The sequence below is a fragment of the Lontra canadensis genome, unplaced genomic scaffold, assembly GCF_010015895.1.
Source record: "Lontra canadensis isolate GAN:19392208 unplaced genomic scaffold, GSC_riverotter_1.0 scaffold329, whole genome shotgun sequence".
NCBI classification, from domain to species: Eukaryota; Metazoa; Chordata; class Mammalia; order Carnivora; family Mustelidae; genus Lontra; species Lontra canadensis.
In genome coordinates, this window is record NW_022631323.1 from 1 (window position 1) to 71,745 (window position 71,745).

Sequence of the window (71,745 nt, forward strand, 5' to 3'; positions counted from 1 at the left end):
TATATATACACACACACACACACACACATATTTCTACTGAGAAACTAGGATCCTCTGGGACTATGGGCAAGTTACTAAATTTCTTGGTGCCCCCATTTCTTCATCTGTGCTAATCATACTCAGAGGCCCCAAGACTGCTGAGAGATTTAAATGAGGGACTGCCCCAAAAGCATAGTGCCTGGTATGGATTAGGAAAATCAAGATTGGTTGGTTGGTTGAAGGCGTGTGTCCTAATCCCACTACCCCATTTATTGCCAAACAAAAAGAAAGAAAGGTAATAACTTTAGTGGTTGCATCCTTAGTCTGGTCTTTCTTTGGTAACAAAATTATTTACAGAGGTGGTCATATTTTTAAAAAATTGATCACAAATTCTGTTGAAAAATGAAACAAGATTGGAAGGACATCTTAGAGATCAGGTAATCAGGCCATTTAACAGCTGAGCAAAGTGAGGCTCAAGCGACTGTCTCACCAATTTTGTGCAGTGGGTGGGCTCAGCTGAGGCCGCCTCAATACACTTCATGCTTTCACAGAGTTGTCAAACAGAAGAGGTTGATGTGAAGTGAAAACAATTTTACCAGAGCCCAGCGGGCCCCCAACTAAAACTAGCTAGCCGAAGACTTAGAACCAAGACCGCTCCTTTACCTCAGAGCTTGAATTTCTGCTCCCAGGAAACTTTGCAAGGGAGTTTCATCCACTGGCCCCAGCCAACTCCACTTCAGGTCAGTAAACACCGAGCGTGACATTGTGCTGGGCCACCGGACTCAAGGCTGAGGGAACTAGCAAAGTGATATTCCAAAAATTGGGCTGCAGAGGAGAACTAAAACTTTTGGATCAAAGCCCTAAGCAATTCAAAGAACCTCTGCTTCCATTTGTTTAAAACTTCCGTCCTCCTGAAGCCCCTTAAGAGCCTATCAAACCACATACAGACTTTTAATTTCTTGAACATAATTTTACTCTAAGTAAAAACAAAACAAAACAAAAAAACAAAAAACAAAAACACAAAAACCCCAAACAAAACACCCCAAAACCTCTCCCGGCCTGGCTTCTGTATCTCTCACACACACTGGGAGAGGGAGCTGAGGCCAGGCTAAGGCTGGTTGGTTAGGATTCGTACTGGTGATCCAGCACTGGAAGCCAGGAGCTGACCCTGGACCCACAAAGAGGGGCAAGAAGTCTGTCCATCTGTAGAGGCCACATCCACGGGCGGTGACCACACTGGATGACCTCTGCTTGTCTGGTTCAGCTCTGTCACCAACCAGAACATGACAGGCAAGAGAGGAGTGACAAATGGCGGGAGGGACGGGCCAGAACTTTTGTTTATCTCCCGGACCAACAACAACCAGATTCAGAAGGCCAACCCGATGGTCTAATAATACCCTGCGCCTCACATGACCAGCATGAGGCAAGATGAAAGAAAACAAAAGCCTTGAGTCCCTCTCCGAAGGGCAGTTAGCCGTGAGCTGTGACTCACCATGGGGTGGGAGGAGGGCAGGCAGCTCTCTGCCTGAAATCCGTCCAAAACCCAGCTTCCATGTGACTACCATCTCTTGAAGGCGTCAGTGTTAATCTTGTCTAAAAATGCACCAATCACAAGGACAGAAAACTCTCCAGGCTATGACTATGCATTTGAGGGAAAACAAAAAGCCCTTTCTGATTGAGATGATGTTTGACTAAGCAGAAGGAGGAATGCAGCAGCGAAAATTTCTCAACTGACAGCAGAAGGACACGTCAAACACCCTGCGTTTAGCCCTATCTCAAGAGAAAGTCCCTCCTTCCACCGCCAGGCAGTGGTGGGGTCAGGAGAAAAACCGTGGAGGAGACCCAGCTTCTCTAGCCGGGTAACCTTTACCACTCTCTCCCATTAGCAAGTGTTTTCTGAGTGTCCACTCTGCCCTAGTGCTGGTGACATGGCTATGGCAATAAAGACACGTGATGGCTAGACTCATGGTGTTTATGGTCTAGTTGCTGGTGTAAGTCAGTTAACCTCTCAAAACCCTAGTTTCTTCATTTCAAAGATGGAAATAAAAAGACTACCTACTTCACACGGTTGTTAGGAGAATTACAGAGATAAATATGTGAAAACCCACTCTAAATTCCAAATACAAGGCATTATTAAGATATTATTTTGTCCTCTTCCAGACCCTAGTCTTTTAGTGAAGTTTATAACTGCTATCAAGGTTTAGCAAACTTTCTGTGAGGGCCACATAGTAAATATTTTGGGCTTTGTGGGCCATATGCTCTTTGTCCCAAGTACTCACCTACTTAGCTCAGCAGTGGTAGAGCAAAAGCAGCTTTAGGCAGTATGTAAATGAGTAGATGTGGCTGTGTTCCAATAAAACTTTATTTACAAAAACAGGTGGAGGGCCAGACTTGGTCCTTGGGCCATAGTTTACCAACTTCTGATATATATCTATATCTATGATATATATAAACTTAATATATATCATAGATATATCATAAAATTTAAGAAATATCTATTTGTGTGTGTGTGTGTGTATATAAATAGAGTTTAGGAGGGTTTCAGAACTAAACTTCCTGCTTCAGTTCCCCCATCTGTAAAATATGCATAATAATAGCATCCACTTTAGAGCTGCAGTGAAGATCTGTGTTCATAAAACACAACAGTGTCTGGTGCAAAGAATATACTCATTATTATCATTAGTTTTTATCATAATGCAGAGACTATTACTAGGTAAAATCACTCTAAGGAGGGCATAGTCAATCAGTAAAGTACACCTGGCTTAAAGATCTTTAGAATCTCTATATTTCAATTTTATTCATTGTCAACCAAATGCTTAAATGGTTTCAAATTTTAATATTCCTTTCTGTCATTTTTATTATGTTTGTGATACATTTAATAGCTCGCTATCTGTTGGTGAGAGTTAATGTTGCTACATTTCACGTCTCACATTGTTGCATTTACCACGAGGTCTTGTTTTGCTAACAGTAACGAGGGGTCACTATGCATCAGGGTCACTACGCATCAGCACTAAGAACTTCACATGTATGATCTGACCTTGCTTAGTGTTCCACGGTGAGCTGAAGGGTTGGGTTCTCCACTTGATAAGAGAGGACACTGTGGCTCAGAGAAGTCAAGTACCTCGAGTCACACTAGCAGTAGTAAGTGGGAGAGCCAGGACTCGTGCCCATTTGTGTCTTAACAGAGGACATGTATTTTGAGGACTTAAGGACTTCAGCTTTTCAGGGTCAATCAAATGGGCACCTAGGGCCAAACTTTAAAACTAGTAGCAATGTCACTAGTTTTATTTATTAATACTACAATACTAGTAGTATTGCGATGTTCTGGGAGACAAGAGTGTGGAAATTCCCTATTAATAGGACATCGTGACAGGTGATCAGCTTTTACCAGGAAGGGCGAAAAAATTCCCAGAAAGTGTTACTAACATGACTGGGACGGGGCAGTTGCTTTCGGTGAGCCACTTAGGTCTACTTTCCACGGAAGCAGAACTCTGCAGGCCCCGAATGGGCAGGTAGTTTTGTGTAGAGCTAGTGGTAAAAATGACAGAATTGATTCCTTTTACTTCTGAGAGCTGTGTGCCTAGGGGAGCAGGACTCTCTCTAGTTGTTTATTTATGAAGAGGACCTAGCGAACTGGATTCTTTGCCTCCAGCCACAAGAGAGCAGAGGAAACTGTCTTGTTGGGAAAAGTGGCTTCTTTTCTGCTGGGCGGATCTGAGCCCAGGTGCCAGTAATTTGCAGCCGTGTTTGTGGGGGGAGGGTCAAGAGGAGGAGGACGAGGGGCAGGAGGGCTCTCAGCCGCTGCCCCCCCCCAGCCCCAAATTCCACGGTATCACCGCCGCGTGGGCAGCCTGGGTACCCGGCCTGATGTGCAGAGACTAGTTGTGCCGTCACAGGAAAGGTTCTGGGCTACCAGAGGATGGGATGCTGGTCACCGCAGGGAAACCACATCCTGCCCTTCAGCTTTGGCTCATGCTGGTTTTGGAGACATTGAGTAGGAGAAAGACCAAGTTGCAAGCAATATCGCATAGCAAACCTCGGGACGGATCCCACCACAGTCTGAAGTGGTGTGTGGACCACGACTGGGCACAAGCCAGACTTCCCTCCTTTCTCACTTCGCTGTGGAAAGAGGTTTCCTCTCTTCTCTCCCCTTCATTTCATCAGAGCATTCGTACTTACAGAACACATGAGCTCCTGTCATTTCTCTGCCTGAAAACCTCAAGTGGCTCCCCTTTTCACATCCAGAAGAATCTAAACTCCTTTCCGTGACTGGCCTGTGCCCTTTCTCCAGTGTCACTCTGCACCACACTTCCCCGACCCATTCTGCTCTAGCCCCGTAGCCCGTCCTGGGTTCCCTGCACCGGCCGGCTCAGGAACCCCCTCCCAGCCTCTGCCCTTGTCATGTCTTCCTGTGCTGGCTTCGACCCACCCCTCAGGCCTCAGTCCAGAGGTCACCTGCTCAGACCGTCCTCTATGGGAACCGTCTGGTCTCCCTGTCCCACTTACACATCTCTGAAATGATCTTGTTTCCTCGTTCAAGGAAGCTCTAATTGGGATCTGAGCCTCAAGACAGCAAGGCTTGTTTTGTTCCCACCCACTCTACCCCCAGCCTGGCACATGGTAGGTGGGCGACTGATACCTGTTTTCTAATACATCTGTCTCGCAACCCATGCATGTTGTAGCTGCAAGGGACCTGGACAAGAGTTTACCCAAGTCCCTCCTCTCCAGATGAGGCAGATCACGGTCAATGGCAGATGGTCTGGACTGTGAGGCTGGGAGTCGTACAGGGTCTGGTCCCAGACTGATATTTCAGGAGTTAATTCACTTATGGTGCATACATATCCCAGACATCTCGCAGAGAGGCAAGCAGCCGAGATCTAGAGGGACACTGAACAGAAGCAGTAGCTGGCCTGCCCCCTTAAGACAAAACCACCTGGAGGTTAATCATAGGCTGGTGCGTCCTCTGTCCTGCATAGAACATGGTTAAGAACAGAACTTATCTCTAAATTCTTCCATGTCCTAGGACAGTGCGCCCTGACGTTTGAGCTGTAGGTCTGATGGAGAAGCATGCCTCCGGGCTATCAAAGGTAGGCCAGAGATGCAGAAGCCTGCGGTTCTCACTGCTCCGTACCAAAGCTGGGTGCCTCCAGGAAGCTTTTGGTCTTCTGGAAGAAACCCTTGGTTACGTCAGGCGCTGCCTCTGCTTGTACCAAGTGCCTTGTCCTTTCAAGACCCTTATTTATTCAGTGGACAACACAGATTAAAAACCTGGAAAGTTTTGTCCTGACTTTGAGCTTGAACACTGACAGGTTGGAAGAGGGAACATTTCAGCGGCATGAATAATCTTCAGGCACGTCAAGATCGGGTAAATATTATTTGCAAGGGAAACATCTCTCTAACTGAGGGCGTTAAAATCCTAAGATGGAGGGCCAAGTTTATACAAATTAATTGTATTCTCACTGGAGAGAAACTCGCCTGTCTTCTATCCGTCCCAGATATTTTTTTTTTTAAAGATTTTATTTATTTATTTGACAGACAGAGATCACAAGCAGGCAGAGAGGCAGGCAGAGAGAGAGGAGGAAGCAGGTTCCCCGCCGAGCAGAGAGCCCGATACGGGGCTTGATCCCAGGACCCTGAGATCATGACCTGAACCAAAGGCAGAGGTTTAACCCACTGAGCCACCCAGGTGCCCCCCGTCCCAGATATTTTTGAACTTGTAATGGTGCCCTGCTCCCCGTTGCAGCAGTCGGAGCGGCTCTGTTTGCCCCCATATTCCTGCTGAGACTGGGCTTCCCGTCTGCTCCAGCATCGTCCCCTCCACCCTGGAATTCCACGAGGCCGGATGTCACATCGCCCTCGGTCTCTGGTCCATATGCACTTCCCCCCGCCAAGTCCCGTTCTTTTCCATCTCCAGATTTCTGCTCCTGCCACTTGTGCCACAAAGCCTGCCATTTGCCTCTCTACCTCGCTGAGTCCTGGCCATCCTATAGGGAAGGAGGCTGGTTCTTCAGTCTCAGGTTCTACCTCTTACAAGAAGCTGTCTCCAATATCCCCTTCGTCCACTCTCCTACACAGGACCAAAACCCCATTTGCATCTCAGTGGTGGAACCTTGTCCCCCCAGAGTAGCCCAGAAGCTCCTGACAAACAGGGGCCAGGTGCTCGTTGACTCTCAAGTGGCTTTGGCAACACTAGGTCAATGTTACGTGTTGCATCCAGAAATCCTTGTGTAGGAACGTGAAAGCGGTCACCTGGAGGAGCCTGTGATCTCTGGGGATCTAGCAGGAGGGAGCTGCCAACTCCTTGCTATTTGGAGAGCCTCTGTCAGTGGACCTGAGGGGACTTGCGGTCCTAGCTTACAGACACTGGAAAAAAATACCTGTTTTATCCTGAACTGGAGCACTTAGAGTATAGCACCGAATGCTCTCAGGAACTTACCTCCTTGAATGGGAGAAAAGTCTGCTGATTGGTATTCAAAAGTCAGCTCACCTGTCCAATTTATGATATCCTCCCACCCCCCACATAGTAAGTCCCTGACTTATCCTAGAAACTAGACTGAATTTTTGTATAAAATCTATTTCTGGGCCCCTAGTGGGATAAGGTTTAGATTCAGAGTCCTTAAGAAAAAAATTTGATCCTGCGGTCTCCAAAGTGGGATGGGAGAGGAAAGCAGGCAGAAAAACCATAAAACATCAAGCTCTCCATTTCATCTTTAATCTCTCTTATTTCTATTGTCTTTCTATGTGTGTGTTTTCTAATGCCTGTAATCAGGACCCGACAGATGAGGATATTAATGGCAACAAGAGATTCTCCTCAAGTTCTTACCATGTACCAGGCACTGTTGGAAAGGACTTAAATCAAGTTTTAATTCTCTGGGTAACATGACGGGGCAGATAGCATTATTAGCACCTTTAATAGGTAGGTGATTCACAGATGAATTTATGAACACACATATATGGGGAGTCCATGCTGACATTGTTTGGGGTCCATGGTCCAAAATACCACTATGCTGGGCTCCTGGCCATGCCTCTCATTTTCACAGGTCCTCCCCACTTGTCTGGGCATACCCCCATGCCTGTGAGTGTTCCCCACTTTTGTGGGTACCGAGACATTGCAGGATCTGCTATGCAAAGCCTGAATGCTTATTATGATGGAAAGCCAGGAATTCTTTTTTTATTTTTTAAATTAACATATAATGGGAAACCCAGGAGTTCTAAGACACAGACTTTCTCTGGTGGCACTGGCAGCCTAATCCCCACTTTGGGCCCTCAAATGTTAATTCCCAATCATTTCTGCAAGTCACTTTCAAGTAGGCTCACAATGGCTCTGTTCTTTTGACTTTGCTGTGTCTGGGTGACAGGCCTCTTTCCCTCTATCCCAGCTTCTCTGTCCCAGGGGAAAAAGAACCCCTGGTTTTAAGACCCAGGTGGCAGGGGCCACCCTCCACCCAAAGAAGGTGCCGGGTCTAGGGCAGTGCCAAATTAAACCAAGGTCACTGCAGCCGAGGAACCCAGTGAAGGGGCCGGGCTTGTCAGGCACATCACGACCCACCAGGGGGTTGGCAACAGCATGCCCTTAATTTAAGGCATTGGGTTTGAATTTGAGTCACAGTGCCATATTTCAGCCTTTTGTTGGCCAAACCGCCAGTCAACTTAAACTAAAACATGTTTTTGGAAGAGACTTTTAGGGGTGGTAGGAATGCAGTAACTTGCTGGAAACATTCAAATGATCTTAGGGTGGTAATGCAGAAAAGAAGTAAGAATGTGCCTGGGTTTCGCTTGGGATGTTCGTTTTTGCTGCAGAGGGCTAGAGAGGGGGGTTACAAACGTTTGCTTATCCTTTTCTGATCTGCTAACACCTGTGGGTCAGCTCATTCCAGTCAGGAAGTGGCCCTCAGTGTTCTCCAGGACCTTGCTGGTCTGGAGGGGGCATCAAGAGCCAAAAGAGAGAGAGAGAGAGAGAGAGAGCGCCCAAGCGAGCTGGGAGACCAGTTCAGAGGTCATCCTGGCATTAAAGCATTAAAATCCTCTCCTCTTTTGTGCCTCCCTGTCTCTTGTTTGAAAACACTGTGTGCAAACTATGGCATTTGGGCTCCCGGGAGTTTTTTGAGCTGGTTCTCAAACCTGAAAACACAGGGATCACTTGAAGGATAAATTTAAGAAGCAATGTGTGGGCACCACCTTCAGCTCATTAAATCGGATGCTTTAGAGGTGGGCGTCTGTAGACCAACAGGCTTTGCAGGTGATTCTAATGGACAGCCAGTTCAAATGAGAACCAGTGGGCCATCGCAGGCTCACTTCAGAGAGCCAGGAGTCGGTGTGTGGTCTCCAAAACCCTCTCCCGGTTTACTGGAGACCTATTTTCCCCACTAGCCGCGCTGTGCCCTGACTGCGTTAACCAGCTCTCCCCTCCTCGTGGTGACCAAGTGCCAAGCCCGCCACCAGCCCAGCCCCTGGAATCCTCGCCAGCTCCAAGCTGTGTTGGCCTTGAGGCACGGTGGAAACCAATTTTTTAAAACGACCTTTCATAAATGGGTAAGTCGTTGCCTCTAAAGGGTTTAAATCCTCTTTAAAACCCACAGTTAAGGGGCGCCTGGGTGGCTCAGTGGGTTAAAGCCTCTGCCTTCAGCTCAGGTCATGATCCCAGGGTCCTGGTATCGAGCCCCGCATCGGGCTCTCTGCTCGGCAAGGAGACTGCTTCCTCCTCTCTCTGCCTGCCTCTCTGCCTACTTGTGATCTCTGTCTGTCAAATAAATAAATAAAATCTTAAAAAAAAAAAACCAAAAACAAAAAAAACCCACAGTTAAAATTGTATTTAAGCCATCACGCGTGTGTAGGGAAGAGGGTAAAGACAGTGAGTAGAACCTGAAGCCTATGGAAATAGGGTACAGATGCTGTATGAGAACCTTTCCAGTTTGTTAAAATTTTTGATTTAAGAAATTCCATAAAATTTTCATATTTACTGATAAAAATTATGAAATCTTGCAATAGGGGTGTTAGCCATCTCTTTTATTTCCTCTGCATGATCTGTTTCTGAAGGTGACAGCCAGCATAAACACAACCCATTTTTTAAAAATGTACTTGGCTTTAAAGAAATTTAAATTTTTTTTTTTTTTTTTTTTTCCTTAAGGCTTTTGAAGCTGGTTCAGTCATTCACTGGAACTAAGGAGTCACTGTAGTACTGTATTAGGAAGCCGTTAGGTAGAAGTAGTCCGATGCGGGGCGAGTGGGGACGGGGTGGGGACATAATGGCAAGCTACTCTGCAAAGTTGGTTTAAGGATAAGAAGAATATATGAGATGTGCATAGAGTTCCTTAGTAGAAAACCCTCAAAATGCAGTGCCTATCATTAAAATGTTTTAAGCTCTTTATGAAAATAACATTATTTCTCAAATTATAGAGGACTCGAACAGTGAAGGGGAAAAAAAGATGGCTCTTTCCAAAATAGAAACATTTTTCCACTACCGCTGAACCTGACAACTCCGAAAGCATGTAGCAGTTTCTCTGACTTAAAGATTATTTACAGAAAAGTGCTCATAGTTTACAAGTAGATACTACGAGATATAAGCTCTCTATCCTGGGTCTTTATCAAGTGCAAGATTTCCTTTTTTTTTTTTAGGAGAAAAACATTTATCAGCTGGCCTGAAAAGGCATATTAGGGAGAATTAATAATTTCGGTTAGTAGGTAGTAATAAATATTGTAGCAGACCCTGAATAACAGGTTCTGGTTTGCAGGGTATTTCCATAGAAAATACATTACTGAGTGGCCAGCCACCCTGCGAGGTGGTTGTAAATCCTTACCGAAGGGGCAGAGGAGGCTTAGGGAGGCTGAAATAGGCAGAAAGTAGGGCCTGAAATAGCTTGACCTCAGACCATTGTACTTTGCCATCTCTGCTTGCAGATGACCCACTGTACAGCGGAGAGTGTGGACTCTAAGATGGACTAGGTTTCCAATTCCAATTTTGTTGCTTACACAGCTCCGTGACCTTGGGCAGGTCATTTTACCTTGCAGTACTTCCGTTTGTTTAAACGGGTCAGCAAAGTCCCCCCACTTCGTAGGGTTCATGGAAGGATAAAGGTGAATGTACGGAATTATGCGGAAATAGATTTTGGCTATTGTAGTCTTGTCCCTTTGCTTTATTTCTTGGGAAAGGAAAAACAGGTAGGAAGGAGAACCATCTAAAACTGGACCGTTTTTGCTGATCCGTTTGTAATTAAGACATCAGAACTGGGTGTCCTCCCCTGACATCTAGAACATGGAAACTATTCATATTCTTAGTAACAGAGTTTCCAGCTCTTGCTGGGCCTCTCTCCAGCCAGCCTGGGCCAGGTTGCAGGCCACAGTGATCTCCCTGGAGTGGCAGAGTCACACTGAATGACACGGACATTTCATCCAGAAGGTCTCTCATGTTCATCCCTTTTGGACAGCAGTAAGGGCTCAGCTGAGAGCAGACAGATCTGCTCAAGTGGTCACAGGCTCAGCTCAGAGCTTCTGACCTCCAAGGAGGCCTGCGTATCAGGTCGCTTGGGACAGCCAGGCCTGTATCTGCCCAGATGACAGGTGAATGACCCGGGCCTCAAAGGGGGCTTGATGTCATCACTCGGGCTGAGCCGTGGCTGTCATCGGACTCCGTGACCCGGCACAGAGCAGCACAACAACCCAGGAGAAAGAATGAAAACCCAACACATCAACACCCCTTGTGAGCATATTCTCTCCTGCTTCTGAGCCTAAAACATCTGAGCCGCGACCTCCCTGGTTGAACCACGGACAGAAACGCACAAGAGACCAAAGAACGGGGGAAGCAACAACAATGAACCAGTTAAAAAGAATCACAGACTTGAGGGGCATGGGTAGACTCATTTGCTTTACTCCATTCATTAATGGAGTAACACTAATATGTTGCTAAAACTCATTAACCCCTCCCCCGCCCAAACATATGGTTTCAAATGGAAAGCAAGTGACCCAAACAGGTAGTTTCAAGCTTTGGTGAGCACGAGACTGAATGTCATCCCACGGGGTGGAAGGGAGTCATGGGTAGGAAGCATTGGGGTGTTTGAACTCATCTGGTTTTGTAGCCTAAACCACGACTGCCTTGGGGTCACCTAGAGTCCGCTCAAGCAGGACAAGGAGGAGGACAGTGGGAACGACCCGAGGAAGGAAGGTTTTTAAAACAAGCCATGGTGTGGCTTTCTGCTGGATTTGCTCTGGCTCCTGTTGCTGCCCGCAATGTGTCTCCATTTATCCGTGGGGGCTGGGAGTGGCTCCCATGAGCATTATGGCCACTGCTGTCTGTCACAGCCAATCTCAGGAATGCCCTAATGGGACCCACACAAGGACTTAAAGTACATCTGGAGAGAAGGGAGTGGACAAGTTTGTTTTCTGCTTTCCTCAAAATTCCCAGGGTCCTAAGAAGCTATTTTGCTGGGGCAGGGGCAGGGGGTGGGGCAGATAACGACCTCAAGACAACCCGAAAAGATAATTCAGCCGACACTTGTAACCTTCAGAGACTTACCCGTACGACGTAGTTAAACCTTCTGGAATCCAGAATGGCTGTCGAGAAGTCCAGCCTGTTGAAAGCTTCTCCCAAAGTGCAATATCCATGGCGCTGGACGTGAAAACAGGGGGTGCAGAGGTCATTCTCCAGAACAGTCCCCCCCCGGACTCTACTGATAGGCTGGATGCTGGTCTTAGGTAACCTATGGCCACCTGTGGCTTTCCTGTGCCATGAGCAGCTCTTTCTGGGAATCCCCTGCAAGCCACAGCGATGTGGGGTATAGCCAGCAGCTGCTTTAGCCAGTGACTCATGCGTTACACACCCCTCTTCAAGATTTGTACCATTTGAGCCCTTGCACAGACTTGAATGGGGAGATCATCAGTAGTTGCTTATCAAGGGAAGGTTGGGAGTTGGATGTATGATGGGTGACCTGATGCTAGCGGGTCACTGTAACATCTCCTGGGAGGGGAACTACACTTCCCAGGGTCAGCCTGCCTGCTACCCTGCCTCGGATCTTTAGTGCTTTTCTCATTGTGATCATCACAAGCATTTTTAAGGCTTCATGAGGAAGCAAAAGGAAGTTTTGCTCTTTTACCTGTGAACGCACAAGGAACTGGGAGCAGAGAGCCCTGACTCCGTCCCAGCTTTGCTCCCAGTATCTGGGTGGTCATGGGTAGGTCCATGCTTCCCCCACCACCCCCAGCAGGGCCTCAAACAGGCAGGGATGTAGATTTCACCAAGGTCCCTGACACAGAGAGATTCTATCATTCTACCAGACTGTGTTGTATCCTAGGTATTGGAGCAGATGACCGTGCAGAGAGAAAATACACATAAGAGGGTTTTATAAAGTGTCATGCGAATGTACTTATTTACTGTGTCTTCTCCCCTGCACACTCTTGTTAAAAACTTCTGCCGTGTTTGGCAATGGGCCCTTCCAGGGCTAAACCTTAACAAAGTTGGAGTCCGAAAAGATCTCAGAACAAAAGAGAGGCACTTTTCTGGGGGAAAGGCCAGGGCTTTATAACAATACATTTGAGATGGGTATATTAATCTTTATAAAGCATTTTACATAATCTCACCGAGTGATTAGGGAGTCTACTTAGCGACTTTTGCTTCTCACTCTCTCTGGAGACCTAAACTCTGATGGTCGGCTAGGTGGCGGGCTGCCAGCCATCATCACCGGCACCCAGGACAACGGCCGTGACCTGAAGTAATATTCTTGCCCAGCTTCCCCTCTCTACCCTGTTGGGAGAGGCCGAAAGCCACGCATACTCTTTAACAAACGGACGGATGCTCACCTCTTTAGTACTTCCTTTGTGAACATAGATCCATTTTTCTTGGTGGAAATCTATAGAGGCAATAAATAAATAAATAAATAAAAACTTAAAAAAAATTAAAAACAAACCCCCCCAGCTTTAAAATTTGCAGCATGCCCCAAATTTTAAACCTGTTTCTTTTTCACATATCCAATGTGTCAAACATTTTGACAAAAAAGACAGACTCTACGGACAATCTAAGAGATGCAAATGCCCGATTTCTGCAGCAGACGTGTACTGGTGTTACAGCCCACTTGGTCTAAAGCACTGTACATCTTGGATCATCGGACTTAGAGGACCAAAGCTCCAAATTGGGGAAAAAAAAAAACAAAACTGAATATCCAAAGACAAGTTTGTTTTAAATGCCAAGCCTACAGCTTAGGCAAGGCCATAAAAAGTGGAAATAAAGCAGATAACATGAGGAAATCATGTTGTCCAGGTGGCTTAAACCGAAGAGCTGTAATTCCCGCTTATTAATAGAACTTTATACTCTTATGTACGGCATTTTGAAGCGTAATGGGATTTATGCAAGGAAAGAGGGAGAAACAGATCTATATCCAAAGCCTCAAAGCTCAGTGTCAAATAAAAGCACATGCTGGAACGGATTCAGCTGGCCCTATCCCTGTATCGTAACTAAATTAACTACGTCGGATGTAAGTGACCAGCAGGAGAAAAACACCACGACTACCCGCTGACTTATAAACAAGTCTATAAGGAACACAATCTTGCTTGTAACATGCACAGCCGGCTTTCTGACTGCAGAGATCCCAAGGACCTCTGTCAATGTCACCGTCAACATTAAAGCAGATGTCTCACATTTGGGGTCTGATTTTCTTTCTCCCCAACAAAGAACCCATCTTAGCGATCTTCAAACAGCCTTCTTCCAAGTTCAAAGCAAATGGCTTACACTGAGTTTTGGTTTTGCTATTCAGCATGTCCTTCTTTCTCTTCTTGGCTGCAACATCATAGTTCAGGCTGTTGAAAAGATTCTCCTTGTTGTAGACTTCCTTGTTGCAGTAACTAGGAATGACAGAGGAGGGGATGAGCTGGGATAGCGATCCTCTAGTAAGCACTGTTTCTATAAATAACTCGCTGGGTTATAAAACACAAACATACATCTTCTCCAACAAAACAATAAACCCCCATTAAAAGAACTCTGTGCAGGCACAGACCTCCCTCTTTGGGGGTGAAATATTCTCGCGTCTCTGTGAAGGCAGGGATGGGGGCTTCTGCGTCTTTTGAATTTCCAACAGTGCCTGCCATTGTGTCCGACACACAGCCCTGTACCCTTTAACCAAGGGCAATGCCGGGCACTACAATATTACTTTAAGCAAAAATGATGACTGCAGCGGGGGGGAGGGCGAGGGAGGATTACTGGTATCACTGTAGTCCACAATGCCTTCATTTTGCAAAAGCACCCACCCTAAGCGGCTTTCTAAAAAAACAGCTTTATGGAGATATAATTCGCATACCATACAATCCACCCATTGAAAGTGTGCCCAAGCGGCTTTTAACGAGCATGCTTCTGTCATGCCTCTGAAACATGATCACATTTGCCAAAATCGGACTTACACCCTCCATTTCTAGGCGATGTTTTGTATACAGTGCTAATGTGACTAACATTAGGCATCATGCTATGGGGTGAAGACCTTGGGTCCTAAATGAAACCAGCTGAATTCACAGCTCCTAAGTTTCTAAGGGCTGAAAAGACAGAACTGTCCCCATCACAGGTCACTGAAGGACACACAAGTTCCCCTGGGGTCAGGTGCATATTTCCATCAGGAGGCTGAGTTCTAGGCTAGTACAACCATGTAACTTTGCAGTGCGTCTCTGAAGAGTTTCTGCAGAAGGGATGCCAGAGAAATACTGAGGAATAGTGAGTAGCTCTTCCAAACCCCATGGGTATGGATGCGAGAGGCAGGATTTCTAATGCCCACTGGTAAACATAAATTAGGGCCTTTTTCTTCTATCACCAATATATCAGAGTCCTTTAATTTTCAGAGTCCCTCTGCTGAATTTAAAAGGGGATTTGCTTTAAATCTTCTGACATATGGCTATTGGGTAAAAGGAGGCACCCCTGCACTTCTCCATTCCACGGACGTTATAGAAATAGTAAAAGAGAAAAGAGGGTTTAAACTAATTTCCAGTATCCTGTCGCTGAAATCAATCTCTCAGGTAGCACTTCTGTAAGTATCTTGCTACATAAATGCTTACATGGGATATCACCAACAATATTCTGGGCCCATGGGGAGGAGCTTGATGGATAATCATTTTTTTAAAAAAGATTTTATTTGTTTATTTGACAGACAGACATCACAAGTAGGCAGAGAGGCAGGCAGAGGTTGGGGGTGGGGGGGAGAAGACTCCCTGCTGAGTAGAGAGCCCAATGAGGGGCTTGATCCCAGGACCCTGAGATCATGACCTGAGCCAAATAATCATTTGTTAATCTGCCCTATAAAGGTCATGTTTAATACCATTTACTGGGTTTCCTATGAGCTACAGCCTTCTTCTTTTCATTCAGGCGAAAGAGGATATTTTTAGGTTTCACAGTGAGTCATTAAAGCCAACAAGAAATTTCTATCAAAGTTGAGAAGAAGGGAAACAGAGGGAAGGTCACTTGACTGGTCCAGGATATACCAAAGCTGAGAACAGCTTTAGAAAGCAAAGGGAGAGCCTTTTGTGTGTAAAAAGGCCACATGAAGGCTTATTTTTAAAGAAAACATACTTCTGCACTCTGAACAAAAACTGGGAGCCTAAATTCCACCTGTAGAGAACCATAAAATAAATCAGCCTTATTCTCTTAATCACACATTTGAGATTTAGCAGAAAGTTTTCAGAGCCTGGACCATAGACTGTGGCCATTCTCCAGAAATTTTAAATATTTATAGTTTCTCTTACTCTCTTCTAATTGAGAACATTACTCAAAGGAATTTGAGCACCCGCCTTCCTTATTGAAATGACAATAATCTGCTTTAAGCCCAAGTGACTCATTTTCAAAGTTAAGTTTAAGAAGAATTTGACATCATTGAGGATGCTCTCCCACTGTTGTATGTAGATAAACTTCAACCAAAGACAAAGCCTGCACTTTTCTCTTAGTTTTTAGGTTTTGGACTCCAGAGGTAGGTCCTAGAAGGAAGGGCTAGGAGATTCATTTGTGTTGCCTGCTTACAGGTTTTCTGTCAAGCAATAATTTATTCAGTTAGAGGCTATTTTGAAAGTTCAATTTCATCCATTTCAAGGAAATGCAAAGCCAATGGAAAATTACAACTGAAAATTTTAACAAGAAAAGCCACCACCATTTAGGAACCATGACATTTAATTTTTTTTTTTTTAAGCAAAACTATTTAAAGAGTCTACTTTCTTCATTAAATTCAATAATATCCACTAAAGTTGCTATTTTGTGGTCGGTTTTTACTAATCTTGATTTTTATAGACACAGGCCTAGAATAAGAAAAAAAGACCTCTCCCAGCCCTATACTGTCAACAGGCACATAACCAAGATACCGAAAAACAACTTTAGAAAAGGTGGAAAGATTTCAAAATTAAGACCATTTGGGCAGAGGAGATAAAAAGGGAGGAAAGGGAACAAAGAGGCCTATTTCTCATTTTGTTTGCATTAACAGACCATCTAAGAAAGCTGTGCCTGCCCCAAAGGGCTTAGTTGTAGAGTAAGGCCTGTGAGATTTCTATGCTAATTTGCTCCCCTACATACCCAAATGGTCAAACTCCCTTGGCTAGCAGCCAGATTGTTCTGGTAAAACAAACAGCTTAATATACGAAGCTCACAGACCAGTGGCTTCCCGGCACACAGTAAGCCCTCATAAAAATCTGAACTATTATTTTTATCTCCTGCACTACTCATCCAGGGTACCAAGGTAAACTTCCTGCTTCCTGGTTCAGCCTCAGCTATCCTGGAAAGCAACACGGGAGTTTTTAGTGCAGAACTGGAGACTTGGAGAAGTGTGGCCTGAAGCTCTCACACACCACTGAGTTGACTCCTCCTGGGGATGGGGGAAGCAAGGGGGTTGTTGGTGAGAAGGGGCTCCTAGCTGTCATGGACTTAGTACTGTTGTGCTGTTGGAGAGGGACGGGGCTTGGAACACAGAGACAACGGCCAGCAGAGTCAGAGAAGGTGTGTGGTGCAGACACGGTGTGCTTTATCCCCAGGTCAGAACACACCAAAGGCGCGCTTTGTTCCTGACTCTCCTTCAGGCAGCTCACGGGATGGTTACTTGGAACTAGAGAAGTGTACCCTGCCTCTGTAGTTCTCTGTTTTATTACCCGTTCCTCCCCCTTTCGAAAGGGTCTGCCTTTTGTTTTCTAACAGGAGAGGCATTCAACTTCACCTGTGTAGGCAGGCGTTCAGCCCAAACCTTACATCACAGAGAAACATCACCAAGGCTAAAAACAGTGGGGATATTTGAGACTACAAACTTAGGTCTCAGAAGGCCAACTGCTTTTAACAAGTTGGCAGACGTCTCAGGCTAAGTAGGGAAGGGATTGTTTACAATTGGTGAAGGAAAAAAAAAGTACTCCACAAACAAACAGCGGCTGCTTTGCTAGGAGCTACCCAATGATTCCTAAACTCTGACTCATCTAAGAGCTCAGAGGGTCGGGACCTGTGTATTGATCACCATTTGTGATAACTTCAGTGGTGCCACAGTTCTGGCTCAGAGGGCAGGCAATGGGAGGAAAGAAAGGAGGCTCAGGAAGGGGACAGAGGGGTGTGAAGCTACCTGATCCCAGCCTCAGTTAAACTTGGGTAAGTTGAAACCAACTTCAGGTCTCCCATACTACCTTGAGAGAGGCACACTATTTGCTTCTAAGGGGATTGACAGCAGTTTATCTCCTGGAGCAGATAAAGTGTGACTATTTATAGGAACCAGAGGCTCTAGAGTTTGAATCCTCTCCTGCTGAATGAGCCTAGGGGTCTGCAACCTACAGTTACAAGAAGGGGAGCCACGGGGACACCATTCAGCAGATCATTGATGCACCACCCCCCCCAACAAAGACTGAGAACTGCTGTACAGAAATAAAGTACTGAACTATCAGATCATTCCTTAGGAAGAGGAGGAAGGAACCTTTTAGTCTAGGGAGAATGATTTAGGCATCATTGGTGACTTGCATCCCTAAAAGGGAAGAGTCCAGTGACAGCCATTGGTCTTTTTATTTTGCTCTAAGTAAATTATCTGATTTTCCATAAGTAAGATTTCTTATTTGCTCCCCAAATTCCACAGGACCTGCCTCAAAGTGTCTTTAACATAAGAGTTACACACGCTCTCATCTCTCCTGAAAGACCCCCAGGATTAAATGCTTTCTGGTTTTCTGTTTTTTCATTGAAGACTAAGGAGTTTTAACATTTCACAAATCACAGACACTTTGGCCTGGGGTGGGGTTGGGGGACAGTCTGGAGGTCCAGCTATCAAAATAACCATACTTTCTTGATAGTTTTCTTAAAATTGAGTGCCAAGGGCTCAGGAAAAAAAAAAAAATCATTGGTAAATCTCGGTAAATGGGAACCCCGTCCAGATACAGAACTCTCCACCAAAACCAATTTTTTTAAATTTTTTTTTTTTTTTAAAGATTTTTATTTATTGATTTGACAGACAGAGATCACAAGTAGACAGAGAGGCAGGCAGAGAGAGAGAGGGAAGCAGGCTCCCCGCTGAGCAGAGAGCCCGATGCGGGACTCGATCCCAGGACCCTGAGATCATGACCTGAGCCGAAGGCAGCGGCTTAACCCACTGAGCCACCCAGGCGCCCCTCCACCAAAACCAATTTAAGGGCTCTGGTGCCAGTGGTTTCAACCAAAGGCTGAGAGAAAAGGCACCCAAGGATGGCTAGGCTGCACTGGTCCCCTGGGGACCCACTTTCTTTGCCCTCCTCACCTGTGCCAAATGGCGGGGATCTGGAAGTCAACTGTTCAGATCCGGGACTGACAGATTCCAGACCACTTAACTTATTAGACAGCATTCCTGCGTTATTAACCAAGCAGAGCACGCGATCGAGGGTAACTCGGCTTTTCCACCAGACTGACAGAGCTCAGGTGGGCTTTCTGCAGTGGATAGCCGTCACTTGAAATTATTCCCCCAGGAAACTGACCGAAAGGGCCACCGAGGAAACAGGTGCAAATGCTTCGTCCTCTCAGAAGCAGAAGTCTTGTGGGTTTCAGTCCCGCCTCCCTTCCCTCCTCCGCAGCTCTGCAGCCGCAAGTCTTTACCCCGGTTCCTCACGTCGCCCCGCAAGCGCCGGTGCCCCAGGGACCATCTGGCCGCCCCTCCTGGTTACTCATCCTCCCTGCCCACTCTGCGGTCGCCTGTGCGTGGGAAGAGCCTGGGGGCGCTGGTCCCAGGTCCCATCGCGTCACCCGACTTGTGCCCACCTCGCTTGGGTGCCCCAAGCCCCACCGCCCCAGCGGTGAAAGGTGCGCAGCCCACTCGCCCGCGCCCCCGCGGCTGGTGTCCTTAAGACAGGGGTCCCCTGAAGTTGTGTGCTTAAGTTTGAACGTTTGCGGACAAAATCCGCGATTGTCGTCAGATTCTCAGAGGGACCGGGGTTCTGTAAAGAGTTGTGCCCACTCGGAGACGCTGACCTTGAACAAGAGAAACCAAATTCCCCAAATCCCGTGCTCTGGCGACCTCTTCAGAAAGGGGTCGACTCCCCCCAACCCCCGCCCATTCCACCCTCCACCCCACCTCCCGGCCCGGGGCTCCCTCCTCACTCTGTCCCAGTCCGGCCTGCCCCACCATTCACCCGCCTCGCGACCCCCAAATCAGCCCAGGTCTGTTCCGCTGGGCTGGAAGGTGGTGGCGGATCCACTCACCTGCTGAGGTCGCTCACGAAGCTGCCGCTCTTCTCATCCAGGAAGCGCTTCCAGCCGTCGGCCGTCTTCACCCAGCTCTGCCCGGGGGACCGCCAGTCCTGCCCGAGGAATGGCATGGCACCGGGGACGACGCGACGGACTCGGCGGACTGATGGACCGTACCGGCTGGACGGCCTCGGGGAACTGTCGCCCCAGGCGGGTGCTCCGGGGGCCGGGGCCGGCGAGGGCGCGGCTGCAGGGAAGCGGGTGGAGGGCTCGGGGCTGCGGAGCCGGGTCCTGTGCTCGCAGAGGGCGCGGCGCTGGGGAGGGTCGCAGGGCGCGCGGGGCGGGCGGGAGTGCTGCGCGGCCAGCGCGGCCGCAGTATTTATCCCGGGCCGCTGGCTCCGGCCCTTTGTTGCCGGAAGAGCCGCCTGCTCCTGGCCCGGCCCCCCCGCCCGAGCCCACGTGGCTTTGTTTATGGGCTCGGCTTGTTTTCCGAGGCGCCCGCGGCTCCCGCTCCTCTGGCGGTTGCACAACCACGCGCCGGTGGAAACTTGAAGCCGCGCTGCCAGGCCGGGGCTCCCGCCGCCGCTCCGCTCCAGGCCCCCCAGCGCCCGCTCCCCGCCCCCAGGGCGCAGCAGCTGCCGCCGCCGGGCGAGCCGAGCCCGGCTCTCGGGAAGCCGCGCCCCGTCCTCCCGCGGCTGCGGGGCTGGCGAGGTGCAGGAAGGAGGTCGGCGCGGCGTCTGGGTCACTCCTGGGCGGGGGTGGGGAGGAGGGGTTACCCCCTCCCCCCAGCCCCGAGCAGTCACATCGAGTCCCGCAATCACAACAGCCCTTAGGGAACGGGGTGGGGTGGCGGGTGGGGGAGACAGCACGGCGCGGCTGGACACAGGGCTGGGGGAGGGGGACGACAGCCTCCTGGCCTCAACCCAGCTCTGGGGCGGAAGCGGCAACTCCCCTCCCACACCCCCCCCTCCCCCGGTCAGGGGGAAGGGGACGTAGCCCCTACCCCACCCAGCCCCCAAACTGTCGTTAGCGGGTCCGCTGCCAGCCCGGGTCCGAGGGTGGCAAAGGAAGGAGAAGGACCGGGAGGCCAGGCGGCATCTTAGGCCCGCGGGGTGGGAGTGGAGAGCAGGGACAGTCCCCCACCCTACTCTCGGCGCCCTGAGCGCGCAGCGCCCACGTCGGGGGCGCCGGGCCGCCCACCGCGCCGTCGCGAGCACGTTCGAGGCGCCGGGGGCTGAGCTTTTGTTTGGAGGAACCTCTGCACCCTCCCCTTCTTCCCGCGGCGCGGCAACCTCGGGGCTGTTAATGTCTCTCAGGGAGCGACCAGGCCAGGAGTTTGTTTTGGCTCCGGTGAGCGTTCAGAGAGAGGGACGCAGAAAGCCCCTTCGCCCGACCGACGGGGACTAAAGAAGTGCGGCGAGCAGGCCCTGCCCGGGCGCAGGTGCCCAGACCCTCACAGACTAGCTCCTTAACCTAATCGTCTTAAACTGGGGCAGGCGGCCAGTGGGGGAGCTACGCGGTTTTCCAGATGAGGGCACAGAGGGCCGCATAGATGAGTTAAGCCAGTGACTTCCCCAGGATGGCTAGCTGCTTCACAGCCCTCAGTACAGTCTGAAGTTAGCCTGTTCAGTTTTACTTTTTGTTTGTAACAATCCGTCCCTCTCCATCCGTCTCTGCAGAATGTAAACCCCTTGAGAGCTGGTCGGTCTTGTTCAGCGGGCGGCCCAGCACCTTGCCAGGTCAAAACTAGACCTTCCATTGCTATTTGTTGTGTGTGTAGATGAATGGGAGGCCGTGGGAGGCTGCACCAGGATAGCTTCGTGCCCTTCCTGACTTCTAGCTGTGATGCTTCACAGTCTGATCTATTGAGCGATTAAATTGCACAAAGCAGTCGCTTCAGGTTAAAATCGCATGCTCAAGAATTTCTCCATATTCCTTCCTCGCAGCCATCTGCAAGCGTCTTCTGTTCCACAGACTCTGTGCAAACTTTCAGGCTTAGAAATTGTGCGTGCCCTGGGAGGGTGCATGTTGGGAGGGGGGAAGAGATGTTTTCATAAAGTCTATTTTCAAGTAGCCAGAGTCTTTTGATTCAGGTTTCCCACCATAAATAATTTATTAGTGTGGTGATAGTCAAGCTTGTAAAAACACTGCAGAAGGTCCTAAACAAATGATAAACTCTATGATCAGGCTAACAGATGGGACAATGTTGGGTCTGGCCTTTGTTGGAGAGAACTGCTTTCTGCAAGGGAGCATCATTAAGGGATGTGATTATTACGGATGCCTGTTAGTTACATGTTGGCAAGCTACATCACTCTAGATACCACAGAAGGCGAGATTTGAGTTCTCAGTCTGCTAGAACATCATACTCTTATCTCACCTGGATGAATGACTTAAAATCTGGAGGCTCAGTTTTTTTGAGCTTCAGAAGAAAGATAGAGCCTTAATGCTTCCCTTTCAGGATTATTTAGTGAGTGTTGTAAATGGGATTGGTGGTAATAGCTCTTTACTCCTCTTTGGTAATGTTACACACATGACCCATGGCCTCCTAGCGATCTGTACTTCTCTGATTTTTTTAAGACGATTATTTATTTATTTGAGAGAGCTCACAAGCAGGGGGAGGAGCAGAGAGGGAGAAGCAGACTCTCCTGCTGAGCAGGGACCCCAATGCGGGGCTTCATCCCGGGACCCTGGGATCATGACCTGAGAGCCGAAGGCAGATACTTAACTGACTGAGCCACCCAGCCGCCCTTAAACTTCTCTGATTCTTGATATTGGGCTTGACCACATGACTTGCTTTGGTCAGTGGGGGGCTGGTGGACGTGTTGTGAGCAGAGGATGTGTGTGTGTGCTTGTCTCGTTGGTCTTGCCCTCTTGTGTCTCTGCGAATGCCATGGCATGAATATACCATGGGTAGCCATTGCTCCAATCTTGGTTCCAGGATAGGACATATGGAGCTGACACCCCAGTTGCCCCACAGCTACTTTAGGAAAAAAAATCAGTGTTTATTAATGCCACTGAGACTGCTGTGGTCTTTTGTTACATAGCCAGTAGCTATGAAGAGTTGAGTGCCGGAAAATTTGTCAAAGTTTTTTTAACTTTTAAAATTCAAGCATAAGTAGGAAATCACTCCCCCTCCCCCACCCCTTGGCTAAGAACTAATCTCAGGAAGCCTCAGTTCTATCCTCTTTAAAAGGTCCCTCAGTTCTATCCTCTTTAAAAAAAAAAAAAAAAGTGTGGCTCTCCTCTCTTAACCCAGCCTTCTTCTGAAGTGTCAGTGACTGCTGTAGATTTCCTCCACCCCGAAAAATCTGACTTGACACTTCTTCAAACGCATGGTTTCTGCTGGGAAGCCTTGGCATGCTGAGCCCCTCAGGATAAAGAATGTGCTAGGCCATGTGTAGAATACCTTCCTATCAGCTCCTGGCCTGACTTGCAAAGTCTCTGTGAGTGGAGGCCTTATCATGACTGAGCCTTGAGAACCCCAAAGGCAAAGTGTCAGTGTCTTCGCTTTGGACTGAAGATCGAGAGGCAGAAGGATGCTCTAAGAATTTCACAAGGCACAGACTGTGGAGGACCAGCGTGGCCTTATGGTTGGAGCAGGACACACCATGTGAGCACCACGATGGGGAGTCTCTTAGCCTGGAAACTGACCCCCTGCCTCTCCCAACAGCTTCATGCAACAGACTGTCCACATGATATGCTGGGTATTTGATTTTTTTAAAATGTGTGTGCTTCTCCACTGTGGCCTGACAATCTCCTTGTGGGTAGGGCTGTGTCTCAGTGCTTAAGTCACGTGGTGCCTGTGACAGCTCTTGCTATGTGACTCGCAACCAATAAATAACCCCAAAAATGTGGTTGAACTACTCTGGGACGCTGTGATTCCCATGTCTTCATCTGTCGACATCTTATGACTCCTCAGGACTCCTTAGGGGAGGGAGGCTGAAGGGTGGGCAGCCCCAAGTCCTACCCTGCGAGGCTGAGTCCTCCTTTCCAGTTGGTGAGACACATAGAAGGTTAAAAGGTAGCATCTTAGGTAAAAAAAGTTTTGAGTGTTTAAAGGTTTGTTCCCCTCATGGCAGATGCTAGCGGTGCTAGAGACCCTGTGTCAGGCACTTTGCAAATGTAATCCTGTTTCATACTTCTCACAAAAACCCATAAGCTGGGTATCGTTATGCCCTATTTTGTAGACTAGGAAGCTGAGGCTCTGAAAATTTAGGTAGCCTGTTGAAGGTCAGGCAGCCAGTATGTGGTGAAACTCAAGCTGGTATCCAGGTCTCTCTCCAACCCTATCTGCTCCCAGGTTGGGCTCACATCATAGTTCTCCACTTAAATAGCTGTGTGACCTTGGACAAGTTACTTAACCTCTCTGTGTCACAGTTTCCTCATTTGTGAAATGGGAATAATGAGAGTGTCCACCTCAAAGGGTGTTGGGAGGATTTATTGAAATAATATATATAAAAGTGCCTATCAAGGGGCCAGCAGCAATGATAATGAATATTCTTACCTTTAGGCAATGATCATGAATATTCCTCCAACTTTGACTTGCTTATGTTCACGTCTACCCACCGAATTTTAAGTTTTGAGGGCATGGAGCATAGCTCACTTGGCTAATTTCCAGATGTGGGAAAAATAGCTTATGTTGGAGTAAATTATCCAACGAAATGATAGCTTGCCTATTATACGTTACTACTAACTGCACTTGACCTATGGAAATGGGCCTTATTCTGTTCAGGAGACTACATTTCCAAAGGTAAGCTCAACATAATTTCAGCCTGCCCACTGCCCCACAAGGCTGTTTAGAGAATTTGTTTGTAGAAATGATGGAAAACGTGATAAATACAAAGTACTCTGTTTTTTTTCTACCCCAAAATGACATTCGTTTATAGTTTTGGCTGAGAGACAGACTATTTCTCACTAAAATGCATTGGTATTTTGTTTGTTCATAGTTTCTCTTTCTGAAAGGGTATTTTTTTTTTTTAATACTTATCAGCAGTAGTTGTAAGTTAAAAATAACTTCAGCTTGTTGGGTGGGGCAGGGGTTGGGATCCCGCAAATCTGTCGGCTCACCCTGACCAGTGAGAGCGAATTTTATGAAGGGGGAGCCCGAGCAACTCAGGCTATTAAATTTGACCTGTCAGTGTTGTCACAGGACTGTGTGTTTAATGCCACAACAATTTGCATTTGACCTTACACCCTGTCTGTCTAGGGTGGGGCATCCTTGAAACAGTGTGAACTACGTCTGTTAGGTGTGTTTGAGTAGGAACTGTTGGCTGTGTGTTATTTTTGGGTCTCTGGCTGCCTTGAGTCCTGCCAACTAAATTAAAGTCGGTCAGACACATGTCACTGAAAATATTCTCATTACTTTAATGAGAATCACTTGGCATTCCTCAAATGTGGGCCTGGTTCTGTTTTTGAGAGACGGTCAAGGGCATTTTGCTATAATCCTCCTTCTTTCATAGCCCCGTTGTTCGATTTTAATGAAAATTCTTTTTTTCCCCCCTTTCCATAGTAGTAAATAGGATTTGGAGGCGAGGCTGCTCACTTTTATACAATATAGAGAAATGAATGAAACCACATTTTACATGAATAGCCCAGATTTCCAGTGTGTTTTTATAAAAACACATTTTAGAATGAGGATGTTAAATTTGTTATGGATGTCAAGCTTTAAATACAGTGTCAGTGCCAGAAATTGGTTAAAACCAACCTATCTATAAACTTTCAAATGGGATCTTGAACAGTTGAGTGACATGTTTTAGTTCTGAGATTTCTCATGTACAAAAGTAGCTTGGCCTGAACTCCATCTAGACATTGGGTCTTGTGGGTTACTTACTTACTTATTATCACTAGTGTTTATATAATTTTCCAAGGTAAATATTTTTATCCCCATCTTACAGATGAAGAAACTAAGGCTCAGATATGTTAAACGTTTATTCACAGGTCTGCCAAAAATCAGAGCAAACTTTTAGAGAGGTTACCTAATCCAGTTCCCTCCTTTCACCCTTGAGAAGGCTAAGTCCCAAAGAAGAGGAACTCACTTGAACCCAGAGCTAGTTGGTAGCAGGCCTGGGAATTAGGCACCATGAGACAAAATCAACGGGGTTGGAATGTTCCATTAATCTTGCTGGACTGACCAATGTCCCTGAGAAGTGTAAATTTTTTTTTTAAAGATTTTATTTATTTATTTGACGGACAGAGATCACAAGTAGGCAGAGGCAGGCAGAGAGAGAGAAGGGGAAGCAGGCTCCCGGCTGAGCAGAGAGCCCGATGTGGGGCTCGATCCCAGGACCCCAGGATCATGACGTGAGCTGAAGGCAGAGGCTTTAACCACTGAGCCACCCAGGCGCCCTGAAAAATGTAAATTTTGATGTGAAATTATTTACACATGCAAGTGATCAGATTTTATTAGGACTTGTCACCAGTGAGTTTGTTCGGGAGGGTACAAGAAAAACAACTTGACCCCCTAAAGAGGCTTCTCCTCCAAATTAACCAGGATCCTAGGGAAAGAGCAGAGTGGAAAAATCAGGCATTTTGTAAGGTTCTTACCTGACCGAGGGATTGAAAGCAGATCTGTGGTTTGTTACATTTTGACAGATTGTCGCAATCACTGCATGTTTTGACTCGTCTACGCTGGTGACTGGAGAAGTGGTTCGTGAGTCATATGGAGTGTGTTTCCTCCTATGAGTTAAATACTGAATTGTCAAATCCTGGAGAAGTCACTTAACCTGTTCAGTGTTCGGTTTTCCATTGATAGACACACCTGCTGTAGAGATGGTTGTAGGAGTCTCTGGGCATCATTGATTGAAGGGTTATCATTAACCCCGATTGCAAATTTTCTTTGGGGAAATAGGAAAACACAAGTCTCTCCTGTCTTTCTTGGGTGGCTGCCTGCCATACCCATCATTTTCTCACAGAGAGCAAAAGTCTATGGATGTGTTCTGCTCACTACTATAGGCCTGATGGCTGCCACGTATCAAAGAATCAAGGTGTCAAGGAGGTCTCAGTGTACATGGAACTGAATTTCTAAGTTGTGGTCCAGAAAATGAAAACCATTTTACCAGCCTGTCTCATATGATTCAATAAAAATAAAAGGAGCCCGTGAGTTTTTTTTTTTTTTTTAACAACAGTACATTCATTTCAGGAAGAAGAATGTAATTTAAAAATAAGTACAGAATGTTCATCTCCTTTCCCATTCTGACTACAGCCTCAGAAATCCAGTCCCTTAAGGGACATAATATTTTCAACCAGGGTTTACTGTTGATAGTAATTTAAGAAATAATTTAGTCCTTTAAACATCTGCTTTGCTAAAAATGGTATTGTATAAAAGCTTTTGTTAAGTGTCTTCAAATTGTGATTTATTAAAGAGATGGGGCATAAATTAGATTTTTTCTCCTCTGTCAACTAATTGAAAGGAGGGGTTATCTTTAGTTCTGGTTTTGATCATTTTACAGACTATAAAATTTTTATTATAGAATATCATTCATTCCTTGTCTCAACAGAGTACTTCATGCCTTTGCTATGTTCCTGGTTCCTTTGCTATGTTCCTTAGAACATTTACTCTCAGGGAGTGTCTAGGGTAGAGAGAAAGAGAGAGAGAGACATACAAATATGTATTCCTAAAATTATGTGGCATCTGCTGTAATAAGGATTTGCATGGGGTTTTCTGGGACACCCGCAAGGATAAATCATGTGACCCAACCTAGAACCGTCAGGTAAGGCTGCTAGGAGTTGCTCCTGAGCTCGGTCCTACAGGATGAGTAGGAAGTGATGAAGCAAATGGAAAGAAAGTTGAGAATGGGGTGGGCATTCAGATAAAGAAGACAACAGGAGCAGTGGTGGGGTGGGGTGGGGAGGGTTGAAGGCCTGGGGGGTCTTGAAGGACAGAGTGTGATGAGGCGAGCTGGGGATGGCGGGGTGGGTGGGGTAGGTTGCAGAGGACTCCATGTGGTCTGGGAGATAGCTGGGGCTTTATCTCAAGTGGTGGGAGTTGCAGAGCGCTGTAAACAGGGGAATGACTCAGGTAGGTTGTGAGGTTGTGCTGTAATAGATATCCCTTGGTGGGAGGGTGGAGAGACAGATGGGAGAAGTACGTTGCATGGACAAGAGACAGGTCAGGAGGATGTCACTGCTTCTGGGAGGCAGCTGATGAGCACCAGAGCCAGGAGGGTGGTAGCTGGGATGGTGAGGAGGGGATAAACTTGAGACTCCTGTAGGGGGCAAACACCCAGGACTTGGTGATTGAGTCCATGCAAGTGATGAAGAAAGGGCAGTGCCAAGGAGGGCTTTCCAGATTCCTTTCCTTTCCTTCTTTCCTCCCTTCCTTCCTTTCTCTCTCTCTCTCTCTCTCTCTCTCGATTTCTTTCTTTCTTTTCCTTCCTCCCTCCCTCCCTCCCTCCCTCTCTTCCTCTCTTTCTTCCCTCCCTCCCTTCCGTTCTTTCTTTCTTTCTCCCTTCCTCCCTCCCTCCGTCTCTCCCTCCTCCCGCTCTCCCTCCCTCCCTTCCTTCCTTCTTCCCTTCCTTCCTCTTTCTCTTTTTCTTTCTTTCCTCTATGCCCAGTGTGGGGCTTGAACTCATGACCTCATCAAGTGTCAGATTCTACTTCAGGTGGAAGAAGAAACAAATGGTTGGGTGGAAGGCTGAGGACTGAGTCTCAAGGTTCTGAGTGAGACCTCACTTTCACTGGTTTCAGGGCCACCAACAGGAGGAATTCTGTTTCCTCTGCCCTGGGAAGATTGCCTGTGTTGAGGCAATTCTTTCTAATTGCCCGGGCCTGCCTAGGGAAGAGGCAGGACCTGCAGGAACATTTAGAACAACATTCAAAGGGGATCTTCTCTTTCTGTCCTCCAATCTCTGATCCATCTCGAAATTCCTTAAAAAATGTTATGTATATATATAATGCTCTTCTCACTATAAATAAGTTATAACAAACTTTCTTTTAAACAAAGAAGCAGAGGTGCCTGAGAAGGAGGGATGCCTGGGTAATTCAGTGGGTTAAAAGCCTCTGCCTTTGGCTCAGATCATGATCCCGGGGTCCTGGGATCGAGCCCCACATTGGGCTCTCTGCTCGGCGGGGAGCCTGCTTCCTCCTCTCTCTCTCTGCCTGCGTCTCTGCCTGCTTGTGATCTCTGTCTGTCAAATAAATAAAATCTTAAAAAAAAATAAAGAAGCAAAGAATGAAATTGCCTAACACCAGCAAGTAAAAGGGAGGGGGGTGAAAATGTGTTTTACGTATATATTTTTATGTATATATTTTTACCATCTAGTTTGTACTGCCTGCTAGCCCCCTGATTTCGGGTGGAGAGGGGGGATGCCTCACGTATCTTGGTGGGAGGTAGTGCTGACTTCCAAATTCAGGATCTGAAGGGACTGGATCTTCTCTGTCCCTGCTGTTTTCTGGTCAGGGGCAGGCACTCTCCTGCAGAAGTGATGGAAGCAGGTTTGGTGGTTCCTGGTGGGAGAGTATTCCTGGCCAGCGTCGTTGGAGGGACGCTGACCCCGGTCGGCCCCTGCTGCAGCAGCTTTGCCATGATCCTTGCTGTCTGGTCCTCTGGAGTTCTCAGTTCTTGCCTCAGTTTCCCATGCCTGTTTCTTCAGCCTCTTGCTGATGCTGTGGACCCCGATAGTCTTCCAGTAAAATCTTTGTGCTTAGAAGAGCCGGGGTCAGTGTCTGTTGCTTGCTACCAGTACTGTCACAGTGTGGAGACTCCATGTGGGAGAGGCATTCGGAGCACGCACGCACACACTGTCTCTTCTGCCCATCACCCCTCCCAGCCCCTGTGGTCTCACGTCCTTAAGTGCACACTCGGGCTAACCACTGAAAGAGACCAGAGAGGATGACTTGTAAGTATTAGGACTTACCTAAAGAAATCATCTGCTGAGGAGACTGGACTCAAGCCCAGACAGGGGATTTGGCTTGCACAAAATGGGCAGATTTAGAAATATGGAGACAGAGAAGAATGTTGAGCTATCCCTGTGTGAAAGTAAAAGCTGAGGAGCTGAAAAGCCCAGAGCTAGAGATTTTTCTTATAAACCTGTGGTATGAACCTCATCAGGAGAGCAAGGCTGAACCCCGAGAAAGTTCATCTGGTGATATCTTATAAATTCCCCTAAGGTACACATTCTGTTACAAACATTTTTTAAAATTGATGCTTTCGGTGTCGAATTTAGCTTGAAGGCAGGAGGAAGGAGGAACATTTATTGAATACTTGTTGTGTGCCTTTGTCTACATTAGCTTATTTAATTCACCCCCCAAACCCTACAAGGTAGGTATAATACCCTTATTTTATTCACAAGGAACCTGCACAGTTAGAAATCACAAGCTCCCAAGTGGCAGAGCTGGGATTTCAATCCAGGGCTTTTAATTCTAAAGCTTGTCCTCTTTTCATGAGCTGATTCTGCCTTCCAAAGTTGACGCGAGGGCAAGAGGGAGAATAAGGACAGAGAAAGCCGACTTTTAGACCTTGGAAAGAAAATCCTTCTTTCGTGAAAGTGAGACTCAGGACCGGAAACATGGCCAACTGGTTTTTGTCATCGCTGCCATTGTGTAGTTTGGAGGGACTTCGATTGTCTTGGTACCCTACCTCTAAATAACCAAGGAACTTACCTTTATGACAAAAGAAGTATAGCACTGGGTGCTTGCTGGCAAAGTGAGCTGATGTGACTGTGTAACCCATCACTCAGAAGCTTGCCAGGACTGTCGAATGACCTTCTAAAGGCTGCTGGGGAATACTGTTCTCAAAGCTCAGGGCTCCCATCTTACAGAACGCAGTAAATATAGTGTTTCCCCCATGCCCGGAGGGGGGAAGTGGGAGTAGCCCCATCTCATTTTTAATCTATTTTACCTGACAAGCCCCACCTAGAGCACTTTGGCTTCCCATCCCTGAAATCTTGCGTTGGTGGGCTTGCAGATTCCGGTTTCCATCAGAGAGCACAGACACGGTTCCGTTCAAGTTGAAGCTCTAACTATCCTTAGCCCATTTGAGTCTCCTGACATGCAGCCAACAACAGACAGAAGGTTAATGTATTGACTGGAGGGACTGATCCTAATTATCAAGGGAAATAGGTTACCACTACCCAACGAAGGCAAGAGAAACCATATCCAGAGCCCAGAAGGCTCTCTGGGTCACTTCTTAGCACTGCCATATGCAGTAATAACGGTTAGTGGAAACCCATGGTAATCCAATCAGTACGGGGTCACTAAAGGCTGATTGCCAGGAACTGAAGAGTTGACATATCCTATCGGGTACCAAAATTCCAACCAGTGGAGATGCTGAGAGAGAAGGGGGAATGGTGGTGGTGGAGGGATTGCCAGCTTTTTTTTTTTTTTTTAAGATTTTATTTATTTGACAGAGATTGCAAGTAGGCAGAGAGGCAGGCAGAAGCGGAGTGGGGGGGAGGAGTGGGGGGGAGGGGTGGGGGGGTGGGAAGCAGGCTCCCTGCTGAGCAGAGAGCCCTATGCGGGGCTTGATTCCAGGACCCTGGGATCATGACCTGAGCTGAAGGCAGCTGCTCTGCCCTGATTTCAGCTCTGACTGGACTCTGAAAATCACTTGCCTCCTCTTGCCCCCAGGACCCAGAGGTAGTAGCAACTTCCTACTGCCTTCCCCTCTTGTAGGCTCTCTCAACTCCTCCCACACCTCTGCAACTGATCCCTTCATTAAAACCTCTGAAGTTAAACCATTTGAGCAGAGTTTGGTAACCTGCTGGGCCCCTGTGTGAAACAAATTGGGAACTGATTTCATTTTGCTGAAGCATAAAATGATCATTTTATTCATTTTATTGATGCGTTCTTCATTTTCCCAGAGGCTGTGTAGTGGTGTTTCTTGAAAAAGCAAGGATTCCTACAATATTTAAATCAGTTTGATCTACAAATGTTTGATTTACGTACAACCTTCCAGGAAGAAGGCAAGCCAGAAATAATATGAAATAAGGGGGGGGGCTATTTTAAAAGTCTCTTTTACCTAAGAAAGTTAGGAAAATAGACTTTTCTCCTAGCATTACTTATGGCAAATAACATCATTTTTTTTTGTTAAATGAGAAAGTTTTTGCCTGTCATCAAGTTATAATCCTCTGGGATATGCAGTAATCATATTTATTCCATCATTTATTCCTTCTTCAAGCTTTTATTTTGTACTTAGACAAAGTCCTACCACTGGAGAAACAAAGATGAATGGGGCATGGCCCTTGCTCCCTAGACATAGGCTAATTGCAGGCAGAGAGCCATGGGTAAATCCATTTCAGTCTTTGCTTTTGAGTGTCTCCATAAGTAAAAAACAAAACAACAACAACAACAAAAAACCAAAAACAACAACAAAAAAACCACTCCCCAAAACAAAAAACAAACTTTCATTCATTCAACAAGTTTGTTTTTTTGTGTGTGTGATTTTTAAAATTTTTTTTTTATTTTTTTATTTTCAGCATAACAGTATTCATTGTTTTTGTACCACACCCAGTGCTTGCAATGTGCCAGTGCTAGGTTCAGGAGGTATAAGACTGAAAGGAAAAATGCAGAAAACAAAGTCTCCAAAATACATGAAACAAAACAAAAACAAAGCAAAAAAGAGAAAACCCAATAAATAAATAAAACTGCCCAAAGAACCAGCACTCCAAAACACATACTCAGAGGGTCTCCGGCAGTCATAGCACTTACAGTTTAGGGAGCTAGTGCAGAGCTGGTATGAGGAATAAATGACATGTTCATGGAGCAGCAGGCATGTAGTAGATGCTTAATGAATGCTAGAAATTATGAGCATCTACTGGGGAGACAGACCCATTGCGCTGAAATGGATGTGTAGGATATCTGTGCAAAAGAGTAGAGGAGCATAGAGGAGGAAGGAACTTACTCTGTTATGGCGAAGTCATGGAGGGTTCTAGAGGAGAGGTGGCAGCTGAAGGACAAATCTCATTTCACCATAGAAAGGAAAGAGAGGATGACATTCAGGCAGAGGGCGAAGCTGTGCAGGAGTGAGAGAACCCGGGGTGTTTGGGAAAAGCTGTTGACTCAGTGTTGTTGGAGCAGAGGTTGCATAGAAGGAGACAGGAAATGAGTCTGGAAGGCAAGTCAGAGCCTGATTGTGAAGACCCTCATCTATGATATGGAGGGCAGAGAGCCCTTTGGAAGGAAGGTGAGCGTCTTGCGTAGTGCTCAACCCTACAGCGCTGGAGACATGCCGGAACGAGTGTGTCTGTCCTTGTGGGTGGGCACTCTGTGGTCTTGTGCTCTCAACAGTTTTGAACTCTGAAGCAGCATTAGGAGTCCCTCAAGCTGGGGAGCCCAGTGGATCCAGACAGCTGTTCCACGCTACATTCTCAAACGTGGAATAGCATCATGTGTTTAAAAGGCATCCCTCCTCAGCAAGACTTTTCCAGAGAAAGCACACAGATCAGATCATGTGTGACAAAAATCATTGTATTTGTGACGTAGCAAAAATATAAGATACAACACAAAGACCACCACTACAAGCTGCTGGGATTGGAAGGTGTCAGAGAATTGATGTCAAGTGCTCCCTTATTTTTCTTATCTATCTTCCAGAACCAAAGGGAAGACACAGGGGCCAAACAACAGATCAAGAGTCCATGAAATAACAATTTATTGAGCACATAGAGTGGACCATGTATAGTGCTAGCTGCTGTTGATTCAAAGATCAACAGCAAAATGAGGTCCCTGGTCTGGGAGGAGCTCACAGACTAGCGAAGGAGACAGTTGTGTCTTTACACCCAGTGTCTGCCTTGTATCAGGCAGGGTGTTGGTTTCCGTCTGCCATCCCGTAACGACCACGAGAAGCAAGTATAGTCATCCCCACTCTCAGCTGTGAGAACGAAAGTTTCTGGAAGCCGAGGTATTGGGCCGATGTTTCATAGCTGGGATATCACTAAGGATCCCTGCAGGAAACAGAGGAAACACTCAGGTGGGTAAGTGAGAACAGCTCATTAGACGGACAGTTTACAATGGTGTGCACAGGGAAACCAACAAGGGGTGGCGGAGCAGTGTGGGGACAGCGGTGGGGAGGAATATTCCCACGGTAAGACTGTGAAGAACAAGTGGAGGAAGCAGTTACAGGAACCTGGTTGGTTGTAGGAGAAGCTGCCAGAGAAGACCAGTGGCCTTTGATAAAAGATACGGTCAATCCCAAGACTTGGGACAAAGGAGTCAAAGGGGAGTAAGTACCTTGACCTCACTTTCTTCTTACCCTTCAATCTCCCATCCATTAATAAACCCAACCAGGAAGCTGAAGGGCAAGAATGCCACTGATGCAGCCTCCTGGGGCCCAGAGCAAGGCAGAGAAGGGCAGAATGTTGAGTCTGGAAAGGCGAATGGGAAATAGCCAACACAACTGGTGAGGCATAAAGAGGGGGTTGAACTCCCCACTTTTTCTGACTTTCTGGCTCACCTTCACAATTACCTGTCCGCAGGATTAAACAGCACAGGAAAGTGGGGTGGACATGTGTTTTTTTTTTTTTTTAAAGATTTTATTTATTTATTTGACAGAGAGAGGGGTCACAAGTAGGCAGAGAAGCAGGCAGAGAGAGAGAGAGAGGGAAGCAGGCTCCCTGCTGTGCAGATAGCCCGATGCGGGGCTCGATACCAGGACCCTGGGATCATGACCTGAGCCGAAGGCAGAGGCTTTAACCCACTGAGCCACCCAGGCGCCCCACATGTGTTGTTTTTAACGTCCATTGTCTCCCTTCTTTTGGTAACAGCATCCCTCCTTGATACTAACCACGTTTGTGTGTGTGGAGTTGACAGGGTGGGCACGTGGCCCAAGTGAAGCAGTTCTCCACAGAGCAGGGTTGGTGGCTTGGTGAAACCCACCCTGAATGTTCAAAATGTCACAACTTCCTGTGACTAGCACCACAGGTACACTCTCCACAATGGGGACAAGGGGGTTTCAGGCTACAGGGCGTGCTGGGGGAGCCACACCTTTAGCCAGCCTGTTTCCTCTTAGGAGATGCATTTGGGTTTGTGGTGATGGGATTCTGCCCATCCAGGGTGAGGTCCCATTGAAGCTCCTGATTTGCAAAAAGTGCCTTTGTTGAGGTAGTTCGTGTCAACCTTACATTGAGGTTCTTTTTTTTTTTTTTTTTTAAATTGTGTTATGTTTGGCACCATACAGTACATCAGTTTTTTTTTTTAATTTTATTTTTTATAAACATATATTTTTTTCCCCAGGGGTACAGGTCTGTGAATAGCCAGGTTTACACACTTCACCGCACTCACGATAGCACATACCCTCCCCAATGTCCATAATAACCCCACTCCCCTTCTTCCAACCCCCCTCCCCCCAGCAACCCTCAGTTTGTTTTGTGAGATTAAGAGTCACTTATGGTTTATCTCCCTCCCAATCCCATCTGGCTTCATTTACTCTTCTCCTATCCCCTTAACCCCCATGTTGCATCTCCTCTCCCTCATAACAGGGAGATCATATGATAGTTGTCTTTCTCCGATTGACTTATTTCGCTAAGCATGATACCCTCTAGTTCCATCCACGTCGTCGCAAATGGCAAGATTTCATTTCTTTTGATGGCTGCATAGTATTCCATTGTGTATATATACCACATCTTCTTTATCCATTCGTCTGTTGATGGACATCTAGGTTCTTTCCATAGTTTGGCTATTGTAGACATTGCTGCTATAAACATTCGGGTGCACGTGCCCCTTCGGATCACTACGTTTGTATCTTTAGGGTAAATACCCAGCAGTGCAATTGCTGGGTCATAGGGTAGTTCTATTTTCAACATTTTGAGGAACCTCCATGCTGTTTTCCAGAGTGGTTGCACCAGCTTGCATTCCCACCAACAGTGTAGGAGGGTTCCCCTTTCTCCGCATCCTCGCCAGCATCTGTCATTTCCTGACTTGTTAATTTTAGCCATTCTGACTGGTGTGAGGTGGTATCTCATTGTGGTTTTGATTTGTATTTCCCTGATGCCGAGTGATATGGAGCACTTTTTCATGTGTCTGTTGGCCATCTGGATGTCTTCTTTGCAGAAATGTCTGTTCATGTCTTCTGCCCATTTCTTGATTGGATTATTTGTTCTTTGGGTGTTGAGTTTGCTAAGTTCTTTATAGATTCTGGACACTAGCCCTTTATCTGATATGTCGTTTGCAAATATCTTCTCCCATTCTGTCAGTTGTCTTTTGGTTTTGTGAACTGTTTCCTTTGCTGTGCAAAAGCTTTTGATCTTGATAAAATCCCAATAGTTCATTTTTGCCCTTGCTTCCCTTGCCTTTGGCGATGTTCCTAGGAAGATGTTGCTGCGGCTGAGGTCGAAGAGGTTGCTGCCTGTGTTCTCCTCAAGGATTTTGATGGATTCCTTTCTCACATTGAGGTCCTTCATCCATTTTGAGTCTATTTTCGTGTGTGGTGTAAGGAAATGATCCAATTTCATTTTTCTGCATGTGGCTGTCCAATTTTCCCAACACCATTTATTGAAGAGGCTGTCTTTTTTCCATTGGACATTCTTTCCTGCTTTGTCGAAGATTAGTTGACCATAGAGTTGAGGGTCTATTTCTGGGCTCTCTATTCTGTTCCATTGATCTATGTGTCTGTTTTTGTGCCAGTACCATGCTGTCTTGATGATGACAGCTTTGTAGTAGAGCTTGAAGTCTGGAATTGTGATGCCACCAACTTTGGCTTTCTTTTTCAATATTCCTTTGGCTATTCACGGTCTTTTCTGGTTTCATATAAATTTTAGGATTATTTGTTCCATTTCTTTGAAAAAAATGGATGGTACTTTGATAGGAATTGCATTAAATGTGTAGATTGCTTTAGGTAGGATAGACATTTTCACAATATTTATTCTTCCAATCCAGGAGCATGGAACATCTTTCCATTTCTTTTTCCATTTCCATTTCCATTCCATTTCCATTTTATTGATTTGGGTCCTTTCTCTTTTCTTTTTGATAAGTCTGGCCAGGGGTTTATCAATCTTATTAATTCTTTCAAAGAACTGTGTCTTCCTCAATTTCTTTCATGAGTACTTTATAGTTTTCTGTGTATAGATTCTTAGTCTCTTTGGTTAGGTTTATTCCTAGGTATCTTATAGTTTTGGGTGCAATTGTAAATGGGATGGACTCCTTAATTTCTCTTTCTTCTGTCTTGTTGTTGGTGTAGAGAAATGCGACTGATTTCTGTGCACCGATTTTATATCCTGACACTTTACTGAATTCCTGTACCAGTTCTAGCAGTTTTGGAGTGGAGTCTTTTGGGTTTTCCACAGATAGTATCATATCATCTGCGAAGAGTGATAGTTTGACTTCTTCTTTGCCGATTTGGATGCCTTTAATTTCTTTTTGTTGTCTGATTGCTGAGGCTAGGACTTCTAGTACTATGTTGAATAGCAGTGGTGATAACGGACATCCCTGCCGTGTTCCTGACCTTAGCGGAAATGCTTTCAGTTTTTCTCCATTGAGAATGATATTTGCGATGGGTTTTTCATAGATGGCTTTGATAATATTGAGGTATGTGCCCTCTATCCCTACACTTTGAAGAGTTTTGATCAGGAAGGGATGCTGTACTTTTGTCAAATGCTTTTTCAGCATCTATGGAGAGTATCATATGGTTCTTGTTCTTTCTTTTATTAATGTGTTGTATCACATTGATTTGTGGATGTTGAACCAACCTTGCAGCCCTGGAATAAATCCCACTTGGTCGTGGTGAATAATCCTTTTACTGTACTGTTGAATCCTATTGGCTAGTATTTTGGTGAGAATTTTTGCTCTGTGTTCATCAAGGATGTTGGTCTGTAGTTCTCTTTTTTGATGGGATCCTTGTCTGGTTTTGGGATCAAGGTGATGCTGGCCTCATAAAATGAGTTCGGAAGTTTTCCTTCCATTTCTATTTTTTGGAACAGTTTCAGGAGAATAGGAATTAGTTCTTCCTTAAATGTTTGGTAGAATTCCCCCGGGAAGCCGTCTGGCCCTGGGCTTTTGTTTGTTTGGAGATTTCTGATGACTGTTTCAATCTCCTTACTGGTTATGGGTCTGTTCAGGCTTTCTATTTCTTCCTGGTTCAGTTGTGGTAGTTTATATGTCTCTAGGAATGCATCCATTTCTCCCAGATTGTCAAATTTGTTGGCATAGAGTTGCTCATAGTATGTTCTTATAATTGTCTGTATTTCTTTGGTGTTAGTTGTGATCTCTCCTCTTTCATTCATGATTTTATTGATTTGGGTCCTTTCTCTTTTCTTTTTGATAAGTCTGGCCAGGGGTTTATCAATCTTATTAATTCTTTCAAAGAACCAGCTCCTAGTTTCGTTGATTTGTTCTATTGTTTTTTTTGGTTTCTATTTCATTGATTTCTGCTCTGATCTTTATGATTTCTCTTCTCCTGCTGGGTTTAGGGTTTCTTTCTTGTTCTTTCTCCAGCTCCTTTAGGTGTAGGGTTAGGTTGTGTACCTGAGACCTTTCTTGTTTCTTGAGAAAGGCTTGTACCGCTATATATTTTCCTCTCAGGACTGCCTTTGTTGTGTCCCACAGATTTTGAACCATTGTATTTTCATTATCATTTGTTTCCATGAATTTTTTCAATTCTTCTTTAATTTCCTGGTTGACCCATTCATTCTTTAGAAGGATGCTGTTTAGTCGCCATGTATTTGGGTTCTTTCCAAATTTCCTCTTGTGATTGAGTTCTAGCTTCAGAGCATTGTGGTCTGAAAATATGCAGGGAATGATTCCAATCTTTTGATACCGGTTGAGACCTGATTTAGGACCGAGGATGTGATCTATTCTGGAGAATGTTCCATGGGCACTAGAGAAGAATGTGTATTCTGTTGCTTTGGGATGAAATGTTCTGAATATATCTGTGATATCCATCTGGTCCCGTGTGTCATTTAAGGCCTTTATTTCCTTGTTGATCTTTTGCTTGGATGATCTGTCCATTTCAGTGAGGGGAGTTTTAAAGTCCCCTACTATTATTGTATTATTGTTGATGTGTTTCTTTGATTTTGTTATTAATTGGTTTATATAGTTGGCTGCTCCCACGTTAGGGGCATAGATATTTAAAATTGTTAGATCTTCTTGTTGGACAGATCCTTTGAGTATGATATAGTGTCCTTCCTCATCTCTTATTATAGTCTTTGGCTTAAAATCTAATTGATCTGATCTAAGGATTGCCACTCCTGCTTTCTTCTGATGTCCATTAGCATGGTAAATTCTTTTCCACCCCCTCACTTTAAATCTGAAGGTGTCTTCGGGTTTAAAATGAGTTTCTTGTAGGCAACATATAGATGGGTTTTGTTTTTTTATCCATTCTGATACCCTGTGTCTTTTGATTGGGGCATTTAGCCCATTAACATTCAGGGTAACTATTGAGAGATATGAATTTAGTGCCATTGTATTGCCTGTAAGGTGACTGTTACTGTATATTGTTTCTGTTCCTTTCTGATCTACTAGTTTTAGGGTCTCTCTTTGCTTAGAGGACCCCTTTCAATATTTCCTGTAGAGCTGGTTTGGTGTTTGCAAATTCTTTCAGTTTTTGTTTGTCCTGGAAGCCTTTAATCTCTCCTTCTATTTTCAATGATAGCCTAGCTGGATATAGTATTCTTGGCTGCATGTTTTTCTCATTTAGTACTCTGAATATATCATGCCAGCTCTTTCTGGCCTGCCAGGTCTCTGTGGATAAGTCTGCTGCCAATCTAATATTTTTACCATTGTATGTTACAGACTTCTTTTCCCGGGCTGCTTTCAGGATTTTCTCTTTGTCACTAAGACTTGTAAATTTGACTATGAGGTGACGGGTTGTGGACCTATTCTTATTGATTTTGAGGGGGGTTCTCTGAACCTCCTGGATTTTGATGCTTGTTCCCTTTGCCATATTGGGGAAATTCTCTCCAATAATTCTCTCCAATATACCTTCTGCTCCCCTCTCTCTTTCTTCTTCTTCTGGAATCCCAATTATTCTAATGTTGTTTCGTCTTATGGTGTCACTTATCTCTCGAATTCTGCCCTCGTGGTCCAGTAGCTGTTTGTCCCTCTTTTGCTCAGCTTCTTTATTCTCTGTCATTTGGTCTTCTATATTGCTAATTCTTTCTTCTGCCTCATTTATCCTAGCAGTGAGAGCCTCCATTTTTGATTGCACCTCATTAATAGCTTTCTTTATTTCAACTTGATTAGATTTTAGTTCTTTTATTTCTCCAGAAAGGGCTTTTATATCTCCTGAGAGGGTTTCTCTAATATCTTCCATGCCTTTTTCGAGCCCGGCTAGAACCTTGAGAATCATCATTCTGAACTCTAGATCTGACATATTACCAATGTCTGTATTGATTAGGTCCCTAGCCTTTGGTACTGCCTCTTGTTCTTTTTTTTGTGGTGAATTTTTCCACCTTGTCATTTTGTCCAGATAAGAGTATATGAAGGAACAAGTAAAATACTAAAAGGGTGGCAACAACCCCAGGAAAATATGCTTTAGCCAAATCAGAAGAGATCCCAAATCGTGAGGGGGGGCGGGAAGGGGATATAAAGAGGTTCAGAAAGAAAAAAGAAAAAAAAAAAAGAAAAAAGAAACAAATAAAAAAAAGAAAACCAATAATGAAAAAATATAAAACGGAAAAAAATATATATATATTAGATAAACTAGTTAAAAAACGTTAAAAAAGAAAAGGGTAAAAGTTAAAAACAATTAGGAGAAGAAGAGAAAAAAAATTGAAAAAGAAAAAAAAATTAAATTAACTGCAAGGCTAAAGAATCATGGGGAGAAAGCCATGAGTTCCGTGCTTTGCTTTCTCCTCCTCTGGAATTCCGCTACTCTCCTTGGTATTGAAACTGCACTCCTTGGTAGGTGAACTTGGTCCTGGCTGGGTTTCTTGTTGATCTTCTGGGGGAGGGGCTTGTTGTAGTGACTCTCAAGTGTCTTTGCCCCAGGCGGAGTTGCACCGCCCTTACCAGGGGCCGGGCTGAGTAATCCGCTCTGGTTTGCTTTCGGGAGCTTTTGTTCCCTGAGCACTTTCCGTAGAGTCCGGAGGACGGGAATAAAGATGGCGGCCGCCCAGTCTCCGGCCCGGAGGAGCCGAGAGCCCGGGGCCCCACTCCTCAGTGCGCCCTCAGGGAACAGCGCCCAATTACTCCCGTCTGCCTGGCCTCCGGCCACGCTCCGAGCTCACCGAGCCTGCGACAGGTTCAAGGTAACCCCGAGCTGAGAGTCACTCCTCGGCTCCGTCTCTGTAGCCGGCTTCCCCGTTCTAATACCTGCAAGCTCTGCGACACTCAGACACCCCGATCCTTCTGTGACCCTGCGGGACCTGAGGCCACACTGGCCCCGCGTGGGCTTCACCCCAGTTAAGCCTCTGGAGCGATGTCCCTCAGCGGAACAGACTTTTAAAAGTCCTGATTTTGTGCGCCATTGCTCCGCCGCTTGCCGGGAGCCGGCCCCTCCCCCTGCGGTCAATCTTCCCGTCGCTTTGGATTCACTTCTCCGCCAGTCCTACCTTTCAGAAAGTGGTGATTTTCTGTTTCTAGAATTGCTGTTCTTCTTCTCTTCGATCTCCGGTTGGATTTGTAGGTGTTTGCAATCTTTAGATAAGCTATCTAGCTGATCTCCCGCAACCTGAAGTAGTCTCAGCCTGCTACTTCTCCGCCATCTTGACTCCTCCCCCATCATTAGTTTTTGATGTAGTGTTCCATGATCCATTGTTTATGTACAACACCCAATGCTCCATGCAATCCGTGCCCACCTTATTACCCATCACCGGGCTCACCCATCCCCTCACTCCCCTCCCCTCTAAAACCCTCAGTTTGTTTTCAGAGTCCACAGTCTCTCATGGTTCATCTCCCCCTCCGATTTCCCCCCAATTCACTTTTCCTTTCCTTCTCCTAATGTCCTCCATGTTATTCCTTATGCTCCACATGTAAGTGAAACCATATGATAATTGACTCTCTCTGCTTGACTTATTTCACTCAGCATAATCTCCTCCGGTCCTGCCTATGTTGATACAAAAGTTGGGTATTCATCCTTTCTGATGGGGGCGTAATATTCCATTGTATGTATGGACCATATCTTCTTTATCCATTTGTCTGTTAAAGGGCATCTCGGGCCTTTCCACAGTTTGGTGACTGTGGCCTTGCTGCTATGAACATTGTGGGTGCATGTGGCCCTTCTTTTCACTACATCTGTATCTTTGGGGTAAATACTCAGCAGTGCAATTGTTGGGCCATAGGGTAGCTCTATTTTTAATTTTTTGAGGAATCTCCACACTGTTTTCCGAAGTGGCTGCACCAGTTTGCATTCCCACCAACAGTGTAAGAGGGTTCCCCTTTCTCCACAACCTCTCCGACATTTGTTGCTTCCTACCTTGTTAATCTTGGCCATTCTAACTGGGGTAAGGTGGTATCTCAATGAGGTTTTGATTTGAATTTCCCTGATGGCCAATGATTATGAACGTTTTTTCATGTGTCTCCTAGCCATTTGTATGACATTGAGGTTCTGGGAACAATTTCTTACTGGGCCACGAACACCATCTTGTTATATAGTTATCTATCTCTCAATCATCTCACATAAATATAACTTGTTATGTAATGCCAGGTATCACAATGGGCATTAAAATTATAGCCATGAAATGATGACCAACGTGAAGGCTTCTGTAGCCTTTCTAGAAGGTCTGGGAGGGGCTGAGTGCAACCCTAGCCAATCATCATCTTGGATATAGTGAGGCATTCAGGGCATATGACCCAAACAGAGTGAATTGCAGGACCCGTGTTATGGTGCTAGGAAGTCTCTTTTCTGTCTGGGTTGCAGAGAGGGTGGGACATGCTGGCAGCCTTCTTGTTTCCATCAGAGAAGCTGGAGAGAACAGAGTTAACATAGAGTATGGCTGGCTGAGGATACAGACTTGAGTGACCAACTAATCCCAGACTGTCCTGTGGTTAAAACTTAAAGTCCCACATCGTAGGAGCCCCCTCAGCCCTGGGCAGACTGAGACAGTCTCTACCTCAGGGACAGAGCGAGGTATGTCCTGGTGACATCATTGGAGCCCCAAGTCCCAGCCCTGCTTCTGGACTTTCACTGGCTTCTTTCTTTTGCAACCAGATGGGTCCCGACTGAGTCAGAAATGGGCAGCTTCTGGGATAGGAGCATGTGGGTCATTTAGACCAAATCATTAAAGTCTTCCAGTACTCCTTGATTTCCCCATCTTTAAGATGAGTGGCTGGATGACTTTTATGTCCTCTCCCAGCCCCATAAAATTGATGCCTCTGTGTCAGCCCAGTCTTGCAAACCCCCACCCCTTCCACCTCTTAACATTAAAACAAAACAAAACAAACCTGCTGTGCTGAGCGTTCCAAGATCCAAGCAGTTTGCTCGAGCCGATGTTATCATCCCTTGGCAGTTTTACCTAGATGAAAGTGAGGACTATTAGAATATCTCCTTGCAACTTTTATGTGGGAAGAGGGCTGGAACACTAGGCATGAAATGGTATTTATTTTGCTTGTGATATGAAACAGCTGGAGAGTCTTCATGAATCAGGTACGTTGCTCTTCGGCAGGGACAAATCTTGGGCAAGCTTCTGCAGGCGACCTGAGGCAGAATGTGTTCTAAAGATTTTATTTATTCATTGGACAGACAGAGATCACAAGTAGGCAGAGAGGCAGGCAGAGAGAGAGGGGGAGGCAGGCTCCCTGCTGAGCAGAGAGCCCGATGCAGGGCTTGATCCCAGGACCCTGGGATCGTGACCCGAGCTGAAGGCAGAGGTTTAACCCACTGAGCCACCCAGGCGCCCCCAGAATGTGTTCTAAACCACAGCTCTCCTTGTCTGGGAGGCAGGATTCCTGGGTCCCAGAGCAAGCACTTCATTACTTAGTGGTTAAGAGTTGATGATACATTTTAATATATATTAACGTATGTATTCCCTTCACCTGTAGCATGATTCCCTAGGTACTGGGTTTTATTTGACTAATTTCCACTAATTCTTCAGGCCTTTTATTAAATGTTGCTATGGAGCTTTTACTGGCATGCCTTCGAACAGCTTGGTTACCGTAGTAATCATGGTGAAGCAGGATAGATGTTGGCTGTCAAGCACACCATCTCATCCCCCCCCGCCCCCCTGCCTTTCTGCAACAGCTCCTCCTTCACTTTTGGGGCAAACTCCCCCTTTCCTGTGTGGTTCCAGTGGGGCTGTTAATCACATGACCACTTACCTCCCTATGTGGGTTGCCAGGTAACCATCCTGAGCCAATCACAGTCCCCATCCCCTATCCCTTATCCTGCATGGTGATTTGTCCATAGACAGGCATTAGGCGTGTGACCTAAGTGGAGACAATGAGAGTCTTCCTGGAATTGACTTAGGGGAATCTGGAGAGAGGGAGGGTCCTTGCGGTGGGTCTGCTAAATCAGAAATGTGTGCACCTAGGGATACCAGAGGGTGTCTTAGCAGCACTGAGAAAAATGATGGGCATTAAAAGGGAAAGAAGTCAGGGCGCAAAGGGAACAGTGATGAATGGAATAGGAAAGGGAGCCCTCTTTAAAGAGATCCTCCAGACATCATGAAACAGACCCTTTTCAAGCGTACAGTTCAGTGGTTCTTGGTGTAGTCATAGGTTGGTGCAACCATCACTACTATCTAGTTCCAGAACATTTGCATCACCCCAGAAGGAAACTCTGTCACCTTTAGCAGTCACTCCCAAGTACGTCCCCCCGTCCCCGGTGCCTGGAGACCACTCATCTCCTTTCTGTCTCTATGGATTTGCCAATTCTGGAGATTTCATCTGAATAGAATCATACCGTCTGTGGTCTTTTGTGTCTGCTTTCTTTCACTCAGTGTAATTTTTCAAGGTCCATGCATGTGGCAGCATGTGTCTGTGTGTCAGTTCTCTTTATAGCTGAATAATATTCCCTTGCATGCACATACCACATTTTGTTTCTTCAGTGTCTGTTGCTATGCATTTGGCCTGTTTGGGCTGTCATGAATTATGCTGCTATGAATTTTCCCCAGAATCTCACACAATTGTAATAAATTATTTCCATGACAATTTGTTAATGTCTGTCTTTCCCATCAGACTATTATGTATGAGCGCAGAACAGCTTACATAGTGCCTAATGGTTAGTAGGTGTTCAGTGGTTATGTAATAAGGGGAAGAACATAAGAGTATGATCCCCATTTTACAGACAGGGAAACTGAGGGTTAAGGAGATTAACTTGTCTAAGTCATGCAACTAGTGTGTCCATCACAGTTCTTCACTATAAACAACAGAAACCAACTCCAGCTGATCGAAGAAAAGGACCTTATGGAAAGCCTGTTGGGGAGTGCACAGGATCACCAGGAAGACCCAGGCTTACAAAATGAGCTGGAACAAGGGAAGCAAGATGGCGGTCATGGCCAAGGCCAAAATGATGCCTGAGGAGCAGCCTAGTGAGGACATGGCTGACCTCCCCATGTTCCCCCCCGGAGCAGAGGACATTACCAGCACGACACTGCTACCGTCACTGGCTCTGGATACTAGACATTGCTGCTACGGCGACCGGCCTCACCAGAAGGCCTTTTCTACTGTCCCTACTTCTTTGCAGCACCAGCTTCTGACGGAAACCCCTGGGTCCATCTGATCGGCTGTGACTTACCGCAAGGAAAGCTGGGAAAATGAATGTCTGGTCTTCTCCGCTTTTATACTTTAGGTGAGATCTGCCTTACCCCAGGACTCCTAGTGGGGGAGTCTCTGGAACAGGAAGATTTAGTGTTGGGTAGAAAAAAATAACTTTAGTAATAGGCGGAGAGCCAGATATCTCCAAATTGAATAGACTGTAGTTGTTTGATAGCTTCTGACAAGATGCCCAGTCCCCTGAACCTTTGAGTCAGTGAAACCCTTACTTTTACCGTGTTGTTTGCCATCCAGTCCCCACTCTCCAAATGTCAGGTGTCAAAACTATGACAGGTCATCATGTACTGAGGGAGGCCTGTTAATTTCTTATCTGTCCCCCACCTTTTATTTTAAAAAGCAAATCCCGGGTGCCTGGGTCATTCAGTCGTTAAGCGTCTGCCTTTGGCTCAGGTCATGATCTCAGGGTCCTGGGATGGAGCCCCGCCTCAGGCTCCCTGCTCGGCAGGAGGCCTGCTTCTCCCTCTCCCACTCTCCCCTGCTTGTGTTCCCTCTCTCTCTGTCAAATAAATAAAATCTTAAAAAAATAAAAAATAAAAAGCAACTCCTGCCAGAGCACAGTAACTTTTTAAGTGTAAGCAGAGCTGAGTGCCTAAAATAAAGCAAAACCAAACAATACCATACCAAACCAAACCAAAAATACCTAGAAAAACACGAGGACCTCAGCCTCTGATCTTGTCATGCACATGTGATTGGGAAGTTTTCCTGACGGCTGTACCTCTGTGCCACCCTCTGTACCAAAATGGACTGTATTGAGAAACACGTGGCTTTTTCCTTGTCACTGTCCCCAGGACTTGTCATGCATGATCCACCTGTGGCATTTCTTCAACATCCCCTCAAGGCACACTGGCCCTAGACCTTCCATCTTGGGGCCCATGGAAACAGACCGGTGGCACCCTCTGAGAGGTCCCATTCTGAATTAAGTAGTCTTTGAGGAGATCTGGGTAAAAAATGCACCCGCTCTCCTTTGCCCCCCCGGGACGCATAGATAACAAAGCCACACAATCATTCACAACCACTAAGGGGGTGCTAACCTCTCTGTATTTAAGCCAAGAGACCTCAGGTTTGCTGGAACATAGCGGGTGGACATTCCAGACAACAAGGCTGTCTCTCCCTGTTACCTTGGGCTTTCCAACTGGTGGCAGGGGTGGGAGGTGGGGGTAGATCTTAGAGAGAATCTGGTTCTCCCCTGACTATTTTATAGAAATTGGGGCCTGGAGAGGTAAAGCACTTGCTCCAGCTGACATAGCTCACAAGTGACGGGGCCAAAGGAGAGCTTTGGTTCTCCATCTCCAGATGGAGATTCTCTTATCTCCAGATGGAAGTTCTCTTATCTCCAGAACAGACATATCAAAGTAATAAAATGTTTGTCAATCACAAGCGTGTTATGACAACAAAGAAGAAAATAGATATGGAAGTAGTATTAGACGCATATTAGGTAAATTTAGCAGACCCCGAGCAAGTGTAATCTCTCTGCACCTCTATCTTCTCACCTGTGCAATGGGAATAATCTTATTGGTACTGGGTTACCAGGTTGTGGGAGGATGAGCCAAGTGAAAACGTGTAAATTGCTCAGGGTAACATTTGGCACATTGTGTGTGCTAAGTGAATGCTAGTTATAAATATTGGTTTCTTGAATCTGTCACCCAAAGGAAGCTTCAATTAGGTCCTGCTCCTTGACCGATAAATTAAAAAGTTAATTATGTGGCTAATTGCTCCCCTCCAAATTTTCCTGTGAAAATCTATCCAAAAGCTAAGTTCTCACTGTCCTGTTTTAATGAGCCCCAGAGACAGTGGCAAAGGCTGATATAGAAATTGAGGAACACGGCTGTGCCGTCTTTCTGTATGTGCAGCCGCTGGGCACCGTCCCGAAGGGTGATTTTGCTTCAAATCCTGGCTCTCTCAGTTGCTGGCTAGGTGTCCATAGGCCAACCTTTTCCTTTCTTTGGCCATCCGTTTCCTCAACTGCAAAAAGAGGGAGTGAAAAGGCTCTTCTCAGTTCTAGATGTCTCTGTCAAATGTGTAGTTTCTGATCTATAAATTGGGGACAATAACAATATTTCTTTCCAGGGTTGTTGTGAGGATTAAATTAGATAGTGCATAGTGTCTGGTGTCTTATGAGCTCCTAGTAAGGATCAGCTATAATATTAACAGCCATTGGAAGGTGTTTGTTTCTAAAGCTAACCGGTCTTAGCTTCTTTCCATGGTCTTGGTCTTTTCCTTTGAAGCCAACTACAAAGTTTTGGGTGACTGAGAGTTCTGGTTGGTTGAAGGCTGGTTAATCAAGAGTTGGTTCCCCTCCTGTTTTGTAGCTCATGCGTATTGGTGGACAGAATTCGCAAGGGACCTGCTAGACATCAGATGGTACTTGTCTCGGGCACGTTTGTTCTGGGGAAGGAAAGTGACGTGCGTTGCCATTCAGTGGTCACTGCTCTGAAACCATCAAGGCAAGTTGGACTTTGGGAGATCCAGGTTGGATAATCTTTTACCAGAAGTGGAAGCAACTTTTTCAGAAAATGAAAAAAAAAATCTACTATCACTTTTTTGTCTGAATGCATCAGAGAATGTATTTTTCTTGGAGATAAATCAAAAAGAGGCAACTGCCCCATCCACACAAAAGTAATAAAAAGTAATAAAATCTCCTGTGAACAGTCACTTCTTAGTAACCTGGACCCAGAAGATGTGGGTTAAAAGTCAAGGGTAGAATGATAGTAGATGCATCACATAAGAACACAGAGAACTGGTAATGGATTTATGACATGTTTATGATACCATGTTTATGAGACTGAATATTTGCTTTTTAAAGAGCCTCCTTCCCACAGCTTTGCAAGGAAAGGCAGCTCGAAGGAATGTTTCTCCTTGGCGTCCTAGAGAGTGATGGAGGGAAAGAGCAAGGAGGAAGCAGAGGGGCTGTTTATCTGGTGATGGAAGAGATAGTGAGCAAATGACCTATGTCCTAGCCCCTTTGCATAGAAAGTCAACTCAAGGGTCTTAGTTAGATTCTGGGCTAGTGGTCCTTCTGGAAGGGAGGTGTTATAGTGAGTCCTGCCTCTAGGTAGCTCTTGGGTTCCACGCCATGGAGTCCTTGGCACACTGATAATGGACCCATTTATATCCCACGGCTCTCAGTTCTCCTTCTACTGCCCATGGTCCACTCTGTAACCTCCCTGCCCACCTCACCATCCACCCAATCCCCTAAGAGCACCATCTTCTAGGCTTTCCTTCAACATATTCTCTGCCCTCACCATCCTCCCACTTATCAAGCCCATCACTCTGTCTCAGATCAATTAATATTAATGCCTAACTACTGCTAATATCATGCATTGAACACTTACTATGTGCTCATTGCTAAGTGTGCTTTACAAATAATATCTGAAATCCTTACAAAATCCCCCAAAGATGGTTATTCCCAGCTCCATTTTTCGTATGAGAAAACTGAAGTTTATCTGGTTGCTTGACTTATCCAACGTCTGACAACTAACTAGAAGCAGAGCCAGAATTTAACCCCAGACCCTCCCTCTCTCTAAGATCTGGACAATTTGCAACTCAATGTATCAAACTATGTGGCACTATAGGACTTTTCTCAGAACAAATATACGACATAGAAGATAAATGATTGGAGGTGGAGCTGTTCCATGGAGAGCAGGGATGGACGCTCATCATATGTCGACCGACTTTTGTTTTGTGTTCATGTCCAAGGTGAATTTTATTTATTAATCAATTCAACGGGATTGGATTATTTTTGAGTGTATACTTTCTTGTTGTAAGCAAGTCCCTTGTTGTAAGCAACTAATCCACCCTCCTTGGGTTTGTAAAATGGGAATAATAAGGCCTCCTGTTTCGCTGAATGTAGGTTTAGAGTGGGTAATTGTGTAAGGTGATGGCATGTGGGAGACCAATTCCAAGATAGTAAAGACTGTTTTCTCGTTTATTGAATGACCTAAGAGGGTGTTGCTTTCTTTAAAGATACCAGAACCCAGGTGGACCTTAGAGGCTCTCCTGCCTTGCGTAGCAGGGAAGGTCCCATCCACCTGGGAAAACATAAAGGGTGCTAATAAATGTCAAGTCTGGGAAGAGATGCGCACAGCTGCTCTCATGAGCCAGCCAGTCACACTACCTTTGAAATGGAACATTTTTATTCCAACTTCCCAGGTGCTTTGTAAAATCCCTTAGTTCAGTTGCTTTTTTATGACAACTCAGAAGGCTCTGATGCTGACATCATCCCAGACAGTGGATGGCTGGGGGATGGTTATTTTTCCTAAAATTTCTTTCTCAATGGCTGGATTCCCTGAAGGTAGTATTCCTGCTTCAGGTTACACTTTAGGGAGTGTCTTTCCCCTGGAGCAGAGCCACGAGTTGGACTGCAGAGAGGGACTTGGGCCAGGAAAACTGTACTAGGGACAGGGCTGAGGCAGAGAGGAAATAACCATGGGCCCTTGCAGCTGCCACTCAAAGGAAGAAAGCTGTTCATTCTTTCTCTCTTATATCCTCTCCTCCATATGGTTGTCCTTAACAAGAGCCATGGAGGTCTCCAGTTACCCCAGAGTATTTGTTAGTGTTCCCAGCAGATGTGTAAGAAGGAGAGTTGCCAGAAAGGGCCTCTGGTTACACAGACATTTCCCATGCAGAGTAAGTGACTTGGGGAAATTGTATATGCCTTTGGGCTGAGCTAGGTCAAGTGAGGCCAGCATGTATAAGTATTCTGCTAGGGCATAGAAAAGCTGGGAGGGTCTCATGGGTCTTACTTAGAGTCAGAGCATTTGAGAGCTTGGATTCAGGAGACACTCTGAGGCCCTGGGAAGTTGTGACTTTCCCTGACAGGTGTCTCTTGAGTCTATTAGTCTGTTGAGTTTATTAGTCAAGGCACCTGGCTGCGAGTGAAAGAGACATGAGGAAGAATTAAAGAGCAGAGGGAATTTATTGACCCACATGCATGAAAAGACCAGGAGTGGCTCTTGGGCTATGGGCATGGCTTCAGATCCCTTGTGACTCTGTGTCTTTCTTTCCATTTCACATCCTTGCTCACCTCTGTGCTAGTTCAACACCAGGCAGGCTTGTCTCAATGGTGACCAAGGTAGCCAAACTTTTGTTGAACTCAGAGCTGGTGCTCCTAGAAATAAGGGACAGCATCATTTCCAAAATTCCAGGCCAAGTACCAGGAATGACATGATTGACATTGTTTGGTTCACATGTCCATCTCCTGAAGCAATTGCTCTACCCAGGAGAATTCTGATTGGTACCATCAGAAGCTTGAGAGGATGGGGTTGTCCCACCTGAACCACCTGGAATGCCCAAGGTGTATGGGGATCCCTCAGAGATGCTGGGCAGACTAGAATCTCTATGCCATTGGTGTGGCAGAACTGAAGGGCCATGACAACTGCTCTCTGAGGTCATAGTCTTGTTGGGGAGTATGGCTTGTCCTCTGCTTTTCTTGTAGAGTGATAGAATTTGGTTGCCTGTGGTAAGCAGAATAATGCTCCTCCAAAGATGTCTATACATCCTACTCCCCAGAAACTATGCATATTTTGATGTTACATGGCAGGGGAAATTAAGGTTATAGATTAACTTAAGGATTCTAATCAGGTGGCCTTCAAATAAGATTATCTTGGATGAGGCAAGTGGGCTTAATGTAACCATGAGTCCTTTATTAAATGAGGGGAGAAGGTGACAAAAGAGTCAGAACCTGAGAGATGGCATTGCGAGGAAGACTATTCTGGCTTTGAAGGTGGAAGGGAGCTATGACCTAAGGAATGTGGGTGACTTTGAAGGTAGAAAACGCTAGACTTGGATTCTCCCCGAGAGCCCCTGGAAAAGAATCTAGTCCTGCTGATTTTAGTCCAGCGAGAACCGTTTCAGACTTCTGATCTCTAGAACTGTAAGAGAATCAATTTGTGTTGTTTTAAACCATTATGTTTGTAGCAGCCATAGGAAATTAACACACTGGCCAGAATAAAGACATTGATTGACCTTCTTTGCATCCAACCATGGCTATCACTGAGTCCTGGGTGTAGGGGGAGTGGCTTTGTGACATTTCTTGGGACTCTCAGGCAGCAGGCAGTGCCCTCTCATCTCCCTCTTTATCTCTTCCATCCTGCTCCCTAGACGTGGAGGCCAGCTAGACCACCAAGATGAAGCCATACTCTATAGAAGGTGGAGGTATGAGCTGGAAGGAGCAGAGCCACAGAGCAGCCTTGAAATTTCTACCTTAATGCTTTGACATGAGTCATGTCATGAGTGAGAAGTCAATCTATATCTTGTTCAAGCCACTGTTATCATGGGGGCCTTCAAAGACTCAGAGCCGGAGCCAAACCTAACTATTTTGGAGAGAAAAGGCATTAACACTGACCTGTCAATGGATCAAGTCTCTACAAGGTGAGAGCATCCCAAGGGTGTTCCAAGGATGATTCGGGAGTCCCTCCCTGATCTGTAACTCTTTCCTGGGGCCCCCAAGGTCTTTTCCATCTGGGGCTGCTATCTTGGCTTCACAGCCCTCAAAGTCATCCAGTCCCCTTTGCTGTTAGTGCCTGTTCTTCAGCAGCGACCCTCACTGACCCTGATTCAGCTTGACCCTCTGGCTCTCCGAACCCTGTGCTGTTTTGGTGAGCACCCATGACGCAGTTCTGGCCCCAGGAAACTCGCTCTTACCCTGGCTGGCCTCCCCCCACCCCACATCCCACCTACATACAGGTAAATACGAATGCAAGATTTAACTAATATTGAAGACCGTGACTCTAGGTGTCTGTGTGACTTCAGAGGACATCATAGTTCTAATAACTAACATTTACTGAGCGCTCACCACGAGACAGAAAACTGACTAGTGCTTTATATTTGAAGTGCCTTTAATCCTTAGAATAATACTAGGGGCAGGTACTAGTGTTACTTTACTTTACAGGTAAAGAAACTGAAACTGTATTAACAGAGAAGTTAAATAACTTGTCTGAGGTCATTCAAATGCCAAATGGCAGAACCAGTGTATAAACCAGATGGTCTGATTTTGGAGCCCATGCTGTGATACATTAGGTGTGCTGTTTCCCAAGCCCAGGTACTTTCATCTTCTGAGTAGCACTCTACTTCAGCAAAAGGTTTAAAGGATCAGGAAACCAGGCAGGGTCTCCCCCTATGGTCATGTGGACTGGACACTGCACAATTCGGGAGGTACCATTCACATTGGCAGCTATGTTAGTTGCAACCCCTGGAGTTGTGCAGTAGACAACCTACACAGCTATACGTGGCCACTCTAAGGGCTTACATAAGCTGATAGCAGAAGGTCACATCGAAATGCCAGGAACTCAGTTGGGGAGCTATTAAAAACTGTGCTTGGGCATTAGTGTTGAAGATTAGGAATCAGGGAAACAAGCCAAGGTAATGGGAGATAGGAACGCAGAGGACTTTTGCTGGGACAGTCTGACAAAATCCGCTGGATAGTTTCTTTCACTCCCAGACCTGCATTAGATGATTCTTTACAAATGGGGGAGGAGTTAGTTTTGTTGTTATCATAGAACTAATACATACTAATATATATATTTTTAAGATTTATCTATTTATCTGAGAGAGAGAGCATATGAGAAGGGTGGGAGGGGCAGAGAGAGATGGAGAGAATCGCAAGCAGACTCTCCACTGAGCAGGGAGACCGTCACGGGGTTTGATTCCCACAGCCTCAGGATCATGACCTGAGCCGAAATCAAGAGGTGGACATTCAACCAACAGAGCCACCCAGGTGCCCTTAATACGTGCTTATTGATGGACATTTGGAAAATGCAGAAAAGCTTAAATAAGAAAATAGTAGTCATCCATTGTTTATTACCCAGAGAGAGTCCCTGCTAATATTTTGTTATATTTCCTCCATATATATATATATATATATATATATATAGTATGTGGTCAATCATGTTAAAATATTATAAATATATTTATATATATATATATATAATATATATATAAAAATATATATATAGTATGTGGTCAATCATGTTAAAATATTAACTTGTACTATTTGTATAATTTTCATCCAGTCTTCTGGAATGGTTCAGATGGGACTGGGCTGACTCTTGCTTGTCCTGGGTCATCTTTAGTGCTCCACCTGGCTGCTAATACAAGCTACTGGGCGATTCTTTCCAAAACTAACAGGATTGAAGGGGAGGAGTGGGAGTGATTGTTGGGACAGGAAATGCAACCCAGTCAAACCCAGGGTCTTGAGTATCGAGGGGCCACTGGAACACAGGGGCTGGCACAGAGACTCATGAGCCCGTTTGAACACCTGGGAGCTTGGTGACCTTGCAGGTGATAGACTGGTCCTTCTGAAGGAGACCTTTGAGGTGATGTGGTCCAGCCTCCTCCCTTGACTTCCTTCCAGGAATCCAGCAGGTCCAAAACTGCGTGCTGGGGAAGGCCGGATTTACCATCTACTCTGGAATAAAGACATGTTCCATGCTTAAAGCAGCATTTTGGTCAAAGGCTGCACACTGTCATCCATTTAGATTCATAAGTACCTTAGCTTCCTTAAGGCTCTGAGAAGGCCTGCTGCAAAGAAACCTGTTCGAATTGGCTCAGTTCAGTGTTCCCTGAGCTTGTGTAGACAAGAAGTTCTTCCCACATTAATCATCTAGTCACATCCTAAGGAATATCCTTGGGGAGAGAGAGGCTGTGGTACACTGTACTGGCTGTCCACTTAGGCCAGAAGGGACACCTGAGGACATAAGCAATGTCACACTGGGTCAGAGCCACAGTCCTTCTAGCCCAGGAATGTACTCTCTGTTAGGGCCACCAAGGAAAGTGTTGCAAGAGCATGTGGCTGCCCTCTACTGAGGCCAAGTTTAGAGGCTGGAGACTGGGTCCTCCTAAAGGGCTTAATAGCTTCATATGACACTGCTGTCCCCCAAATGGATTTAAACTTTTGAAAACTTCAAATAGTTTATACTAAATCAATTCCATGGGTGCAAATTCTTGTGTGTCTTGTTCATGGCTATATCCTTAGTGCCATGAATGGTGCCTGGTACACAGCTGACACTCAAGAAAGGCTTGCAAAACAAATGGGATTACATTTCCTATTCTTTTTGAGGGGCGCAGAATTCCTCTGGGAGACATAAAAATCTTGAACTTTCCCTTCCCAGGCTCTCTGACTTACAATTTAGGATTCAGATTACAATTTTCTTTGAAATTTATGTGTGTTGAGTGCTTAACGGATGTGAACCCCATACTGGACACGTTCCCATATAAATAAACTCCTATCTAAACTTTCAACAATCCTGTAAAGTAGGATCGTCTCCATTTTCCAGGTGAGGAGGTTAAGGCTGGGAGACGTTAGGTGACTTGGCTCAGGTCTTGTTCTAAATGCAGTGGCAATGCTGAGATTTATGACCCCATGGCCAGAGCCAGGTCAAGCTCATTAACGAGAGCCTGGGGTGATCAAAGGCCCATGAGACACATGAAGGAGAGGGAGGCCCCAGACGAGGACTCCTCCTGGTTACAAACGAAGGCACTTCCTCTTCTGAAAAGTATTTTGCAGCAAGGACTGGCCACGAAGGCTGTCCTGCGTGCTAAGCAGGGACCCAGGGCCACCTGTCCTGTCTCGCTGTGGAAAATAATTCTGCCTAAGGCAGAGTGACTCTGAGAATTAGAAACGTGAAGAGTTCTCAGCTGATAGAACAGCTGAGGCACTAAGCCTGCCCAAGCCTTGGTTACAACAACACGGGGCCATAACACAGCAGCCCGTCCTCCCATTGTCCTGTCCGCTCAGCAGGCTGGTGTTTCTCCTTTGAACGCCCAGGCATGGGTCTCGTTCGATCGATTTTTTTCAGTTTAACTTAACAATGGGAGAAAACCATTATAACACCTGGTTGCCTCTGAAAATGGTGTCTGTTCCTTTGAGCTTGAGCACAAAGGGATAATTAGGGGTTTTTTTTGTTGTTGTTTTTGTTTGCTGTTTGTTTGTTTGTATTTTAGATTTTATTTATTTGAGAGAACACAAGCTGGGGGACAGGAGCAGCAGAGGGAGAGGAGAAGCAGACCCCTGCTGGGCAGGGAGCCCGACGTGGGACTCGATCCCAGGACCCTGGGATCATGATCTGAGCCAAAGTCAGACCCTTAATGGACTGGGACACCCAGGCATCCCTATCCTTCTGTATTTTAGAACAGCATACTCTCCTAGCTGAGGGGATGGTCTTATGGGAAGGAAGGGGCGTCTCTGTCTGCCTGCCCCTTGCAGCCTGGGGGGTGCCGCAAGGGCATATCGCGATGTTTTTGTTTGGGGGCTTTCCTGCCTGTCAGTGTTCATGCTTTGCCAAACAAACTTTGTGTATTTCTCGCAAAACCCTGGGCATTTCCTGCCACTCAGAGAAGTAACCCGATGAACCCAATCCCATAAAGGTGACAGTGGTGTTTTACCCTCTCGGAATGCCTGGAAGAGGATACTAAATCAAAGTAATTCATTTCCAAGAGGGGAGAACCTCAGGTGACAGTGCCTGGTGGATGGAAGAAAGAATCTGGACGTTGAGGCTTGCTCTTCCTGGAGCCCCTGCAGTCAAATGACAGGAGGTGGTCTTCGGCTTAGTCCTGATCTGGGGCTCATCTGACCCCGCTCTCTCCGTATGTGATCTGCTCGCACACTGAGGACCCCTCATCTGGGAAGCTGGTTCTGGGTGGTCGGAGGGGAAGGACTGACCTCTCATCTGAGACAAGGCACCTGCAGAGGCTTGAACGTGCAGCCTGAACACTATAAGGAGTATTGTCTTCTGACTCCTGCCCTAGTCAGTGCATAGCCTGGCCTCAGGGTTCAAAAATCAGAAGCTTCCCACAGGTGAGAAGAGCTAAGCGAAAACCTGGTACACTTCCTCTACGGCGGCGCTATTAGGAAACCAAAGCAGAGAACATATCACCGCAAGAACTGGTAGTATGGACAATCCATTTCAATGGCACACATCAGTGTGCTAATTTAATTCAAAATTTAGATTGATATACTTCCTTTGTATAATAAGGCTCAACTCTGTGCAGGCAGAAACCCAGGAGAGCTCTCATGTCCTTCCTCTTCTCCACCCCTGTGTCCAGTACCGCGTGGAGTCCAGGATGCACACCTGAGTATCTCTGAATCCTCCCTCCATCATCGTGGTCAGCATCCACCATTGCTCCAGGCTGTGCTGCAGGGGCCTCTGTGTGTCTCTGCGGGTCCCTTCTAGCCAGTCTTTACTGTGGTGTCTCCAAAATTGTGCACACAATATGACCCGTTGTGAGCCGGCGGAAAACATTAGAACTTAGATTTTTATTTATTTTTAATAAAAGAAGGAATAAAGCTTTAGGAATAAAGCTTTACTAATATTCAACAGATGGATTGACCCTGACCTCTTACCCAATCTTGTGCAAGATAGCCAGTCGCATGTCACATTTGGTTCAAGAGGTGTCCTGGAGGCTTCCGTTCCAGGCGGGGTTCAGGGAGTATCCCCATGGTTTCTTCTTTGGTTTCTCTCCCTACCCCCCAGCTTTACTGAGGTATAGTGGACAACTAAAAATTGTATATATTTAAGATATACATCTTGATGATTTGATATACATATACATTGTGAAATATAATAATCAAGGTAGTTAAAGTATCCATCACCTCGTATAGTTACTTTTTGAGTGTGTGTGTGGTGAGATTACTTAGGATTTACCCTTTTGGCAAATTTCAAGTACATGATACAATATTGTTAACTGCAGCGTAATATATGCACATTGTTGTACATTAGATTTTTAGAACTTACTCATCTTGTGTAAATGAAATATTGTACACTTTGATGGACATCTCCCCATTTCCCCCAGGGGCTGGTAATCACCGTTTGACTCTGTTTCTATGAGATTGACTATTTTAGATTCCATGTATCAGTGAGATCATGCCAAATTTGTCTTTCTGCATCTGGCTTATTTCACGTAGCATGAGTCTTCTGGGTCCATCTAGGTTGTTGCAAATGGCAGGCTTTCCTTCTTTTATAATACAGCTGAACTGTATTATGAGATCTATCTATCTATCTATCTATCTATATCTATGTATCACCTTTTCTTTCTCCATTCATTCATTCATCAGTGGACATTTGGGTGGTTTCCATATCATGACCATTGTGAATAATAAGACAATGAACATGGGAGTGCGGATCCCTCTTCAATATCCCGTTTTCATTCCCTTTGGATATATATCCCAAAGTGGGACTGCCGGAACATATGGATCAGGTTTTCTGAGGAATATATACACTGTTTTCCATAGTGCCTGTCTCAATGGTGCACAGGGGCTTTCTTTTCACCACATCCTTACAAACCCTTGTTATCTTTGGTCTTCCTGATAACAGCCAACCTAGCAGGTGTGAGGTGATATCTCATTGTGGTTTTGATTTGCATTTCCCTGATGGTTAGTGAAGTTAAACACCTTGAAACAGCATACCTGTTGGCCACTTGTATGTCTTCTTGGGACATGGGACATGCCTGTTCAGGTCCTTTGCCCATTTGCTCTCAATGTGTTGCAGTGTGACACTGTGGCTTGTATCTTCTCTGGGGGAAACCTGCTTCTGGATTACATTAAGTAGTTTTAATTGAATGATCTTTCAAAGACATGGACAAGCAACTTACAAGGATCCTTGTGTCACCTTTGTAGATTGAAGATAATACTAAAGGCAAGCAGCAAGGAACCATAAGCTAACGGATGAGCTGTTACACCTCCTGGAATCGGTAAGGACAGCGATCATCTAATCAACTCTGATGCCACGCTGGCTGTCCTCCCAGTTCAGAGTGATCAAAAATATCCAACGGACAAACATCCATTACTATTGATAATAAACCTCACCCTAAATGTATATTATGCTTTGAGATATTAACTTAATGTAGTCATCATGGTGATTTCTGAGACTTAAAGAAAATCTTTTCCTTGTGGACATTTTCAAACATACACAAAAGAGAAAATATAATCATGAACCTCCACGGCCAATTGCTCGGCTCCTGCAATTGTCAGCCTTCTGTGAAGACAAAACTTTTAAAAACTATTTTTATCATGAACTTCCTTTAAAGGATTTCGATATTTGTATGTTTTGTAATGTACATGAGCTCTGTGGTGTATAACAAATATTCGGTGCATAAATTTACATAAATCAAAGGCATATACTCAAAACACTTTTTGCTCATCAGGATTCTGTAATCAAATGTTTAGAGAAGGCTGCTTCACGATGCCGTCAGGATGTGTCATCCAATGTTTAGAGAGGGCTGCTTCCCGTTGCAATCAGGCCTTTTCTATGTACAAATCTCATCGCATTGCTCTGTGCAGCACACCCCTTAATGGCTTCCCATTGCTTTTAAGGAAAGCTCAGCAAGGACCCACTTAAGTCTCTTGCCTCCCTCCCCTGCCCTCCTCCTTTGCTCTCTCCCCTCTGGCGCCAGTGCGGGTTGACAGAGCAGACTTTGCACAGTGCACATGTTGACCCACGTGTCCTTCTGTTTAAAGGGGGGAGGGGCAGAGGGAGGGAGAGAATCCTAAGCAGGCCCCATGCTCAGCGAGGAGCTGACAAGCAGGACTCACTCTCACGACCCTGAGATCATGACCTGAGCCAAAATCAAGAGTCAGATGCTTAACTGGCTGTGCCACTAAGGCGCCCCTTCTCTGTGTCCTTTTGCCTGAGGGCTTTACACATTCTTCTTCCTCTGCTTCCCTTTCCAGCTCCAGCTCCACTTTCTTTGGGCGTCCTTTCCTTCCTTCCAGCCCAGGTTGTGTTTCCCAAATGTGATGCATGCTCATGGAATTGACTTCTTTTCCTGCACTTGTCTGTGTCTGTAATATGTGACTATAAACTCGTTATATGACCATGTAGACTCTGTGTAATGATAAGACTCCTTTGAGCGGTGGCTAATGTCAGTGTCTGCCTGTAGACTAAAGTCTCCAGAAGGCTACCTCCCTAGCACCTATGGCAGTGCCCAGCACACAATTGGCATTCGACAAGTTGTGGACCGAAGGAAGCCTATCTTACAGTGCAAGGTTAAAACAGCACAGGGGGAGAGGCGAACCCTGGTAGATGAGTCATCACTACACGAGAAGTTCAGCATCGCAAGAGATAAGGAACAACGTAGGACAACAATCGGAGTTCACAGGCAGTGCATGGGTGAGTGCCAAACAAGCCCACTGGATGTCAAGTGCGTCAAGTTCAAAGAGAATGGTCTCCGTGGGGTGGGCTGGGCTGGCTTCAGACAGTATGATCTTTTGAAATATAAAAGCCACATGTGAACAAATGCTGACTGACATCCCAGAAGCTGCAATCCTTGCTTTTTGGGATACCGAAAGCATAATTTAATTTTGATTTACAAGAGTCTCCAGTTCGACCCTGAAGTCATAATGATAATGTCATCTTCCCAGATCATTCCAGCATGAATGAATCTGCCCTTTTCTCAGGCTCCGTATTCATTATGGCCTTGAAGACGGAGCCGTGCTTTATTAGCAATAACATCTTCCCTTCGGTCTTGTAACAGTTTCTTCCAGTTTGACTTTTGACTGGGCTCTCACATGGTATTTTTTTGTGATTTTGTAATAAAAGGACTTGTTTTTTTACATGATCTGGTAAATAGAGAACCAGCTCTTGGTATTAATTTAGAAGACTGTAGACTGATTTGTGAAGCCCAGTCTGACATTCGTATAATCTGATCCTTTTTTTGCCCAAGGGAAGCTCTATTTACATCTGTTTTAGCTTCAACACACACTTGTTTATTTCTCTGGTTTCTTACTCTTCTGCCTTCATTAGAATATAAGCTTCATGAGAGGAAGGGCCTTCACTGTTTGGTCTCCATTATAACCTCAGCACCTAGGACAGGGCCTGACACAGAGCAGGCCCTCAGTAAATGTTGAATGTTTTCAGAATCTCTCAAGCTTGTAAGTAACTTGAGGAGAGAGGACATTTTTTGTTCTAACCCTTTATTTCCTATGGTATTGCCTAGTATCAGATACTTACTCATAGTGGATGCTGGGAGGACGTCAGCTAAATGGAATAAGAGAATTCTGCTTAGTTTTTTGACCATGGTAGAGGAGAGAAGGAAGAACAGGTCGGGGAGGACTGGCTTTAAAATGGATGGACTTACTGTGGAGTCACAGCTCCCTTCTCATTCACTGAGTGACCTTGGGGAGATCATTGGGTTTCTCAGCCTCAGTGTATTCATCTGTAAAACAGGGATGTTAACACCAGTAGTCCTCGACCTAGGGCCCTTGTGAGACATTCCATCTGGGAAGAGCTCTGTAAACAGTGAAATGTCTAGAGATATGAGTTGTGTGGACTCTGGCCAAGGCAGTTAGGAAATGCTGGAGATTCCCATAGGGCTGTTGGCAGTGCCCTTGGCCTTCGGACAAACAGTGGCCCCAGAAGTTAAACCTGCTGGGTCCAGATTTCCAGGTCCCCGTCTCTATAAGCTCCTCTTGTCATCACCTTCCCTCTACCCTGCTCTCTCCTGTGGCTTTTTCCTCCCTCCCCCACCTCCAGCCTCGCTTTATGCTGGCTCATCCAGCCTGTCTGAATTGCCAGAGAAATGTAACTTGATAGCCTGAGTTATCTAGAATTACATTCCAAAAACATCTCTGTGCTTCCTCAGGGGAGAAAGGAAAACAGGGACCATGGCGAAAGAGGGCAGAGAGGATACTCTAACCATGTTCTACTTTTTCTTTTATGAAATTTGGCCTACGGTTTCCCAAAGAAATTTTCCTAATCAATGCCAGCCATGCAGGTAGAATAAGGAGTCTCCTACCGGGTATGATATGAGGGGAACTAGAAGGTCCAGCCCCAGTCTCTCTGATTGGCCTGAAATTCTCCCCTTACCTGCACTTTTGTGCAGGTATGATATATTGAAGGTATACATAGTATATAATGTATATATAATATATTGCAGGTATAATATATTGAAGCCAATATATTTTCACTGAAGATCACAATTCACTGTTATCCCTGAGCTGCAGTTAGGGTGATGTTAGATTCCAAGGGCCTGGAGCACAGAAGACAGAAATGGAAACCTTGAAAGGACCATGTAGATGGGTGCCCAGAGTAGCTGAGGGCTTATGGGGCCTTGCAAACTGAACCAAGACAGGATGGAAAAGTGGAGATGGGGTATCAGGAGAAAGGGGTGGAGATCTGATTGTGCCACAGATCGGGGCAGAGTAACTCTCCTCTGCCTTTAAAATTTTAAGCCTCACTGAGCTGGTTCATTATTATTTAATTATTATTAACTAAGGTTAGTAGGAGTATGTTTTTTTTTTTTCCTGAAATTTCAAGGGGCTCTTTATTTTGTCAAAATGAAAACAGTCTAATTGACTTTTTGGATTTTCATAATAATTTCATTATCATTATATCTTAGTTTCATTATGAGACAATACAGAGAAGACTGTGAAGTTCATTGAGAATAGCACCCGGCATCTATGCCATATGCTCCTTCTTCATACCCACGGTCCTGCTCCTTGTCCTGGTCTAGGTCACCTCTATACCTTGGCTTGAGCTTTTCTCTCTCCCCAGGGCACCCTCATGCTCTCTCCATGGGTCTCTCAAAGCTGAGCCTAGACTTTCTCATGAAGTTTCTCATGATTTCTGTGCCAAACTATGCTTACTAATTTGCCTGTCATGCACCCACTTTACTCTCCCTGTCAGAAGTTCGAGTGCACTTGCTTTCCACTCTACTCCCTGCCCCATGTTCCTGTTGGGGTGAGGAACTAAGAGACTGTCATCCTCATGCTGTAGCCCTCAAAGGCACTTAATATGTCTATTGAGTTGACTGTATGCTGCTGGTGCCCAGTGAATTTCTATAGTGGTCTCAGAAGCTCTAGAAAGAAAGCATCCCACTTCCTGTCTGATGACTGAAACCCCCCTTACAATTCACGTAAGCCTTTCATTTCACTTCAAAGCAACGTTTATGAAAAGGGCTATCCAGTTTTCAGCTCTCCTAGAAGTATCTGAATTATAGATCAAGCATCCTAATCCCAGAGGTATAAGGTGTTCTACGTTGAAACATATACTGTTTATCTAAAAAGATAAACCGCATCCCATATGCTACACTGAGAAGTCATACAGTGTAACAATCAGTCAAGCTCAGTTCTGGGACCAGTCCCTCTGGGTTCAAGTAAATTGCTAATCTGTGTAGTTCCTACCACATAGAGATGTTGTGAGATTAAAAGTGATAATAAAAAAAAAATAAAATAAAAAGTGATAATAAATTCATAAAAAAGTTGAGTAGAGCAGTACGGGCACGTTGTTGGTGTTCAGCAGTGGGACTGGTATGGTTGTGGTGGCATTATTGTTACTTCCCCACTAATCTGAATGTGGCTGTGCTCATTTGGGCAACCCCTTCTTTCACTTTACCCAGTTTGAGACCAAACTTGGCACCATACTAGATTCTTTCCTTCAAATCAAATTGAACCACAAAAGTTTTGGTGAGAAACACAGATCTTACTGAAGATTACTTAGGGAGATCTGGATGATGAAACTGCATATAACCAGCAAAACTTAAAAAAAAAATCCCTTTTTAAGCATTTCTGTTCCTTCCTGAAAGTTCCTTTCTTAACACTAGCAACCTCATTTCTTCTCTTACCCTGCTCCCCATCCCCCCCAATATTCTCCTACCCCTTGTGGTAACTTGTCCCACTATCTGGACACATCCTCTTCAGGATTCATACTCCTTGGAAGGCAAGTAATCTTTTCCTTCTCATGTCTAGAGTGCTACTTTACGGAAAGTGCTGTTTATTACCTGTGTCAGACTAAGCATGAGTGCTGGAGGCCCAACTCATTCAGGTTACCTGCTGAGGCCACTGGGGAGCTGGAGCCAGTCTGCACTGGCTCATGATGCCACCTGTGCACATCTCTTCCCAGCTCTGCTTTCAGGATGCCATACTGGTAAAGTTGAAATTGGCCATGGGAGTATTCACACCATGGAAAAGGACAAATGCTATGAGCTGGGGCTTTCTGTGGAGAATGGGCTGTTGAACATTGACCAGCACACCACTGGTGCAGCCACTGACACTTTGTCTGGCTCTCAGCGAGACCGCAGGGTGCCCTGGCTTGGCTTCCTGCTTCCTAATCTTCTGCAACAGGCAGTGAAGCTAGATGGCTAAGGAGACTTGTTTTCAGTTCTGTATGCTCTACCTCTCCCGGCCATCTTCCCTCCTTCTCTTTCTTGGCTTTACCTCTACTTGTATTCCCTGTATTTGAGCTCTTCTTTCCTGGTAAATGAGTCTGGATCATACCTTAGGCTGGGTCAGGGTCTCTTTCTCTTTCTCTCTCTCTTTTTGTCTAAGTTGCCAACATGCCAGACGGCAGGAGTCTTATCAGACATGGCACAGAGGGTGCAAGATTTGATCCCAGGAATGAGTGGGTTAGTGATTCCAGAGAACCTGCATGACTCCAAAAATGGGGGCTTCTAGGAAGTCATGGTTTCACTGTCTGCTAGGCTCTCTCTGTGGGCCCTGAGTTAGTTCTCCACTGTAGCTGCACATTAGAACCAGTGAGGACTGAAACACTCCCTGTGCTCAAGTACAGCCCCAAACAGTGAAATCAGATGGACCCAGGTGTCATCGTGCCTCTTCAGATCCAGCTGTGATTGACTTGCTTTGCCTCTGTCAGTCTGTGGAGGGCCCAGGCTCCTCCCCGCTGCCATTACAACCTGATGGCCACTTCCATTCCTGAAACCTTGCCTCTGCTGCACTGGTCAGTGTAGGAATCTTCTTACCAGCCTACAGGTGCTTCTCTGTTTCATAACTGCATCCAAAGGCCACTCTCTCAGGGAAGCCCTCCTTGATGCTCCAGACCAGGTCAGGTCTTTTTGTTACATATATATGTATACATGTATGTATATGTGTATATATATTTTGTATATTTTTTCTTTTAATTTTCCTGCATTTTTCTTTCAGAGCAGTTAAACCAGCTTATAAGTCCATATTTAGTTTTGTATTATTTGATTAATAAGATCATATACTCTATGAGGGGAGAGATTATGTCTATTTTTTCCCAACACTTAGGCCAAGAGCTTGGACCCTCATGCTTGGCACACAGTAGGTGCTCAGTGGGTGATTGTTGAATGTTGACAAGGTGCCCGTGGGAAAGAAGAAGAGTGGGCTTCAGGAAGGGCCTGCAACAAGGAACAAAAGGCCAATCACCATGCCTTCATCCAGGGTCTCTGGTTCTTTCTCTCTTCTCTAAAGACCAGCTTCCTGTGCCTCCCAGTCTAGTTAGTAGGTAAGGGGAGGCCGCCAGACATCTGCTTAGTTTATATCATCTTCATTTAAGAGACCAACTCAGACTGAGCTACACTCTCTGAGTCTCAGTTCCGAGGTGCAAGACTGTGTTGGCTCTAGCTGGTTCAGGTGTCCAATCCTGGTCCAGTCAACACTGGTGAGGGAGCACGGTATGAGGTATGCTGGTAAGTGGTCCACCTAAGGAGTCACATAAACTGCACAGATACCCCACAATATGTTCCCCGTAGCCTATGCATAGAGTCACTGTCAAAAATGAAGACCTACAAATGCTGCTAAAGAACCTGGAGGAGAGAGAAGAGATAGGTGCTTCGGTGAAAGCAAGGAATCCCCACCAAACAATAGGCGAGTGGGTTGTTAGTTTGTCTCCCTGGATAAGATTTTTTGACTCTAATCCCAAGGGCCTGAAAAGGCCAAACATTCCCAAGACTGATTTTCTGGCTGGCTTTGGACGTCTCATGCCAGTGGAGGAGAGAAAATCAGATGGATCAGCGCCCAGTCTGCAGAGAGTTGCTGGCTGGCTCCGGAATGGGTTGGCATTATCCAGATCTCCTCTGACTAACATGGAGTTGTTGACAATGAAGGAGGTTAGAAATTCCTAAAAGAGAGAGAGCCATAAGAGGCATTGAGCTCTCAGGATGAGAGTCGGCTGTGGAATGACCATCCCGGGCAGTGGGCTTCCCTGCCACTCTGTGAGTTCTGAGAGGGCAGGGCTCTGTCCCTGTTCCTGATTGTCCAAATGACAACTTCCTGAGGCCAGGGGATATAACAGCAGATACAACACAACCTCTGCCGTCATGGGGTATGGTCTAATGGGGGGAGACAGAAACAGAATCAAGTCATCATAGGACAGTACGTTTGGTGAGTGCTCTGAGAGGCATCAGCTGCTGAGGAGACACATGGATGGGGGAGAAGGCTCCCTGGAGGAGGTGATATTTAAGTTGGGACAAAATGAATAGGATTTATCCAGGTGAATGAGGGGCATGGTGAGGAGAGGAGTGTGGAATAGGATTTCGGGCTAAGGAAATAATATTTACAAAAGTCTACAGGTCAAAAGAGCGTGATGTCACCCAGAGATTACAGGTTGTTCAGAAGTCTGGCGTGCTGACCAGCAGGTGCTCATGCGGTAGTACTCTGCATGCCGTGCTAGTCTCTCATTGTTTCATGGAAGACAACCTATAAAGGGAACCATCCCAAATACCATGGGCTTTGATTTCTATGAAAACAGAGCATCAGTGAGTCACAGCATCTCAGTGACCCTCTCCAGGCTGTGACTGCCTCCTCTGTAAGCTGCTCCAACAAGGAATGTGAAATCAATTTTCAAATGGAAGGGAGTATCACTGCTTCTCTTGGGTTCCTCCGAAGTCCTGTGCTTGAGGTTATACCATCAACACTCTTGGCATGATTGAGCTGTTCAAGGACGGTTCTCATGTTCTGCACTGGTGTGTGCATGGCCTGCCCAATCAGTACTCCTGGTGGTGATGATAGCATGGCCTTCTCTCTTCTCCACAACCTGCCAAAGACTACTTCTGACAGTTCTGGAAACCCAGGTACGCAGAGCTTCACTTCTCTGGGTGTGGGGGATATTCCATTCTGCCATTGGTGACCATACATCAGTAGGGTTGGTTGGCGGGATGGGTGTCTCCTCTCTCCCAATGCTCTGTGCATGCCACCTCTTGAGCTGCAGGACAGACGGAGAGAGGGCCAAACCGGAAGAAGACAACTTCCTCTGCTCTGGGAGGCACAGTGTTCATCAAGGCTGAGGGAGTAATTGTGTTTCCTGCTAGAATCTCATCATCTTCTTGAGCCTCAGTTTCCTTATCTGTAGAACAGAGAGTTGACTTATTTGCCCATCTCCTGCTCAAGGGTCCAGGACAAACTGAGCAGAGGCAGCCCAGGAGGAGAAGGGAGGCACATGGGTAGGGTGAGCTGACAGAAGTGCTGTGTGCAGGCCGGGATGGCCCTCAAGTCACGGGGATCGGAGTCATTCAGGGAAGTGGAGTGAGCCGCAGCTGCTCCTTGGAGATGGAGCACGAGCTCTCCAGTTCTCCACAGTCTCCTCCACAGCCCCCCATGCTTCCTGTGTTCCATCTGGCCTCCATGGTTGAGGCTCTACAGTTGACCCTCTGGCTTCCATTTCCTCCCTGATGTCCTTGCCATTCCATCTCCCAGCTTCCTCATGGCCTGACTCCGGGAACATTTCCAAGCCCTCTGAATCATAATGGCTACCTACACTTGTTGAGTAACTTACATTTTTTTGGTCTAGCATTGCACTAAGATTTTCCATACTTCGTTTCACTGGGTCCTTATGAAATACCCTCTCCTGGTTTTTACAGGGCTGGTTTGCTTCCATCACTCACTATCAGCTCATTTATTTCTTCTTCTGATGTCTTACCACCCCTTTCCCTCATCACTTATCCTTACACCATGCTGTTTTATTTTCTTTATAGCATTTATTATGGAATTTATCCTGTACATTTCTTTATTGCTTGTCACTCGTCCCTAGGATGTAAACTCCCTAAGAGCAGTGACCATCAATATTTTGCTCACCACTGCCCCACCCCACCCCCAGCATCTAGAAGTGTACCTGCCACATACTAGGAAGTCATCCACATTTGTTGAATGACTCAATGCTGTCATCATTATCTCAAATATGAGCAAATTGAAGTAGAGAGAGGCTGAGTAACGTGCAGTTCATACAATGGCAGAGCTGGGGGTCAAACCCAAGTTGCCGGTCTCCAAAGCAGATACCCTTAATCCTGATGCATTACTGGCCTCATGGTGGTGAGACCTTTCCTGCCTGATTTCTTCTTGGAGTAAAGTGAGCCAGATTACTTTTCTGCTCAGCATGCCATCTACTTGATGCTGGGCCTTATTTTTCCTGCTGGGGAACATGATCTCCCAGAGCTGTGTCTCCCATCAATAGTCCCCGAGGAGACTGAGCATTTTTTGCCATGGGCCTGGAAATACAGGAAACCAATGCGACATCTATTCCTCCAAAAACCAAAAGGGCTTCAAAGTTACCATCACTTTGGGTCTCCCCTTCTTAGATACTGTGGTGCCAAGGATGAGTATAAAGGGATTGAGATCTGAGTCCTTTAAAAGTGTTCTGGAGAGAAGGAAAGGTAAAAACCTAGAGCCCATTTCTCTCGGTCATTTTTAGAGGAAAATGTAAAAATAGAAAATCTTGTTCTGCTGAAGAACTATTTAAGGACAAAAGTACAACAAAGAATCACATATAGAATTGAGGAAAGAAGTCAACCACAGAACACGAAAGCCCATCCCAGTTCTGGGAAGAGCCAGAGGAAAGGGACGTGTCTAGTTCTGTCCTTTCTCACGTTTGGTATTTCTCACATATAAATAAAGGACTGGGAGAGGAGAGATGGGAATGAGGAAAGAATGAAGACTCTCAGAAGATACTGAAATCCCATTTCTGAATTCCTGACTGCAACCTCGGAAGTGTTTGTGTCTCAGAAAATCCTAGACCTGTCCCAGCACGGCGAGATCCCATGCTGGGACCTCAGAACCCACAAGGGAAGGAAGCTCCACGTTTCTTGGGTGCCTCCCACCAAGTCTCCTATCTTCTACATCCGTGAGTCCTCTGTCCCCAGCACGTTCAGGCTTGATACCTGCTTTCCATGAGCCATGCTTGAAACAGACTGTGTATTTAAAAATCCCATCCCCAGTGAAATGTGAAGTCCCTTCAAAGTGAGCACATAAAATCCCAAGGAAGTCTCATTTAGAAATAGAGCCTCCCATGCCTTTTTTTTTTTTACCGCTATTTCTCTTCTGCGGGAGAAGTTTCTTTAAAAAAAAAAAAAAAGAAAGAAAAAGAGCTCAAGAGGCTAGATGGCTTGAAACCAAAATGAGCTACTGAGCTGTCTTCACTAGAATTCTGCTGGGGACAGCGGCGGCCTAGCATCTCAGTCCTTGGCTCAGCAGGATTCCTGGGTGCGGAGGTGAGGGGGACCACCTGGGGCCCAGGCTGTGAGCTACTCATGCTCGTGGCTCCATTTCCCAAGTAACTTCTTTGAACATTTCTCCAGCTCAGGGAAAAACTCTCCTGGGATGAGACGAAGGAAGAGCAGGAAGAAGTTGTTCTTTGTATCTTGGAATGTGCCTGGGAGCCCATGAAGAAGCCACAGGGTAAATGGGTCCGTCCTCCCCTAAGTTTACTGTTTCGGATTTGGGAAATTTATTTGCTTTTTGTTTAAAAAAAAGTGAGAACATATAATACAGAGCAGCAGGCAAAATCACGTGGACTTTTAAGGTGAAAGAAGACTTCAAAACCCTGGCTTGCTTGTGGTGGGCGTTTGGGCTCTACCTCTCCCAGGGGTCCCTTCCTTCCCTGGGTTTAGTCTCCTCTGCAGTTTGGGGCTGTTGGCCTGTTTGAAAAGCATTAACACAACTGACAGCATTGGTGTCTCGGGGAAAAAAGTGTCCATGAGAAGGGGAACTGTTACTGGGCATGTGCCCCAGAAAAAGTACACCCAGGTGCAGGATCTTCTTGGAGTGAGGGAGGGGTCTCTGCCTTTTCCAGGCTACAGCCACCAAATATTTAAAAAAAAAAATACACACACACACACACACACACACACACTCTTATATATTTATATAGTAATAAACTATATATACTTATAAACTATATATATTTTTATATATATATTTATAGAGGGTTTTTTTCCCTCCAAAAGACTGCCTTTGTTCTAACTGCCTGCTCTCCCAGCAGCCTTCTGTTGTAATCTGGTTGTGTGTCATTTTCCTGCAGGGACAGCAGTGACAGCATCTGGCTTTTTTGACAGTTAACATTTCTCACTGTAAATCAGTGGTTCTCAACCGGGGACTTTTCTGGCAACATTTGGCAATGACATTGGTTGTCACAATGTGGGAGGGATGTGATCCTGGTATTTGGTGAGTAGAGGCCCAGGACGCTGAGAAGTGTCTTGCAGTGTCCCCACCACACACAACAAAGAATTAGCTGGCCCGAACGTCAGTAGTAGGTCGATGGTGCGGAGGTTGGAAACCCCACTGTGAATGATAGATGCACATCTCTCCCTCAGTCTCTCGGAAGCTTAGTTAGCTTGATGTGCTGCTCAGACACTAAACAATTCTTGGTGTGACGTCATCCTGTCTTTTGGTCCATCAGGCTGGAGACCAATGTCTGGACTCTGCCAAATTCACCAATTAGAGCTCTGTGCCTCTCCCTTGCCTCCCTTGACTTAAAAATTCTTTCAACTGCCTATTTTAAGATACTTTTATTTTCCTTCACTTTAAAAGAATTCAGGAAGTGAACCATGAATACATGTTATAAGCTTTTGGACAACAGAGAGGCAACCACTGTCTCATAACTTTGCCTTCCCACAGTGAGGACAGATTTTTAAAAACATTCGTAAGATCCCACTCTGTACGATTATGACACTTGCATCCTTCCTTTATCCTTGTATCCATGACAAGACAGAGAGACTCACTTCATTCTAACTGTTGCACATGGTGGCATTCTCTAGTACGGATATGTTCAGTTTCTTTATTGATGGGCATTTTGGTGGTTTACAATTTTCTGCTATTGTAAACATACGTGTGAGCATTTTGTCGCTATGTCCTTGTGCAAGGATGGGCCCATGCACATATCCCTGTGGGTTGCAGGTTGAAGGATTTGTATCTGAATTCCTTCGAACTTCCCTCCAGAAGTTTAAGCCGGTTCATATGCCAACCAGTGGCGAAGGAGTGTGTCTTTTTCTTGACACGCTCAACAATACTGGATTTTCTCAGTCTTTGGAAATGTTGCCAGTCTGACGAGTGAAAAATGGAAGCACGAGGTTGTTATTTCGCTGGTAACCAGGGAGCTTTCCTACTCAAAGGGCTGTTTACATGCTGCTTGTATTCACAGACCCTCAGTTCCGAAGAAAGAACTGGAATCCCTGGTCAGGTTGGACTGCCAGGGATCTAGTGCTGGGAAGGCTAAAAATGTCCATTAGTTCGCTGACTCCTAAAACAACCCGACTCTAGTGAAGCCGGGGCAGGGAAAGGACTTTTCTCTGTGTCTGGACTCTGGGCTCTGCCTCGGGCCTGGATCTGGCTGGAGCAGGATGACAGATGGGAAGAATTCAGGAGGGTCCCAAACCTCCGGACGGGTGGAAACAACGTCAAATTCTCTGCCTTCTGGGACATCCCCCCCATTGAGGGAGAGCTCACACCTGAGATTTGGATCTTCCTTCTGCACATTCTCGGGTGATTCCCCTTTACTTCAGTCTCCCCACTTAACTGCGTTTGTGCTGCGATGTAGTTGGTCAACTGCATTTTGGTTCCTCATCTTAATCAGGAAGCCTGGGAGTTATTCACCTCTGCGTCTCGAGGCCTCCCACCGTGTCTCCTGGGGCTTCTAGCTGGTCCACAACTGCTGGTGGCAGGGGTGTCTTTCTCTCTCCATCTACAATAGAAGGGCCTTAGACTGGAGGTTCTCAGAGTCCCTGGTTTTGTTTTGTTTTTTGAAAGCATACAGATCTGGACTAAAATGATAGCATTAACTGTCTGTCAATAGATACCTATAGGGGTTTTACAAACACCCCCCAAAAAGTATAGCATGGTTGTGGGTATATGTAGGCTCACATGCTTGTATCCATACACATGTGTATGACATTTAGACACAGGGATAGACAGACATCTATATGTATAGATACATCGTCATAATTTTTGTCCCTTTTATTTTTCTCTTGTAGTAATCATACATATTCCTGATTTAAGATTTCAAATAGCGCAGCAGGATATATGGAAAAATTAGGCTTTCTGCTTTCCCCCAAACCCACCACTCCAGTTCCTAGACGAGCACACTATCCCGCCTCCTGATACTAATTTTTACAAATTAATGTTATGGCTACAACTGTAAACCCAAGAGTCATTATACCTTTATTTTTTGATCTGTCAAAATCATCTTATCAATTGGACAATATCTCTTGGCATCTTAGCCATCGTAGCTGACAGTTAGCATGGTCATACTACCTACTACTTCTGTTTTCTTCTCCTTTCCCTGTCACGTTTTTCTTTCAGAGTCACTTCTTGACGGGTGCCCTCCTCACCGCAGGGCCCGGGAGGGCCCGGGGAAGACGGCCCTCTGAAAGCAGGCAAATTCCTGGTAGGCCAAATCATTAGGCTGAGATTTCAGTGGGTTCCCATTCCCCATCCCTCCTGGAGAAGTGACAAAAAGGTTGCTTTTTGTTTGATTTGTTTTACTTCCTGTGGAAGACAGTCTAACCCAAATTGCCTTCTTCATCAGACTGTTGACAACAAACCAAGTTCTGCCATCAGGACTGCATGCTCTTAGCTTCATTAAAATAATCTTCCTTTATTAATATAATATCCCCTCCTTGCC

At 45.8% G+C, this 71,745-nt stretch overlaps 1 protein-coding gene across 1 annotated transcript; it reads right to left on the bottom strand.

Moving 5' to 3' along the window:
* Nucleotides 1-11,476: 11,476 nt before the first annotated feature.
* On the bottom strand, nucleotides 11,477-41,891 carry LOC116862790 (serine/arginine repetitive matrix protein 1-like). The gene is made up of 5 exons (XM_032850195.1): nucleotides 41,874-41,891; nucleotides 19,610-20,523; nucleotides 13,694-13,806; nucleotides 12,769-12,818; nucleotides 11,477-11,581 (listed from the first exon to the last, which is right to left on the bottom strand). Exons 1-5 carry the CDS (start codon nucleotides 41,889-41,891, stop codon nucleotides 11,477-11,479), a joined length of 1,200 nt encoding a protein of 399 aa, XP_032706086.1.
* Between the last annotated feature and the right edge of the window lie 29,854 nt (nucleotides 41,892-71,745).

What these genes read in the sequence shown, in the direction of transcription:
- LOC116862790 (XM_032850195.1), bottom strand. An exon ending in TAGCAAAACCAAAACTCAGT is followed by an intron (nt 12,819 to 13,693) that starts GTAAGCCATTTG and finishes TTGCCTCTATAG; the next exon opens with ATTTCCACCAAGAAAAATGG. An exon ending in ACAAAGGAAGTACTAAAGAG is followed by an intron (nt 11,582 to 12,768) that starts GTGAGCATCCGT and finishes TTTCACGTCCAG; the next exon opens with CGCCATGGATATTGCACTTT.